The sequence below is a fragment of the Leptopilina heterotoma genome, unplaced genomic scaffold (genome assembly GCF_015476425.1).
Source record: "Leptopilina heterotoma isolate Lh14 unplaced genomic scaffold, ASM1547642v1 Lhet_47, whole genome shotgun sequence".
Lineage (NCBI taxonomy): Eukaryota > Metazoa > Arthropoda > Insecta > Hymenoptera > Figitidae > Leptopilina > Leptopilina heterotoma.
The window spans coordinates 51435-115060 of NW_025111098.1; the positions used below are offsets into that span (position 1 = coordinate 51435).

At 24.0% G+C, this 63626-nt stretch overlaps 5 protein-coding genes across 5 annotated transcripts in view; all 5 read right to left on the bottom strand.

The window, feature by feature from the left end:
- Positions 1–2451, bottom strand: part of LOC122507429 (zinc finger protein 484-like) — a 9367-nt gene extending 6916 nt beyond the window's left edge. Inside the window, exons 1-2 of the mRNA XM_043620131.1 lie at positions 2223–2451; positions 1854–1997 (exon numbers count right to left, since the gene is read on the bottom strand). Coding sequence (XP_043476066.1) covers positions 1854–1997; positions 2223–2357 — 279 coding nt within the window. The 5' untranslated portion in view covers positions 2358–2451. The remainder of the gene's footprint in view (positions 1–1853; positions 1998–2222) is intronic.
- A 4084-nt stretch (positions 2452–6535) lies between these two features.
- On the bottom strand, positions 6536–20210 carry LOC122507417. Its single transcript, XM_043620117.1, has 4 exons — positions 19788–20210; positions 15909–16947; positions 10554–11255; positions 6536–7555 (listed from the first exon to the last, which is right to left on the bottom strand). Exons 1-4 carry the CDS (start codon positions 19864–19866, stop codon positions 7294–7296), a joined length of 2082 nt encoding a protein of 693 aa, XP_043476052.1. The 5' UTR covers positions 19867–20210; the 3' UTR covers positions 6536–7293.
- An 8869-nt stretch (positions 20211–29079) lies between these two features.
- LOC122507441 (mediator of RNA polymerase II transcription subunit 26-like) lies at positions 29080–45909 on the bottom strand. Its single transcript, XM_043620147.1, has 4 exons — positions 45667–45909; positions 43754–43828; positions 41130–41360; positions 29080–30795 (listed from the first exon to the last, which is right to left on the bottom strand). The coding sequence occupies exons 1-4, from the start codon at positions 45892–45894 to the stop codon at positions 29632–29634; spliced, it is 1698 nt and encodes a 565-aa protein (XP_043476082.1). The 5' UTR covers positions 45895–45909; the 3' UTR covers positions 29080–29631.
- A 4176-nt stretch (positions 45910–50085) lies between these two features.
- Positions 50086–53823, bottom strand: LOC122507386 (iron-sulfur cluster assembly 1 homolog, mitochondrial). Its single transcript, XM_043620060.1, has 4 exons — positions 53536–53823; positions 53203–53374; positions 50818–50871; positions 50086–50743 (listed from the first exon to the last, which is right to left on the bottom strand). The coding sequence occupies exons 2-4, from the start codon at positions 53284–53286 to the stop codon at positions 50489–50491; spliced, it is 393 nt and encodes a 130-aa protein (XP_043475995.1). The 5' UTR covers positions 53287–53374; positions 53536–53823; the 3' UTR covers positions 50086–50488.
- A 5672-nt stretch (positions 53824–59495) lies between these two features.
- On the bottom strand, positions 59496–60919 carry LOC122507402 (THAP domain-containing protein 5-like). Its single transcript, XM_043620086.1, has 2 exons — positions 60524–60919; positions 59496–60408 (listed from the first exon to the last, which is right to left on the bottom strand). Exons 1-2 carry the CDS (start codon positions 60779–60781, stop codon positions 59575–59577), a joined length of 1092 nt encoding a protein of 363 aa, XP_043476021.1. The 5' UTR covers positions 60782–60919; the 3' UTR covers positions 59496–59574.
- Between the last annotated feature and the right edge of the window lie 2707 nt (positions 60920–63626).

Here is a 63626-nt window from a genome sequence, read left to right on the forward strand (position 1 = left end):
ATTCTCTTTAAATATCTTTTCACTTTAAAATCTTTTTAATCGCAATGAATTTTAAAGCAATACCTAGATTTTTTTCTTATTCCTGCAAAGAATTAAATTTATTTTAAAATAATTAAATTCTAAAATAATTTTTCTTAAAGTTATTAATTATAATTAATTTGGAAAGAAAATTTTGATTAAAAGTATCTATTGTTGTTACTGTATCTGTTTCAAAAATATTTTCATCATTTCAATTCAATTATTATTTTCTAGAATTTTTGACTAAAATTTTTCTTTAAATCAATTATTTTAATTAATTCTTCAATTAAATATATTTTAGAAATTAAAAACATCTAATAATCTCCAAAGAATTGGAATTAAAATTTTTCAAAAAGATTAGTTCTACAGAATTGTTAATTAAAAGTATATGAAAAATTCAAATTTTCAAAGATTTTAATTTAAAACTTTTTCAAAAATCAAATATTTCCAAAAGTTCATTCTACAATGCTTCTAATATTCAATTATTATTTAAAATTTTAACTGAAATTCATTTTTAAATCAATTCTTATTAGAAAATTCTACGAGAATTTAATTATTTAAATACAAAAATAAATAATTTATTGAATAATTGAATTCTCATAAAGAATGTTATCAACGAATTTCTAAATAACTGAATTCTCTTTTGACGAATTTTAATAAAAAATTTTAAGAATAATTTCATTTTTTGAGAAATTTGATTAAAATTGTATTAAAAATAATTGAAATTTCGCAATGAGTTTAATTATTTATGAAAATAATTGAATCCTTAAAAAGAATTTTATTATTTATAAATGTAATTAAATTGCAATAATAGAATTATTGCGAAGAAATTCATAAAAAAATTTGTAAATAATCGAATTCCTGTGAAATCTTTATTATTTATGTGAATAATTAAATGTTTGTGTAGAATTTTATCAAAATTTTTTTTAAATTATTAAATTGAATTCTTTTTGAAAATTTTATTAAAAAAATAGTAGATATTGAAAATTTTTGAAAATAATTTAAATTTTTGCTAAGAATTTTATTAAAATTTTTGAAGATAATTTAATTTTGGAGAAGAATTTTTTATTTTTAAAGATAATTGAAATTTTGACGAAATTTTTTTAAAGTTTTTGAACATAATTGAATTTATGCGAAGAAGTTTATCACTTCTGAAAATAATTGAATTTCTGTAATTAGTTATTCTTATTTTGATTATTATTAAAACCACTCGGACGTTAATGACTTTACATATTATAAGTTCTTTAGAATTTCCAATTAAATTCATTCATAATTGAGAGTTTATAAAATTTCAAATTGAAATCTTTTGAAGCTCGTCTATTTATGAAAATTGTAAACACAATTCTTTAAAAATTCAATTAATTTTGAAACAATTACTTAAGTAAAATTATTCATTAAATAATTTACATTCGAATCGACTTTTTGTTTCGATCAATGGAAACGAAACTAATAGGCAGTAAAATTTCGTGTAGATTCCAAATCAGAAATAAAATACATTCCTAATTTTGTTTTACTTTCAAAATTCGAAACAAAAAGAAAATTCGACTTTGGTAAACGTCCCTGACAAAAAGATAATTATTGTCTCTAAAAAACTTAAAACATGGCACTTTAATAATAATATCAGTTTGAAATTTAAAAAATTTAGAAATGAACAATATTTGTAACAATTTTAATTTCTCTTAATTCTCTTCTTACCGAGATACTTTAAACGCTTTAAACAATACACCAAAAAATATAATTTTTGATAGAAAATTATAATCAATTTGCTCTTTTAATGATAATAATTCTATCATTGTTATCACCACCTAGGTAATAAAGGCTTAATTGAATATTACCTTGACAAAATCGCTCGAAACTTGGAACATTTTTCTAAGTTTTTTCTCCGATTCAATAACCTGCTGTTTAAATTTGTAAAAAGCGCTCGTACGATGAGCACATTTTGTGCACAGCATTGTTGGAAGGCCATCGTTCTTATCAATCTATACACACAATATTGCAATTAGTGTAAAATTAAATAACGCAAATTTTTATTTTCCAAACAAGATAACCTACAATTGTGTAATAGAAATCTAGTTTAAAATGTATAGCGATTTCAACATTTTTATTCAAAGAAATATTAAAATTATTAATCAACAATTTCAAAAATGAACCATTTTATTAAAAAGGATAGAATTTTAAATATTATATTAAAGTTATGTACTTACGCGAATAGACGTTAACTCGATAAGTTTTTTGAGCAAATTTTTCTTATTAAAGATTTCATCGTCCATAGAAATGAAAGTTCCATCAATTTCCATGCAAGCTCGACACATTGGAGCTGCACTTACTTCCCAACTCATTTTAAAAATTGTGTTTTTCAATTTTTGAAAGAAAATTCATTAGAAATGTCAAGACGCGGTCAAGACGAACGCAGATGAAAACATTCGATCATATGGTTGATTCCTAACCTCAAAAATCTCAACTTTCTTATTTTTAGAATAGTATATACGCCACGCTTGTTTAAGTTTTACTCTTTTGATATTTATAAGAAAGAATAACATAATTTTGCTAACTGTAATAAAAGGAAATATTGCCATGACACTATACAGTTGCAAAACTCAAAAAGCTCAAAAATAACATATTATAAATTTTAAAAAACGTTCCAAAATAACCGGAAATCACGCTTTGGATATTTCGAGGTAAATTTGAAAATGGATCAATAATAATAACCTGCGTATGATATTGATAATTATTATAAATAAACTATTATTTTATTGTAAGAACTAGAATCATAATATTATCAACTCTTAATAAGTCTTTTTTTACGTCTACATAATTATGTAAATGGGTTTAGGGCATAAAATTTGTTTAATTTATTTATTTATTAAGGCTTACAATTTATTTTTTATTACAACTTAAGAGTTCATTCACTGAAATATTGATAATAAATATTTAGAATAAATAATTAGAAATTAAAAAAGATTATTTTTCATTAAAAAGTTTTTTTTTGCTAATAAAAAAGTTTTAAAACTTGTTTTTATAAATTTATTTTTGTTTATCGCAAAAGAAAACTAATTTTTCGAACCAAGAATACTTTTGAATATTCAACAAATTATAATGCAGGCTTCGTACTCAATAATTAATTTTTAAAAAACTAGCAAAAAGTAGCTTTGAGACTGAAAAAAATCATTAAAAATGTAGCTGTCGAAAAATTAAATTTGACGACTTATATTTTTCAGAATTTCAAAATTAAATTACATTTAAAAATAGAATAATTTTTTTAATAAAATATTTAAATACCTTTTTATTTTTCCACAAGAATTAAAATATTTTAAATGATTTCAATGTAAAGCCTTTTTGAAATTTAACTATTTCTCAAAATTACAACTGTAATTTTTCCAAAATTCAATAATTTTTTTTTTTGCTGAAATTTTAAAAATAAAATTATTCAAAATTTTAATATACCTATTTCGAAATAAAAAATTTTAATGTAATATTACAGTTTTAAAATTAAAATTTTAATAAGTAACATTTTCAAGAATAATTACATTGTTCGGAGAATTTATAATATGAAATTGCATTGCAAATAATTAAAATTAAATTTAATTGATTAAAAACTTTTAAAAAATAATTAAATTCAGACAAGAAATTTTATTCAAATTGTATTAAAAATTATTGAATTTTTCCGGAGAATTTTATAAAACTTATTAAAATAAAAATTTAATTCTTGAGTCGAATTTTATTAAAATAATTTTTCAAATACAATTAAATTCTTTTGGGAAATTTTATTGAAATAGTACCTAGATATTAAAAATAATTGAATTTCAACTAATTTTTGAAAGTAATTCAATTTCTATAAGAAGAATTTTATAAAAAATTTTTAAAAATAAATGAATTATTACGAACAATTTTATTAAAATTTTCGAAAATAAATTCTTTCAAGAAAATCAGTTAAAAAAAGTATTGAAAATAATTATTTAATTCTAATAAATAAATTATATTTAAAATTTTTTTAAATAATCAAATTCTTTTGAAGAATTTAAACAAAATTGTAAGAATAATTGCATTTTTTAAATGAATTAATTTAAAATTGTATTAAAAAATTGTATATTAACATTGAAATTCTATACGATGAATTTTTTAAGTTATCAAAATTATTAAATTTTTGCATCGAATTTTATTAAAAATTTTAAAAAATTGAATTCCTCAGACGAATTTTGTTATTTATTGAAATAATTGAATTCTTGCAAAGAATTTTATAAGAATCTTCTAAAATATGTTTGCTTTTTTTCGAATAATTTTATGAAAATTGTTTTCATAAATAATTGAATTCGTGAGAAAATGTTATTATATATTTTTTCGAAGAATTCATTTAAAATGTATTGAAAATAATTGAAATCCTGCAATGAGTTTCATTATAGTTATGAAAATAATTGAATTGTTGCAATGAATTCTATTCAAATTTTTCAACATAATTGAATTCCTGAGAAGAATTTTATTATTTATAAAAATAATTAAATTTTTGCGGAGAACTTTAATATATTTTTTGTAATTGAATTCTTCTGTAAATTTTATTATTTAAGAAAATAATTGAATGTTTGCAAATAATTTTATTAAAATTTATTTTAAATAATTCAATTCTTTTAGAAAATTTGTTATTAAAATAGTGGATATTGAAAATAATTAAATTTAGAAAATTTTTTGAAAAGAACTGAATCGTTTGAAAGAATTTTTTTAAAATTTTTTAAATTATTTCTAACAATTTTATTACAATTTTTTAAAATAGTTGAATTCATGAGAAGAATTTTATTACTTGTAAAAATAATTAATTTTTTGCGGAGAACTTTATAAATTTTTTTTAAATAATTGAATTCTGACATAAATTTTACTATTTATAAAAATAATTGAATGTTTGCAAAGAATTTTATTAAAATTTATTTTAAAAAAATTCAATTCTTTGAGAAATTTTTTTATTAAAATAGCAAATATTGAAAATAATTGAATTTCGAAAATTTTTTTAAAATATTTGAATCGTTTGATAGAATTTTATTAAAATTTGTTGATTTATTTCTAACGATTTTATTAAAATTTATTTTAAATAATTCAATTCTTTTAGAAAATTTTTTATTAAAATAGTGAATATTGAAAATAATTAAATTTCGAAAAATGTTTGAAAATAATTAAATCATTTGAAGGAATTTTATTAAAAGATTTTAAATAATTGAATTTTTCAGAAGAATTGTATTCTTCTGTAAATTTTATTATTTATGAAAATAATTGAATGTTTGCAAAGAATTTTATTAAAATTTATTTAAATAAATTCAATTCTTTTGGAAAATTTTAATAAAATAGTATCACTAATTTAAAAAAAAGTATCCAAATAGTATAGCAAAATCGTAAAAAAGTATAGTAATTATAAAAGTTTTTAGTAGATAAGTACGAAGCCTGTTTAATGTAATTTTTATTGTTTGAAGGAAACATTGAAACATTAATGTGATTTGTCTAATTTTTTGTAGAAATAATAATTCAGAAGAACGCTCACTCTAGGACCTGGAATAATTTGCTCTCTAATAATTTATCTAATTAATAAATGAACTTTCAATAGATTAGGGGTTAAATTAAGGTATTAAGATAATTGTAAATGATTATAATTCATTTGATAGCAGAGAAATCGGCTTTAATAAAATACAAAATACATTACATTAAACTTGAATAGGAACTAAATCTTTTAGAAGAGAATTACTTACAAATAAAATATACAGGTAGATGTCAATCTTAAATTGCTTTTTTTTTGCACTTAAAAACTAGAGAAATGAAGGATAACTTGCTACATATTAGACACTTTGGATATGTTCTTTGTATGGAATTTTTTATCAATTTTCTTCCAACTGAAAATTTGCAATAAAAGAATATTGCAATAAAATGATATTCGTTTTCGGTATTTGTCCCTTACATATATGTATGTATGTATAATTTATAATTCGTATTCAAGTTATCTATTTCTTTTTTTATCATACACCATGTACACAAATAGTAAACTAATTCTACCATTTTTTTTTTATTTCAGTTTAGTTTCGTTTACGAAACTAAATAACTAATTATTATTCATCTACTTTGTGTCCTTTTTCTTTTCTATATTTTCTTTTTTGCATAAACCTTAGAAATATTTATTCTTTCCAGGCAACACACTTGCCAAAGTAGTATTTCGTCTCCGTACGCCATTAAAAAAGTTTACAAAATTATTACAAAGTAACGAATTGGTCAAGTTTAAAAAAAATTGAAATCTGATTAATTGCACCTGGAGAATTTTAAAGAGAATTTTATCGAAAACATATAAAAATTCCATTGATTCTCTATTGAATAATAGTTTTTGCTTATTTGTCACGTTTAACTTTTTGCTAAACTATGCATTTAAAGTTAAGCGTGACATTAAAATGTAAAATAACATTTTTCGCTCTGTTTGAGTAAATTTCAACTGAAAAACTGATATTCGTGAAAAGAAAAATACTTTACAATGCTTCTATTTATTCAAATGGAGAATAAATTTAATATAGAAGGAATTATTCAATCTTGCCTTACTTGTAAAGTTTCATCGAGAATGTACAGAATCATCCTCTAAGTACGGGAAATGTCTGGGTCTTCTCACCATTGATCGTTTGTTTTTTTGTGCTCGGTTGTAAATTTCAATTCTTAAATTTCATCCTTTAATCAAATTCTCAGCAAAGCAATAGCATAAATTAGGTGAATTCATTTTTCAAGATTATTTCGATATTAGAAAGAAGAAATGTTTTGATATATCGATCATAATTTGAATACATAAATTTATATGTAAACCTAATAATTTTTCTTCCTTCTAATATCCTTCGCAGATATTTTTTTTCTTTCGTAGAGTATGGACATGAATTATAAAAAAAATGTCGTATTATGAAAATTAAATAGCATTACCAACTGAAAAACTGTTTACTCTCAACACTTTATTCAGATGTCCTATTGACAAATTATTTCACAGAAAGAAAAATTAATTATTGTTTCTAAAAAACAAGTATATGATTTTTTGTGTGTGTGTTTTTGGCAGTGTAATCTAATACGGAAATACAGACTTTGCATTAACTTCTTTTTGCTCAAGGGGAAAAAGATATCAATGCAAATAGAAGATTTTTGCAGGTAATCTTATCTAGAATGAAAAGATGAAACTTGGAAAAAAGAATGAAAAGAAAAAAACAAGAAATAAACAAAATACCTGCATTGTTTGATTTAATACTTGAATATTAACTCTGTAAATTAATGATAGTAACGTTAATTGAAATTAATTTTGAAGACTTCAGTGTGCTGTTTCTCCAGCAGATTAACATTGACGAAGAATATCAGATAGGCAGTTGTTTCAGCTGCTGCAAAGACTTGACTGCTCGTCATGGGAGAGACGGACATGTCGTTGTAGTAGTACCACTGTCCCTCGTGTTCGACGTAACTTGTGTAATGTCCGCAGTCCACATTTTCACCGACATGTGAAATTATACAGACGGGCTTATATATTTCATCGGCGTCGAAGCCTTCGATCCTAAAAAGAAAAATAGTTTTTCATTATACACAATATTTACAAACAGAACATTTTTATTTTTTAAAAATAATTATTAGTATTTGGACAATTTTCAAATTGAAGCAATTTCTTCATTAATTAAACACAAAAGTTAGAAAAAATGTTCTAATACGTTTAGAAAAACCTTAAATTATTTTTATCAAGTAAAGTTGGCTCGGTTTTTGATAAAGAATTCGAATTTTCATATTAAATACAGAGTTCGATAAAAGTAAAATTATTGGTTAAAAAATATGTCCATTAATAAATTAATTATTCCCTTTTGTCCTAAAAGTTTGATTTTTTGGCCCAAATTTTAACTACTTTTTGAAAAAAAAAATGGCACTGCATGTTTCTTATAGATTTTTCAGACTTCGCACTCGATAATTAAAAAAAAGTAAATAAAATAATTTTAAAAAAGTAGAAAAAAGTAGCTTTTAAACTAAAAAAGTAGGTATTCAAAAATTAAACTGGACCACCAGAGAAACTCGTTTTAGATACTTCACAAAACTGACAAAAATTCCATTCTATTTTCATCAAGAATATTTACTTCTTTCTTATCCTGAAAGTAAATTGAATTTCTGCAACGAATTTTATTATTTATGTAAGAATTTAATTATTTATAAAAATAATTTAATTCTTACCAAAAATTTTATACAAAATTTTAAATAAGGGAGCGTTCACAAATGATGTCACGCAATTTTTAGAGATTTTCACCCCCCCCCCTACCCCTGTCACGCAATTTTTGCAATTTCACATGAGAAAAATACATTGTGTCACGTTTAGTATGACACCCCCCCCCCCTACCCCCAAAAGCGTGACATCATTTGTGAACGCTCCCTAATTGATTTCTTTCGACTAACTTTATGCCAATTCTAATTTAAATAACTGAATTCCTGAGAAATTTTTATTATCCACCCTTAGGAGTGTGACGTAGTTTGTGAACGATCCCTTACTAAGACTTATACAAAAAAATTTTTAGTAATTGAATTCAGTTTGGAAATTTTATGAAAATAGTAGATCTTGAAAATCATTGAATTGCGAAAAGTTTTTAAAAACAATTGAATTTTACAAAGAATTATTCTATTAAAATTTTTGACAATAATTGAATGTCTGTGTGGTACTTTATTAACTTTTTTTTCTAAAATAATTAAATTCCTCTGAAAAATTATAATATTTTTGTAAATAATTGAATTCTTTCAAAGAATTTTAAAGAAATATTTCTTTAAATAATTGATTTTTTCGAGGAATTGAAATCATTTGTATATTGAAATTTTAAAAACAAAATTATTTAAAATTTGAATCGAATGTATTTCGAAATAAAAAATTTAAATGTTATTACAGCTTTTCAATTAAAATTTTCAAAGATTTCAATTGAAGAATCTTTTGAAATTTAATTTTTAAACTTTTATTATTTATAAAAATAATAGATAAAAATAATAATAAAAGAATAAAATTTATAAAAATACAAATTCAATTATGTATTTCGAAAAAAATTTACATAAGTTCGTAGATACGAGGAATTTTAATAAAATTTTTCTAAAAAATTCAATTATTCTCAAAAGCTTTTGACAAAATTCTTTGTAAATTTCAATGATTTTAAAATTTTCCAATTAAAATTATTAAAATAAAATAATAAATAAAATTGTTTAAAAGAGTTTAATTTTATATCAATAATTTTAATTAAATTATTGATTTTATTATTGAGGCATTATAAACTCATTAATTGAATTTTTGGAAATAATTTTGTTAGTTATCGACATAATTGAATTCTTTCGAAGAATTATTTATGTAAAAAATAATTGAATTCTTGGGAAGAATTTTATTAAAATCTAAAAGAATAATTGAATTTAAAAAAAAAATTAATTAAAATTGTATTTAAAATAATTGATTTCTTTCGAACACTTTTATTAAAATATTTGAAAATAATTGAATTTCTGTGAAATATTCTAATATTTTTGTAAATAATTGATTTTTTCGAGGAATTGAAATCAAATTTTTAAGATTAATTCCATTTTTTGAGCCATTTCTTTAAAATTGTATTAAAAATAATTGAAATCCTGCGATGAATTTTATTATTTATGAAAATAATTGAATTATTGTGAAAAAATTTATTAAAATGTTTAAAAAGAATTGAATTTCTGTGAAAAATTTTGTTATTTTTGAAAATAATTGAATTCTTCATAAGAATTTTAAAAGTAGTATTAGTTATATTATTATTAAAAATAATTTAAATTCTTTGATAAGTTTTATTATTTATGAAAATTATTGAATTCTTGTTTAGAATTTTGTTAACAAATTTAAAAAAAAAAATTGAATTTCCATGAAAAAGTTATTATCAGTGAAAGTAATTGAATTATTGTGAAGAATTGTATAAAAATTTTGTCAAATAATTGATTTTTTCGAAAATGCTATTTTTAATTAATTGAATTCCTGTGAAAATTTTATTATTTATGAAAATAATTGAATTTTGGATGAATTTTATCAATTTTTTTTTTAAAATAATTGAATTGTTTTGCGAAATTTCATGAAAATACTAGATATTGAAAATAATTGAATTTGTAATATTTTTTGAAAATAATTGAATCTGAAAAATTGAAATCTAAAAAAGTATCCAAATAGTAGCATAACGTAAGAAAAAGTAGTAAATAGTAGGTTTTAGTAGATGAGTGCGAAGCATGGATTTATTGTGAAATCTGAACATGATTTTAAAAATATATTGAATGAGTTCTAGAAAAAGAATTAAGTGCCAAAATAAAATTTGTGTAGAACAAAAGTAAAGTATAAAAATTAAATTCAGTTTTAAAATTAGCTGCCGGATGAAATGAAGAATATGTAGTTGCAAAAGTGGCATGAAAGATTTTTTGGGACAAACTATAGTAAGAGAAAGTAAGTAACTTTTGACAGCAAGTTGAATTAATAAATTAGTTATAAATACTATTTTTGAAGTGAAGCGAAAGTGAAAATGCAAAATAATACTCACATAAGAGAGGGTTTAAGTACAAGTTGTTCTGGAATACTAAGTGCGTTGCTAATTTTCCTGGTGCCGTGTTCGCCAATTCCGTATCGATGAACGTGAACTGTGAGGACTTTAGGATAGTTGCTGAAAGCCGTTCGCACATCCTGGAATTTGTGCTTGCAATGATCGCAAGTTACCCTCCTCTCTTCGGTTGTGAAATTCCGAGCAATCGCATCCTCCACGTTGACGGGCACGTCCTTACTCTCTGGTGGTACTTGAATGAAAACAACCAAATTGTCAACGCGCTTTTGTTTCTTCTCACTGCATCCCTTGCAAGAATACTGGTCCACGATTGGAAGTAGGAAGTAGTCGTCCACAGGATTCTTTATCGACTCGTCCAAATTCTCCTTTGAATCCTCAACGCCGTTCGGTAGCCTTTCAACTTTGTTTGACTTCTGACTCGCACCAGGTTCGAAAAGATTGCTGTTCTCTCTCAGTTCCACTAGGGGTCGGCGTTTACTTGAGTCAGGAGTTGTCTTTGATTTTCTCTGGTCCTGTGGGTTTTCCGGCATATTTTCGATCTCTTGTATTTTTGCCTCACTCGATTCTCTCTTCTCGAAAAACGTTTTAAAATGGTTCAGTAATTTCATTAGAAACTCAGACACATCCTGCTGCCTTTCAGATGGGTAAGAGTCGTCTAAAACTATTAACTCTTCTTTGAATTTCCTGAAAATGATTTTCTTATTATTATATATATATATTTAAACAATTTTTAAAATATATTCAGAGATTTTTTTCTTTGAAAAAGGTGAATTCTTTCCCGTTAAGGTGATAAAAAAATAAACGTGAAAAGCAAATTTGTAGCTAATTGGATTTTTTTATCAATAATTGAGGTCCCTGAAGTTGGCGTCGACACTGGGCGTCGAACAATATTTTCTTTAATTTTAATTTATTTTTTGAAAACAATTGACATTAAAAAAATTCTAGTAAAAAATTCTAAGAATTAGTTTTTGAAAAATATTGTAATATTTTAAAAGATGTTTTAGAAAATTTCGAAAACTAAATCAGTGTTTTTAAAGAATTTCAATTAAATAGTTTAAAAAAGATTGTTAATTTTTCTAAAATTTTAACTAAAAAATTAAAATTTTTGAAAAATTTTCAATGTAATTATTTTTTGTAGATATTTGAATTTTCGGAAATACGCAGTTGAAAATATTGAAAATAATTAGTTTTTAAAAAACTATGATGAGAAAATTCTAAGAATTACATTTAAAAAAAAATTTTATTATAATTTTTTGAAGCTAACTTTAATCAATTTTTACATATTTATAAAATTTTTGTTTGAAGATTTGTGCTTCAAACTCTTGTCAAATAAACAACAACTAATAATTATTATATTCTGATATTCATTATATTATCTCTGAAACATATTTATTCTTTTTAACTTTTTTGAATTTAAAACTTTAAACAAAAATACTAATTTTGCAATCTTTTTGGTTCCTAATTGAGGCTCCGGATCTTAAAAGGGCACTTTTACCATTTAAAATCAATGCTGAAAGTGCCCTATTAAGATCAGGAGCCTCAATTATTATTATTTTTATTGATTTCAGAGTGGTCACAAGTTTCAGTTTATCAATTTCCTTGACATTTCCATGACAATTTAGTGACATTAAAATTATTTTTTCTGACAAAATTTTTTTCACAGGAAAATATGAAAGTTTACGGAAAATGAGTAAAATTCATGAAATTTAATAATTTCTAACAATTACAATTATAACCCTTCCTGAATTCAAATATTTTCTATAATTCTCAACTAAACTTCATCTCTAAATCAATTATTTTAAATAATTTCTCGAAAGTTCTTTGAGAATTAAATTATTTAAATACAAAAATTCAATTTTTTACAATAATTGTAACTGTCCATGTTTTTTTCTTAAAGGTATAATATTTTCAAAATATAGAAATATTCAAATTTTTAAAGAATTTAAATTGAAAATATGACTATGATTTCTCCGAAATTTTAATAACTCAAAAAAAGTACATACATATTTATTTACTTTATTCAAAGATAATTAAATCTTAAAAAATTATGATAAAAAAAGTTCTAAGAATTAAGTAGCTTTTATAAATATTTTAATGTAATTTTTCGAAAACAATTCAATTTCTTAAGAGTTTTTGTACTGAATTTTCAAAAATTATGTAATTGAAAGTACTAAAAATACTAAATTTAAAAAAATTAAAAGCTAATTTTCATTTTTAAATTTACGTTTAAAGATTTTTCATTAAAATTTTTGATAATTCAATTATTTTCAAAATTTGGAATTAAAATTCTTTAAAAGTTGATTTTCAAAAATTTTAACAAAATACTTGAAAAAAATTAATTATTTTTAATTAAATTTTACAAAATTTCAATTATTTAAAATTTTTTTAATTGTATACTTCGAAAATTTAAATAGAAAAATGATTAAAAAACAATTTTTGAAAAATATGTTTATATTTATTTTTCGCACTATAAAAATCGAAATGAGTTACATTTGATACTAAAAAATATGATATTTTGTTGCAATATTTGGAAGAAAAGTCGAGAAAGTCGCAATTTTTAAAAATAAGTCGAAAAAAACCTCAATTTTCTAAATTTCCCTGACAAAAAATTTTTTTCTTGATATTTCCCAGACTTTACTGACATGCGGCCACCCTGACAATAAAAATATGTTGAAAAAATTGAAATTTGGTAAAATCTTTAAAAAATAATTGAAATTTGATAAAATCTTTTCAAAATAATTAAGTTTTTAAAAAATATAAATTAAAAAATAATCAAATTTTTGAAGAATTTTAATTATAAATGATTTCTCCGACATTTTAATAAGTCTAAAAAAGTAAATTTAAAAACATTTTAATTTACTTTGTTCGAAGGTAATTGAATCTTAAAAATCATGATAAAACAATTTGAAGAATTAGTTTTTTATAAATATTTTAATGTAATTTTTCGAAAATTAATTGAATTTCTAAAAAGAAGTTTTGTATAATTTTAAAAAAAATTAATTTTTTAAAGAATTTTAATTGAAAATTTTGAATATGATTATTTTCTCCAAAATGTTAAAAATGATTCTAAAAAAATTTTAATGTTTTTTTTGTATTTATTTGAATTTTTAAAAATATTGAAAGTAATTAAATTTTTAAAAATTAGAATAAAAAAATTCTGAGAATTAGTTGTTTTAAAAATTTTTACAACCTAATTTTCATTTTTATTAAATTTACAATTGAAGATTTTCCATTAAAATTTTTGAGAATTCAATTATTTTTAAAATTTGCAATTAAAATTCTTCAAAAGTTGATTTTTAAAAATTCTAACAAAATACTTGAAAAAAATAATTATTTTTAATTAAATTTTACAAAATTTCAATTATTCAAAATCTTTTTAATTGCATATTTTAAAAATTTAATTAGAAAAATTTTCACAAAGTAACTTTTCAAACATTTGTTTATAGTTATACTTTTCACACTATATAAAAATCGAAATAGGTTGCATTTTATACTAAAAAAATGTGGTATTTTGTTGCAAAATTTAGAAGAAAAGTCGAAAAAGTCGCATTTTTTTAATATAAGTCGAATTTTATTAAAAGAATTTTTAAAGAATTGAATTCCTGTGATGAAATTTATTTGTAAAAATAATTGAATTCCGGAGAAAAAAATTATTATTAATGATATTAAATTAATTTCTTGTGAAGAATTTTAGTCAAATTTTTTAAATAATTGAATTTCTCAGAATTTTTTTATTTATAACATTTTGAAAATAATGAAATTCCATCGACAAAATTTCATTAAAAAATTGAAAATAATTGAAATCTGACGAAGAATTTTAATAAATTTTTTTTTTAAATAATTGAATTCTTGTGAAAAGTTTTATTTTTGAAAAAAATTGAATTCTTTGTAAGAATTTAATTAAAATTTCTTAAATAATTGAATTGCTTCGAAGAATTTTATTTTTTAAGAAAATAATTGAATTTTGAAATTTTTGACAGTAAAATTGTAATTCCTATAAGGAATGTTATATTTTACGAAAATAATTGTATTCTATAGTCAATTTTATTATAATTTTTAAAATTTATAAAGCATTTTATCTTAAAATTTTTGAAAAAATTGAATTCTCGAGAAAAATTTTATTGAATTTATAAAAATAATTGATTTCTTACGAAGAATTTTATTCAAATTCTTTTCAAATAATTGAATTCCCATAAAAAAAAATGTATTATTTGTGAAAATAATTGAATTCTGAAGAAGAATTGTATTGAAAATAATTGAATTGAATAGGAAGATTTTATTAAAATTGCAATTTTATTAACTAAATCTTGTAAAGAATTTTGACAACATGTATTAAAGAATTGAATTTTTAAAAGAATTTTATTTAAAATTTTTCAAAATAATTGAATTTCTTAGAACTACATATTTTTTCAATTCTCTAAATATTTTTGAATTCTTTCGAGAAACTTCATTAAAAAATTAATAATTGAATTGGTTCGAAGAAATTTATAAAAAATTGGTAAGTAATTGAATACCTGTGAAATTTTTATTAAAATTTCGTTTAAATAATTGAAATTCTTTTGGAAAATTTTATTAAAATAGTAGATATTGAAAATAATTGAAATATGGAAAATTTTTGAAAATAATTGAAATTTTGCCAAGAATTTTATTAAATTTTTTGAAAATAATTGAATTTCGCAGAAGAATTGTATTATTTATAAATATAATTGAAATTTTGACGAGAATGTTTATAAATTTTTGAAAATAATTAAAGTTCTGTAATCAGTTGTTCTTAAAATTTCTATTCATTTAAAAATTGAAATTTTTAAAGATTTCATATTGAACCCTTTGAAGTTGATCTATTTATGCAGATTTGAAACGGAACTCTTTTGAAATCTAATTAATTTTGAAAATTTTTAAGTAATAAAATTATTCATTAAATAATTTCTAAGTAATAATTTTATGATAGTTCTTGAAGAATTACGTTATTGAAAAATAAATTATTGTCAGAAACAGAAAAAATTGAAAGTTTTGTATTTTATAGTTTGTGAGGCAAACAAAAAAGACACCAAAATTCAGAATTTTCTTATAAATTCTAAAACTTATTCTCTAATTTTTTCCAGTGCTTTTAATAAAAATCCCTGACTTTTTTTCCCCTAAGTTTTGTTTAAATTACCCAATTTTTTCTAAGAATATCAAATTGAGATATAAAACGTTTGGAAACGTTGCACCGCAACAATTTTGATACGTTTCTCCCAAAAATGACAATTTTTACTTGATTTTTTTACGTGAATTGCTCTTGTCAGTAATTATTATTATTATTATTATTATTATTGATTTGTTGTGAAGTTGACGTACCTCAGCATACTGTATATATTGTGCTTCTCGCTCTCCCCCTTTCTCCAAAGGGCTTGCATGAGAATAAGAGTTTTCATCAATGACGTGCATTCCGAGAGATTCATGCGGTCGAGACTGTCGGTGAAAGGCAGAGCGAAAAGTGCGTGTACGGTGGCATTGACCCAGCATCTATTTTCTCCCGGAGGATTGGGGAAACCCATTGTGTAATAGGAATTGTCGAAGTCATTCTCAATGTCCGAGAAGGGGATGGAGGACGAGATGCTCTGCATGCAGTTGTCAGTGGTGAAAATCTCCTCGCTCCACTGATTGTTGTTGTCGATCTTCTCCCTGGAAGTGGACCGCAGAATCGGCAGCTTGTCACTGACCGCGGCCTTCGCGGGGGTGGAAGTCGACGGCTTATCCAGGCTCTGCAGGAGGGCCAGGGCATTGTTCAGCCTCCGGGTTATTGGCGTCTTTGGATTGTTGTTTGCGTCAAATTTGCTTGAACTCTTCGGGGAGGTGTTGTCATTGTGGTCAGGTACTTGTTTTATGGCAGCCTCGATCACCTTCTGGCTCGACTTCGGGGAAATGATGTCGACTTCCCTTGAAACCTTGAAGACGGTTCGAGAACATTCGGCCCCTTGATGAGTAACTGCCGCCGCCTTGGAGGACGTCGAGGCGACCGCTTGTGGGGGTTGCTTCTCGCTCTCCTTCTTCTGGTAAATTGTGATCTCGGGTCTGTTGAACCTCTGGTAGCAATCATTCGACTCTTTTGGACAAGTGGACAGTTCGCTGGAGGCGTCGAACGAGTGCCTCACGTTGTTGTCGAGCATTTTCTCTGTCGGTGCCTTGGTTTTGGGGTCCTTGTATCTCAGCGTGACGCTGGAGTTGAGACTCTTTTCGCTGTCTCTGCGTTGACGTTTGTATCCGTTCGCATCGTTCGTCACCACCGTCAGAGTGATTTCTGAACTGAAGCCATAATCACTGGTCAAGTCTCTAATGGGACTTTGTTTACGCTTCAACGATGTGTGATCCGAATTCCAAGAACTCGACGAGTTCCCTGCAATTCAAAATAAATACATATTAGTCATTAAAATCGTAATCCACTCAAATTTTTTTCTTCGAACTTCTTTCACATTTACTTGAACAATAATAAATATAGAATATTGAATTCATTCCTTCGATATGTAATATAAAACTTTCTATTTATTGACTCCCTAAAGAGCAAATCGTATTAATTTCGAAACGTTAGAGTACTTTTTGTATTCAAAAACCACTTGTCCGAATGTATTCGTGAAATTTTTCTTACCTATTATTCCAATAGAATATTAAAATTTTTAGAAAAAAGATGTTTTATATTTATTTGGCCATTAGGCCAAATTATAAACACTCTATTTTATTTGAATTAAAATAATTAATTAACTAAATTTATTAAATATTTAATTATAAAAAAGTGGGTAAAAAATTAATAAATATCAGTAAATGAATTTTATTTATTAATTCAATTGTTAACTAATTAACTCATTAATTATTATTATTATTTATTCTTTCCAAAAACTTAATTAAATTCTTCGCATAGAAATACAATTATTATTTTTAATAAACTTTCATTAAAATTAAATTTATGTAACAAAGGAATACAATTATTTTTAAACATTTGATAAAATGTTTAATTTTTACTAAAATTCAATTGATTTGAAAATTTTTTATTCAATTATTCATATCATAATTGAAATAGTATCAATACAATTTTAATTAAATTCCTCGGAAAAATTCAATTACTTTCGAAAATTTTAATAAAATTCTTAGCAAAATTTCAATTATTTTCATAATTTATAAAATATTTTGCAGGAATTCAATTATTTTTAACACAGTTCTACAAAATTCTTCGCAAAAAATCATTTATTTTCAAAAATTTTGATTAAATTCTTTATGAGAATTGAAATATTTTTAATACAATTTTAATTAAATTTCTTGAAAAAATTCAATTATTTTCGAAAATTTTTAACAATTTTTTAGCACGATTTTAATTATTTTCAATACAATTTCTCAAAAGAATTGAATTATTTTTAACAATTTGATAAAATTTTTCGCAAAAATTCCATTTTTAATTATATTTTGAAAAATTTTGATTAAATTCTTATTTATTCAATTATTTTGAAAATTTTAGTAAAATTTTTATCAAAGTTTTAATTATTTTCATAATGTATAAAATATTTTGCAAAAATTAAATTATTTTTAATACAAATTTAATAAAATTTTTCAAAAAAATGAAATTATTTTTAAAAAATTCGATAAAATTCTTCTCAAAAATTAAATTATTTTTTAAAATTATGATTATATTTCTCGAAAATTTAATAAAATTCTTAGTAAGATTTCAATTATTTTCATAATTTATAAAATATGTCGCAGGAATTTAATCAAAGTAAAGAATTTTAATAAAATTTTTCGCAGAAATTCAATTACTTTGGAAAATTTTGATAGAATTATTTCTTAGAATTTAATTATTATTTTCATAATTAATAAAATTCTTCACAGGAATTTAAAAATTTTAAAGAATTTTAATAAATCTCATTGCAAAAATTGTATTATTTTGAAAAATTTTAATATAATTCTTTGTAAGACAAAAATTTAATTAAACACTTTGAAAAAGTTTCACTCTTTTTTTTCTAAATAATAAAATTCTCTATAAGAATTCACTTATTAAAAATACAATTTTAATAAAATTTCCACTAAGATTACAATTATTTTCATAATTAATAACATTTCTCGAAAGAATTCAATTATTTAAAAAAATGTTAATTGTAACATTCCCCTTAGAAATTCAATAATTTTGAAAAAACTCTTTATAATATAATTTAAATATTTTTAATATTTCTTTAATTAAATAATTTCTCGTAAGAATTAATATAATTTTAAAGATTTTATTTATATTTTTCGCAAGAAATTAAATTTTTTCGGAAAATTGGAATAAATGTCTTTCAATTCAATTATTTCAGATTCAAAATTATTAAAGAAATAAAAAATATATTATTATAAATAATATAATATTTATATTTATAAATATTATAAAATAATTATTTTTAATTAAAAACAATTTGATTTAATTAATTTTCGGTATTTTTTTAATCTTCAAAAATCAATAAATTAAAGTTTTTCATTAATTTTTAAATTCAAAACATTAAAAAGAAAAATTATCAAAAAAAAAAATTAGGAAACAAAAAGCAAACAAAAGTAACTAACTTCAAACTGCGAATAGATTACCGGATTACAACGATTTTTAATATAGAAGATATTTTAATTAAAATATAAGTAATAATTAATTATAGGCTAAAAAAATTGAGTAAAAATATTATTTTAGAAAGAAAAAAAAAAAAGAAATGACAATTGAAAATTGAATCAAGTAGAAACTTTGAGTAACAAAGAAAAAGAAACTATCGATCAAATATCACGAGACATTAGCGGTAAATTTATTGCCATATTGTTTTTAGTTGGGCACTTAAACATCACCTCTAAAACTAAGAAATGCCTGTAAAATGATTAGTGAGACATAAATGAAGAATTATAAATTATTTTGCAAGAAATCCTGAATACGTCACGACTGAATGTCATTGACCTTGCGGAAAAATTAGTAGAATTAAGTAATACCGGGAACATAACACTACTTTTATGTATATATCTATATATATAGGTATAATGTATATACGTCTAGAAATCGAAAATATTTGACACCTCGTGTGATACTTTTAGAGGGGTAATTACCCGCTTTAATGATAATAATGTGCAATGGGCTTAGAGGGGTAAAAATTATCGTCAAGGAAAAATCGTTTTCAGGCGTTTTCGACTAATAGACAATAATAAATGTGTTAGAAATAGCGGAAATCATGTTAACCTACTTACCCAAACCGGAATGATTCGATGAGGATTTTGCTGCTTCAGAACAATGTACGGCTGACGATGCTGTAGCAACACTTAACATTTTGCCGGTTATTCAAAATAATCCATAAGTTCAAAATTCAGCACTGCAATAAGAAATTTCACGTACGGCTGAACGTGTTCTAGAAAAAACATTCACGGCACATCGCGAGAACATGGATACACAGCCCGCGTCTCCCTCCTTTTCGGCAAATTCGACTTGTTTTCTTTGAGGAAACAAACTGTATTGAGGGAGGATTGTAAATCAACAATTACTGGTACACGTTGTTAATATGGGGACAAAGTAACAAGCGTGTATCACTTGGCGCCTAAAAATGTGCACGCCTCCGCCGGAACTTGGCGGGAAACACGAGATTATCTGCGGCCAGCCTTCTTCTGGGAAGCCATTATCGAAAACTCGCGAATCGAGATAAAACTCGATTGCCGGCAGAGATCGATCGATCGATCTTCACTATCGATGTTTGAATTAAAATTATTATTATAAAAGAAAAATAATTCTTTCTCTTTTATGATTCAATTTGCGACATTTTTTTAGATTAAACGGAATTTCTTAGTTTTTTATCTCTCTTTATAAAATTATGAAAAGTAATTTTCGAAACAATAATCGAATTTGCTTCTCCTTCTCGCTTTCCCCCCTCTCTTAATATAGCAAAAAAATGTATAGTAATGACGACAAATTTATAGGTTATGTTTTATTTCGTGTTTCGCATAATATAATAATTTGATATATTTTTATACAATTTCGTCTAAAGTTTCTAAATTCTACAAGTCTGCAGTATTTCTTATACTTTTCCATATCTTTGAACTTATACCTCTTTAGTATTTTTCACATAAAAAAATAAATTTCTATTCAAGAGTCACGTGACAAAAGCACACATATATATTGAGGTCACTCCATAGTCCATACACTCCATCACTCGGATCTCAGCCTTTTTTTATAAACAAAAAAATAATTTTGAGTAGAAAATAGGAAAAAAAATAAGTATGGTTATATTTTGGGTCTAATTTTTAATAAGAATCTGAAGAAAGTAGAAATTTTTGTTCTTTTTTAGGAATAAGAAAATAAGTCGTGAGGCCGGTTAAGTACCTACTTTCGATTAGTGTTCGGAATAAATAATAAATAAATGCTGTTTAAATCGTTTAAATATTAATCATGCGGAGGAAGTTAAAAGGTTTAAGAATACTGTTCTTGATTAAAAATTGTTTTAACCTACATGTAATGCTGTAAAAAAATGAGTTCATGAACTTGATGAAAAAAGTTGAATTTTTTATTTTTGCAATTGTTTAAAAATAGGAAAAAATTGAGTATTTAATTTGGAATTATTTTTCGAAAAAAATAGGGATCGAACCAGTCTGAGTCAAATAAGAGAACATTTTACCTAAAACTATAAATTAAATTTCTTCATGTTTTATAATAATTAAAGATGTCCGAAAGATAAAATTATTATTTTATATTATAAGAATATTGTTACTGTAAAAATTATTTTCATCATTTCAATTCAATTATTATTATTTTCTACAATTTTTAATTTTAACTAAACTTCTTTAAATCAATTATTTTTAATAATTTTTGGAAAAGTTCTTTGCGAATTTTAAAAACCATTTGTTTACAATTCAATTTTACGAAATTTCGGTTATTCGGAAACTCTTCAATTAAATACTCTTGGAAAATAAAAAATTGAAATAATTTCAAAAAAATATTCAATTCAACTTTTTTAATAAAATAAATTTCAAAATTCAATTACATATTTATAAAAATTCTCGCTATATTGCTTTTCATACCTATAATCAATTTTTACCTAAAATTTTTATTGAAATTAATTTTTAAATCAATTTTTATAAGAATTCAATTATTTAAATATATAAAAATAAATAATTTATTGAATATTTCTTAAAATTAAATTCTCATAAAGAATTTTATAAACAAATTTCTAAATAATTAAATTCTTTGGACGAATTTTAATCAAATTTTTAGAATAATTACATTTTTCCAGAAATTCTATTGAAATTCTTTGAGAATTTTCAAATTCATTTGTTTACAATTTAATTTTACAAAATTTTAATTATTCGGAAATTCTTTAATTAAATATATATTAGAAAATAAAAACTTTAAATAATTTAAAAAAAGGCAATTAAACTTTTTCGAAAAATATAATTCCACAGAATTGTCAGTTAAAAATATGAAAAATTCAGATTTTCAAAGATTTTAATTTGAAATCTTTTTAAAATTCAATTCTAAAAATTCACGCTATAATACTTTTAATATTCAATTATAATCTAAAATTTTAACTGAAACTCATTTTTAAATCAATTTTTATTACAGAAAATTCCACTAGAATTCAATTATTTAAAAACAAAAAAATTATTTATTGAATAATTGAATGTTTCTTAAAATGGAATTCTCATAAAGAATTTTATCAACAAATTTTTAAATAATTTAATTCTTTTGAAGAGTTTTAACAAAATTTTTAAAAATAATTAGATTTTTTAAGGAATTCCATTAAAATTGTATTAAACATAATTGAAACTCTGCGATGAGTTTTATTTTTTATGAAAATAATTGAATTCCTAAAAAGAATTGTATTATTTATAAAAATAATTGTATTATTGCGAAGAAATTTATAAAAAAAAGTTTTAAATAATTGAATTCCTTTAAAATTTGTATTATTTATAAAAATAATTAAATGTTTGCGTAGAATTTTATTATTTTTTTTAAAATAATTGTCTTCATTTGGAAATTTTTATTAAAATAGTAAATATTGAAAATCATTTAATTGAAGGAAATTTTCGAATATAATTGAAATTTTGCCAAGAATTTTGTTAAAATTTTTCAAAATAATTGAAATTTCTGTAATCATTTGTAACTTTTCCAAAATTCAATTTTTTTTAGTGTTTTTAACTAAAATTCTTCAATAAATCCATTATTTTTAATAATTAAGTAAGTATTAAACAATTCAACTGATTTTAAAAGAATTATAATTAAAATTTTGCAAAACAAATCAGTTTTACAGAATTTTTAATTAAAAAGTATGAAAAATTCAGATTTTCAAAGATTTTAATTTGAAACTTTTTCAACTGTTCAAACTTTAATTATTTCTAAAAATTTATGTTAGAATGATTTTAATATTCAATTATTGTCTAGGAATCTATAAAAATTCAATTATTTAAACACAAAAATAAATTATTTATTGAAATGATTGAAATTGGGTGATGAGTTTTTATTATTTATGAAAATAATTTAATTTCAAGAAAGAATTTCATTATTTATAAAAACAATTGAATCTCTGTAAAAATTTTGTATTATGAAAATAATGGAATTATTAATTAAGGAAAATAAAAAATTTGTAAATAATCTAATTCATGTGAAATTTTTATTATTTATAAAAATAATTAAATATTTGCGTAGAATTTTATTAAACTTTTTTTTTAAATAATTGTCTTCGTTTAGAAAATTTTATTAAGATTGTGTAAATATCGAAAATCATTGAATTCAAGAATATTTTCGAAAATATAATTGAAATTTTGCAAAGAATTTTATTAAAATTTTTGAAAATAATTCAAATTTTGACAAGAATTTAAAAAAAACTTTTGAAAATAATTGAATTTCAGAAAAAAAATTTTATTATTTATAAAAATAATTGAAATTTTGACGAGAATTTAAACAAAATTTTGAATATAATTGAATTTCTAGGAAGAATATTTTATCACTTTTGAAAGTAATTAAATTTCTGCAATCATTTGTAACGTCTTCAAAATTCTCCAAATTGTATCACACAATTGACGAACTTTTCGTTCTAGTTCAACCAAATTACGGACTTTACGGATCTTTTTTTAAAAAAAACTGACTTTTACGGACTTGAAGTAAATTTACGGACCTTTGCGGGATTTACAGACCTAGTTCGAGCCCTGTACTTTCTTTAGTGTTTTTATTTTAATAATAGAGTTTTGGTGTTTAAAATGAGGTTTTAAAAAAAGTAAAAAAAGATTCGCTCTGGTTTAAACTTTAAAGGGTTAAAAAAGGGTCTGATGAAAATATTTTGCTTTAATTTGACAAAAGCAGAAACGCAAAAAACATGAATTTAAAGATTTTATTTCTTTTAGAACAATTATTTAAGAAGTTTATTTTGTGATATACATTAATGCACATATGGGTCATTTTCTCTTTCCAGATAAACTGGTTGTAAAAATTATTGATGGTATAATGACTATTCAGTCTTCTTTCAGAATAGTGATAAACCTAAAATATTTTCAGATTCTTTTCTTTTTTTTCAATAATATATTTTCTTATTCACATGGCGGTGAGGTAAGGCAGTTAAAATTGGATTAAAAATAAACGACTGACAATAATTTACGAGACCCTTTTAAAAAAACCCTATACGATTCTTCATTATTTATTTTATTCTCATTTCTCAGAGAGGCGTCGTAACGATTCATGGGGGATTCCATTATGATTATCGCCTATAACATTTGAGAAAAATCAGACAAAGAAGTGTGTTGTATATAAAAACAAACAAATATCTCGCTAATCAAATATGAAAATATTTATTCACAATTTGAATCAATATATTATATTGATATTGTTCAAACTTGAGACAAATGTGCATTACCAGGAGAATCCAAAAGATGTTTAGTTTCATTAAAAAAACAATTCACTGAAAGAAACGGTAAATTTCCATCCGAATACATCACGACGAGGATCAATCGAATTTCCCCTTTTTTTTGGCTAACAATATCTCAAGGAAAAACAAAACAAGAAGTTTCTCTAAACCTAGACAAAATACAAAATAATATTAATTTTAACACTTAAACTATAAATCAATTGTTTTCAAACTTTAAAATAATAACTTGACCATCATCTTCAATTGATGCCTTCAATTTCGACATAATATATTATTTGAAAATTATACAAAATTTCAGGTAACAAGAAATAGATCATCGTGGTGCAATCGCTTTGGGTAGACGCTAAATTTATTCGTTTTCAAAATAAAATTCAATTCAACTCGATATCAACGATTAGAGAATCGGTAAGAAAAGTAATGAAAAAGGCACCTTATGTTGATTTTAGGAAATACACTAAATCTTTAGGCAGCTCCTAGCTCGGCACATATAGAATATCGCAAATAATGTTTGCACATACACTCCATTGTTCCCACTTTCCTTTCAGTTATTTTTTTTTTTTCTCTCTCTTTTTGCAGATAACAATTTTTTTCACATATTCTCTCTCTCTCATCTTTTACTAAACAATCTGCTAAATAATATTTTTTTCTCTCTCTCATAAAGTCCTAAATCAGCATAAATACATACATCTCGAACCATGCGTAAATAAATTCCCATTCTTTTTTTCATAATTCCTAAAATCAGCAAAATAATGTCAATAATTTCCCCAACGTATTTTGCACACAAAAAAATAATTATAAAAACTAAAGAAAAATAATAATTTCAATCAAAAAATCAAATCAAAAAGAGCGAAAAATTTCGATTTGAGCAAAAATGGAAATTGTTTTAAACTCGCTTATTTGGATTGTTACGCATTGTTCGAGAATAATTTTCAACCAACTTATAAGAATATAAAGTCTGTTTTTATTTTCTTTTTTCTTTTCTTTTTACTCGATTATGATACCCTTTATACTAAAAACGTACTATTTACAAATATAGTCGAAAAAAGTAAAGCAAAAGTTTAACAACGTTTACCATTTCACAACTAGAATCAATCATCCCCGACACAAAAGCGACACGAAACTTGTAATCTGCAATAATGTGCTTCGTACTTGGAATTTGCACAGACGAAATTTGTAGATTTCATCTACTTATAATTTTATGGCATGATAAACAAGAATTGCGTCGAACGTAGAAAATCTGATACGTAGAAAACGTCTTTTTTAAAGACCCAGAAAATCTGCAACGTAGCGGGACACACACGTTCTCTGTTAGAAAAAAAACCGTTTTTTTTCTCTTTTTTTTAGTTTTAATTTTCTCCATTGGTGCAAGTGTACGACGCCCCTTTTTCTCAACACTGCTGATCGGTGCGACAAGCGTGACAATTTTTTTGGGACATTTTGCTCGCAGAATATTTCTCGACTTTAATTGCACATTATTTTAGGGAGGAACAAAATCGACGGACGGCAACAATTTTGACTTGGTTGGTCCGTCGAAACCTCCTCAGGGCGCATGAATATCTCATTAAAATTATTTGTTAAAATATTTATTAGACAGAATTTTATTAGAATTTTCCTACAGCTTTTCTTTCAATTTTAATTTCACGCGAATTTTCCGTGGGCAAAAATTATGCTCGCTCCGAAAACTTCCTTAGAACGTTTTTAGATCATTTCAGGTCTGTTAAATAATTTTCTAGAACATTATTTGAACATCCATGTTCTTAAAATGTTTTGGAACAATATTTGTCGGACATCGTTCTAGAAACATTTTTTTAAACGAACATGGTTTTTTGCTCAGAAGATTATTACTCAGTAAAAATTTTACTCAAGAGAATATGAGGTCGCCGAATTTTTTATTTGATTCCTTTTGACAGAATTTTCAATTGGCAAATTTTTAATTCCTAATCTTTTCATTTAAGGGGAGTTTTCACCTAAATTTTTAACTATGTCAAGATAATGATTTAAATCTTCGATAAAATTAAATTTTTATTATTTTTAATTTTTCGGTTGTTTGGATTTAGAAAATTGTTAGTTTAAACAAAAATTACATTCAAACTTAAATTTTTATTAATTTTTTCAGAGGAATTCAATTTTTGCTATTTTTGAAGCATTTTTTTTGAAAAAAAAATTGTTTTTAGGCTGAAAATGATAAAAAAAATACAATTACTATTCATTTTTTCAATTGAAAATTCGTTTTTTTTTAAACTAATTTTAAATCATGTTTTTATATTTTTTATTTTTTATATATATATAAAAATTATGATCTGAAATTAGTTAGAAAAATACGCGCTCTTAAGAAAAGTACCTAAGAAGCAAATCACTTTAAGGTTATGGTTACGTTATTTTTACCTTAATTAAGTGATTCCTTTTAATTATGTAAATTTGAAACTAGTTTTTATTGAATATTTCGGATTTTATAAAGCTTCAGACATCAATAATTTTTACTACTTATTAATTTTCTTTTTGTATTTTTAATCAGAAAATTATAAACATAAGTTTAAAATATTTGCTTCTTAGGTACCTTTCTTGGGAACGTGTCACAAGTGAATTTCCAAACAAAAAAATTGAATAACAATGGTATTTTTTTTTAGCATTTTCAATCTAAAAACAATGTTTTTTCCCAAAAAAAATGCTTCAAAAATTGTAAAAATCAATTTTTTCATTCGTCAATATTTTTGTGGATACAAAATCGTATTTTCTACAAAATTACGAATGAATTTTAAAATCCATCAATTTTTAAGAAAAATAAAAATTCAAACAGTATTAGAATAATTTCCGATTGATTTTATTTTATGACAATTGAATTCCTCTCAAAAAATTACTACAAAAATAATTTTATGAAAGATTTAAATCATTTTCTTGATATAGTTAAAAATATAAAGAAACCTCTCCTTAAAAGAAACTTGATCGAATCGAATTTCAATTTGTCAGAAACTTCATTTAACACAATTTGCAATGTGGTTGAAGTTAGCGTCGACACTAAGCGTCAAAAACTATTCTTTCGGCTTTTTACTTTTTAGAGAAGAAATTCGCACTTATTCTATACTTGTCTCAAAATTTTTTCTTTTTTCTAAAGTTAAAAATTTGTTCGTATCTCTTTTTTTTTAATTAAAACCTTTGAAAAAATTGTTAGGACATAATTTTAGAATCGAACTTTTAGTGCAAAAATTTTCATTCTATCGAATCTTTATTTGTTCGAATTTTGAGCCGAACTCTTTTTGCCGAAATTGCTTCCAATTGATATTTCGTTATTTTGAGAATTTTTATGCCAATTCGTGCAAATAAAAATTCGATGGAATGGAAATTCTGACATTTTAAAGTTTCGACTCACTAAAATTCCGTTAGATTAAATTTCGATTAGATTAGATTTTATTTGAGGAAGATTCGGACAGTAAATAGAAAAATTATAGTCCAATACCAATAATTTCCTATTTTTAAAAATGAAGAGCAAATTAAATTTCAAAACTCGTTTTGGCAAAAGGGTCAAGAATTTAATTTTTAGTATTTTAAACAAACATTTTTGAATTTAAATGAAATTTACAATTTTTTCATTGCAAAAAAACGTTTATTAACGGGACAGTAAACCCTACAAAATACTTTTTTAAATGCATTTTTTTTTAAATAAAAAGAAATATCTAAATAAAACTTTTTATTTTCATAATAAAATATTTTACAAAATAAATTTATTTTAATTTTCTGGCTTATTTTTTGGGCATCAAAATTTAAAAAAAGTCGGTTTCAATTAGCATCGAAACTACTAAGTATGTGAAATGAAAGAAAATTTGTTTGTCAAGAAATATCAAAATGGTAGCGTTTTTTCAAATTTAGCTGATTTTTGGGTCCGAAAACACTCTTCTGAATCGAAAAATTTACTACCAATCGTTATATTCTTAGTATGATTTCGATGCTGATTAAAATTCACTTTTTATTTTTTTTCAAACGTTCCAGTGAGTTAAAATTACACCCGCCTTGATTTTTTTATATTTCTTTTTCAAAAATCTGCAGGGGCCAAAAAACACACCAGAAAATTTCAAAAAAAAATTTTTTATAAAATATTTTGTTGTGAAAAAAATTTTTTTAGGGTTTACTGTCCGAAATTAGTTTGTTATACCTATAAATTATTTCTCATTGCTGAAAAATTGTAATTCATCCTCAAATTCAATGTTTAATTGTTTAAATTTCTTATTCTTTTACCAAAGTGAATTAATAATTTGTTTCCTTCATTTACAATACGAAATAACAATCTCGGACTAACTTTTGTTTCAATGATTATTTCTCGGATTCTCCCTTAAATAAAAAGTGGATCAATTAGAAATTTTACGAAATGTTACGTAGAATTTTAAGGAAAAATAATTAACTACGTTAAGGAAAAATTTGACGGAAAGTCAAAAGGAAAGTTAGTCCAATGTCATGATTTCGTAATTTAACCGAAAAAGACAAATTGAATTTAAAATTTATTTTCATAGAAGGGTTAATATTTTTATTTTCAACATTTTCAACAATTAAGTTTCGTTTGAATAAAAATTACAATTTTTTTGTCAATAAGAAATATTCGTTAAAACAAAGAAATGTTTTTCTTCTCTTTACACCCAAATCGTTTCTTATTGACAGAAAATTGTAATTTTTATTCAAACGAAACTTAATTGTTGAAAATGTTGAAAATTAAATTCCTCACGCTTCTACCAAAAGGAATTAAAAATTTAATTTAACCTTTTGTTTTAAAATAACGAAATTATGCCATTAACTTTTCTTCCGATTGTATGTCTGATTCTTCCTTAAATAATAATTTAATTAATAATTTAATTCTACGAGTTATTTTTCGTGGAGTGAAAAATCGCGTTGATTGAATATCGAAGAATTCGCTGTACGAGAATTTTCTCTAAAATTCCGTCTAGTAAAAATGGGAAATTTTGATGAGGTGTTCGTGCGCTCCACCTCCTCGCAATAGAGACTTGCAATAAATAATTGTAGAGAATCGCTCGTTGCGTATATAAATAAAGAAGTAAAGGTAAAATCTTAAAAAATCGAGAAATACCTCGCGAGGCAATATAGTGAATGTTTGAAAGAGGGTCACAGAAAACATCGAGGAATTGACGATCTATCGAAATCTAGAATCGGAAAGGTCAATCGAAATAATAGGACAACAATAGTGACTAATCGATGATAACATAAGGCAATATGTGGAGGATTTGGCCATCGAAGGTCGGCCTCGCGAGCATTTCGTGCCACTCCCGAAACTCCTGGTCGCTCCTTTCGTTCGCGCGCCTGTACAGACCTAATTTCTCTACATTCACAGCGTCGTCGTCCTTGCTGTCGCTATTCCTCACGGTGAGGGACAGGAACTTGGGCTGATAGTTGCCGTTGAGGCTCTCGACGCAGTCGGCGTGCAGCCTCTCGAGCTCCTCGGCGGACGCCTCGCGCGGCGGTGGCGGCTCGGCGCCGTTCTCGTCCTGCGGCGCGTCCTCCTCGTCGCTCCACACTATGGACTTGATGTCCAGGGGCGGCAGCTTGGCGAGAATGTCTTTGACGGTGACGTCCTGCTGCGGCCTCGAGTCCTCCTCCTCGTCGTCCTCGTCGTCGTCGTCGTTCTCGTCGTCGTGCGACAGGCGCTCGTGCAGGGAAGATTCGCTCAGGTTGTTGAGGAGCTTGGAGCTTTGGTACTTTGACTTGGGAGCGTCCTCACTCCTCGAGAGCTTCTCGGCGCCGGCCGTCGACGTCTCTATACTGTGACTAGGTAATGGATTGAGGTTGAAGCTCGAGTTGGAGCCGCGGGCCTGGAGGTCGGCCAGCAGCTCCTGGGTGGTCTTGACTTTCGGGTTGCGCGCGATGCTGGCGAGCTTCTCCTTGATGTCGTCTTCGATGAGCTTGGGTTTGACGGACTTGCTGCCCTTTTTGCGGCCGCGCTTCTTCTGGATGGGCGCGACGCTCTCGGAGGTGAGGGAGTTCTCCGAGTGCTGGGAGAGCTGCTCGCTGAGAGAGGGGTTAGGCACTTGCGAATTTACGCTGCTGCACGAGGCGGCGTCACCGTTGAGGCGCTGCCTCTTCGGGTCCGGCTCACTGTCCGCGCAAGAGGGACCAGGTTGCAGAAGACCGTGCGCTGCGACGAGCGAGTCGCCTTTTCGCAGCCGCTTGTTCGAACTGTGGGTTCGAGGGACTGCCTCCGTGGCGTGGTTCTGGTTCTGAACGGCCCTACCCTCGGAGAGGCAGCCGGAGAAGTTCAGCCGGTGATTGTTGGCCGCCGACACTGCTTGCTTGTTGGGAAACACATTCGGCGAACGAGACGTCTCACTGTTTACCGACAACGCCGGACTCAGCACCTGGAAAACACCAATTTCTCATTTTTACTGTCTTCAAAAATAGTTTCAGAAAAAAACAATTCAAAGCAGTGGATAGAGGGTTGCCACAAAAATTTTATTTTTCCCTGATTTCGAGATAAAATTCTGACTTTCTCCCTGATCCTAAAGAATTCTTATCAGAATATTCTTATCTAATCAGATACTCCTTAAAAAAATGTTCTTGATACATTTATTTGCGGACTTCTTTAATTGTAAAATTATTTAAAAACATCAGTACTTTCTATTTCTAAAAAAATATATTTAATCATTAGGTATTTTTCCATAATAATTTAGATTTTCAAAAAAAAAAAATTTTTAATGCAATAACTCAAGAGTATTATTACTGCAGGGTGGCCACTTTTTTCATAAAAAAAATTCACGGTCATTTCCCGGTCATAAAAAATAACTCTGAAAATAAATTATTCCATGAAAGATTGAAAGAATTTTCTGATTTTTAAACAAAACTTTGACTTTTTCCCAAACCCTAAAAATATTTTAGTTCACTCTAAAAATAATTGAAACTCCAAAATATGTTTATAATACATTTTTTTGAATATCTTTAATACTAAAAATAATTTTGAACTTAAATAGATTTTTTGAAACAAATATTTAATTATTATCCATTATTTTTCCATATAGGTATTCAAATTTCAAATCCTTTAAATTTGAAAAATTTTTAAGAATTGCTACTGTAACTTATTAAAAATTATTTTCAAAATTTCAATTCAATTATTTTCTAGAAAGAAATTTTAACTAAAATATTTCTAAAATCCACTTGTTTACAAGACAATTTCATGCAATTTTGAATAATTTGAAATTTTTTCAATTAAATATTACATATTTAAAAACATAACTAATTTGAAAAAATGTGAATAAAAATATTTCAAAAAACTAACTTATTCAGAATTTTTAATTAAAATCTTTTAAAATTCAACTTTTCTAAAACTTCAATTTGAAACTTTTTAAAATTCAATCTATAATAATATTAATTTAACATTCTAAAATATAGAAAAATTTGTTTATCAATAATTGAAAAAAAAACTAATTGATATTATTATTTAAAAATTAATTTATATAAATTTCGTATCACTTTTGTTCTAATTAGTTCAAATTTTTAATAATTCAAATTTGTTTTGTTCTAATATTATTGCAAAAAAAATTTTAAATTGATTTATTTTTCGCTATTTTATAGGATGTGAAATTTTTTCTCTTTAAAATTTTTTAGACAAATTTAATTAAAATTATATTTTGTTTAATTTATTGTTAGAAATAGAAAGAATTTAAAATTAAATTTAATATTTTCTTTTTCTAAGTCTGTTACGTTGGACAACAAAATTCATAATTTTCTTATAAATTCTAGAAATTGAATATTTTTATAGTACTTTTCATAACATTCCCTGACAAAATAAATAGATTTTATAGAAGATTATTCAGTCTTTTTTAATGAAATATAATTAATACCTAAGTCCTAAAATAAATATTTCTATTTTTTCTCACAAAATAATGTGTGTTTTAAAAAAAAAATTTCCAAAATCCCGGTCAAGATCAAAATTCACTGTCATTTCCCGGTCCAAAAAAATTCCCTGTCGTTTCCCGGTTTCCCGGTCCAGCGGCCACCCTGTTTAATACTGTAACTTTTTCAAAATTATTTCCATCATTTCAATTTAATTATTATTTTCTAGAATTTTTAACTTCTTCTTTAAATCAATTATTTTTAAACATTTTTGACAAAGTTCTTTAAGAATTTTCAAATCCATTTGTATACAACTTAATTTTACGAAATTTCGATTATTCCAAAATTCCTCAATTAAATATTATGTTAAATAATAATAACTTGAAATAATTTCAACAGAATTGGAATAAAATTTTTTAAAAAAATTTGATTTTACAAAATTGTTAATTAAAAGTATGAAAATTTCAGATTTTCAAAGATTTGAGTTTGAAACCTTTTCAAAATTCAATTTAATATCTCTAAGACTTGCTATTATTTGTAACTTCTCTAAAATTCAAGTCTTTTAGAATTTTTAACTAAAATTCGCCTTTAAATCCATTATTTTTAATAATTAATTATATATTAAAAAAATTCAACTAATTTCAAAAAAATTTATTTTAAGTTCTTTAAAATTTATTTAAAATTCAAATTTTCTAAATGTCAAAATAATAAAAATTCTGCAAAGAAATTTATCAAAATTTGTAAAATTAACTCAATTCTGATATTCAAAAAAATTGAAATTTTTACAAGAAATTTATCAAAATTTTTAAGAATAATTTAATTCTTTTGAGAAATTTTATTGAAAATAATTGGATTTATGCGAAAAATTAAAAATAAATGAAATTCTGCAAAGAAATTTACCAACATTTTTAAGAATAATTGAATTAAGATATATTATTAAAATTGTATTCAAAATAATTAAATTCTTGTAAAGAATTTAAAACAATTGAAATTCCGACAAAAAATTTTTCAACTTTTTGAGAAAATTTTATTGAAAATAATTGAATTTATGAGAAAAACTAAAAATAATTGAAATTCTACAAAAAATTTATTAACATTCTTTTAGAATAATTGCATTAGGATATTTTCTTAATATTGTATTGAAAATAATTAAATTCTTGCAAAAATTTTTAAAAATAATTGAAATTCTGACAAGAAATTTATAAAAAAATTTATGAATTATTTTTAAAATATTTTATTGATAATAATTTAAATACTGCTAAGAAATTTCTCAAAAATTTTAAGAATTATTGAATTCTTTCAATAATTTTCTAAATAAATTCATTCAAAATTAAAATTTAAAAAAATTTTATATTGAAACCGTAGCTTTTGAAATGTAATTATTTATAAAAATTGTAAATGCATATGTTACAAAATTTAATAATTATTTTTGTGATTTTTAACTAAAATTCTTCTCAAAATCAATTATTTTTAATAATTTTTGAAAAAGTTCTTTGAGAATCTTTAAAAACTTACAATTCAATTTTACGAAATATCTATTATTTGGAAATTCTTCAATTAAATATAATATTAGAAAGTAAAATCTTCAAATAATTTTAAAAAAATCAATTAAACTTTTTCAAAAAAATTAATTCTACAGAATTGTCAGTAAAGAGTAAGAAAAATTAAAATTTTCAAATATTTTAATATTCAATTATTATTTAAAATTTTTGAGCAAGTTCTTTGAGAATTCAATTGTTCAAAAAAAAAAAAAAAAGTTCAACTAAAATAATTCTGAAATTAATTTTTTTTCAATTCAATTTTACTAAATTTTAAAAAATTATTCGAATATTTTCCAATTACGTAAATATAAAAAATTCAAACAATTTGAATAAAAATGTTTCAAAAAATTAACTTGTCTAGAATTTTTAATTACATAAAAATTATTTAAATTTAAATTTGAAACCTTTTGATATTCAGTTGTTTATAAAAATTGTAAATTGTAATTCTTCTAAAATTCAATTATTTTTAGATATTTTAAGCAAAATTATTTGTAAATTATTTTTTAATTTAATAGTAACAATTTTATGATAGTTCTTCAAGAATCAAATTATTTAAAATAAAATCAATTTCGTATTCTGTAAAGTTCAATAATTATTGTCAGAAATATATGAAACTTAAGATTTTTTAAATTAAAATTCGTGTTTGTTTTCAAAGGCAAACAAAAAACCAAGAAATACTTAAATCTTTTCAATATTTTAAAAGGCTGCTGTATACAAACTCCAAAATTTTCTTATGAATTCTAGAAATTTAATATTTTCCCAGCATTTTTGATGAAATTAGCTGATTTCTCCCTGTGATTTCTCTGACCTGTGGCAACCATGCAAATGCATATAATAATTTTTAATAAAATACTTTTGAATAAATATGTTCAAAATATGTTAGTTACTTGAAAAGTTTGTTATCTATTTTTAAAATATGCGATATTTAAAGATACTTTAATTGACGAATTATAATAATTCATAACATTAAACCATTTAATGTAATATAAAATTATTTCTTACTTGTATATTTTAAAAAATAAATATAAATTAATTGCACATTTATTGTTTTACATAATAGAAGAACAATAATATTATAGTTGCATTTATACTGCATAAAAATATAAAATATAAAAATACTGGACAAAAAGAATGAGTTTTAATCTAAAAATCACTGTAAATAATCCTGGCTAAATTTACAAAGGATTCCAAGGTGTTAATAGTTCTTCTTAGCACGTTAGTCTAATTCTAAAGTATTTTATTTTATGGCTTTCTGACTTTGAAATAGTAAAGCTAATACTATGCAACTCCTGATGTACATAAAGAAGAACTCCTGCTTTCAAATTACATCAAAATTTGTCAAAAAATTATAACCAAAAATTTTCACCAACAAAATACTTCCTCTACATGAAAAACAAAATATAAATATAATATTTATACATTTATAGACAAACAAAATTGTAATTTGATAATTGCGGGGGCTCAAAATCCAATTTAGAAATACGATATACTTTTAGATCAATTTTACTCAGAATCCTCAGAATTATCTCAAGATTACTTTTTTCCTTTACACTCTATAGAGAAAAAATTTGACCCAACCTAATCGAAAAATTAGTCATACCGATGGTTTTCATTTTCCCTTCGATAACACTACAATTTCACTGCAGGAAAAACAAATATTTAATTACAACACTAACGAAATTATTTGAATGACGTGTGATATTGAAAAGATGCAAAATAAAAAAATATCAAAATATTTTCTCACAGTTTGCCTTTCTCATAATATGATAATATTTTAGACTCTTCTATAAAATATTGCATATTTGAAATGTAAAATAGCGGAAAATTAACATTAAGGACCTAAGAGCCATTAATATACTATAAACGTAAACTACTGTAGGAAATACGGCAATAATTTTATTTAATATCACAAAGTCCTTTGATTTATTATATATGGGAAATTATAATTTATAACGCTTGACATAATAATAACTAAATTAACAAAATAGACGTTGATATTACGTTAACTAAAATGTTAGTCGATATTCAAATAATTTACCCCAAATAAGAGAAACGAATATTTTAAGCATGAATTTTCGATTCGTCTCGAAATAACGTTTTATAAAATATTCAATTTCAGGAATCACAGCGATTTTTTCATGTAATAAGAGGGTAAAAAAGAGGATTTTATTTTTCAAAAGAGAGAATTTTTAAATTAAATAAAAATTATTATATTATAGCGCATAAAATTTATTTAAAATTTTTTTTACTTTTTTCTTTAATTTCAACTATTTTAAATCAAATTATTTTTTTACTAAACTTTTTCTTTTAATTACATTAATATTTTTTTTATCCTTTTTCGTGGTCCGTAACTTTCGTTAAATTTTTAATAAAAAAATTTATTACAACGCTACCTACTTTTGTTGTAAAATTAAATAAATTTTTAGATAAATACAAACTAAATTTCAGAATAAAATTAGTAAAATTAATTAATTAATTTGGGTCTTGGAAAAATTTCCTTCAAAAATGGAAAAATTTAATATTAAAAATGGTTATTTCCAAAATAACTTTTTCTATTTTCAAAGACAATTTTTTTTTTATAAGATTGACTTTATCAATTTCCCTGACATTTTACTGACATAACAACGAATTTCCCTGACAAAAATTTTTTTGTTTAGAGCAAAAAAAATATTACATGACCGTCTTAATTTCTTTAATTGCCCTGACAAAAAAATTTTTCCTGACATTTCCCTGACTTAACTGACTTTACTGACATATGGCCACCCTGACTTTGAATTTAGTAAAATTTATTCTGAAATTAATACAATTTGTCGAAAATTCCAAACAATTTGGATTTTTCTCAGAAGTAAAAGTTATTTTGTTACTTTTTATGAAAAAATTTCTACGTTTAAAGACTAAGAAATAATATAAAAAGATTTATAAGTTTCAAAATACAAAAAAATTTTCCAAAGTTTACGAAAAGTAAAAATTTTTTCTTCAAGTATGACTAAAAATTTTTCCAACTTACAAAAAATGTCAGTTTTTACAAGATTTTCTTAAAAATAAGGGGAAAGAAAAGAGGAGAAAATTTATGATTTTAGATGTTTTAGGGGATTTTAATAATTTAAGGGGATATAAAAGGGGAAAAGAGATTTTTCTGACTCTATTTCTCAGTTTTCCTGGATCACATTTCGTGGAAAATGTAAAAATTATTTTTCTAAAATATTTTTTACAAAAGTATTTTTTAAAAATAATTTAACTACTTTTATTGAAACCTTATCTTGTTTAAAATTTTGATATTTTTTAATAGTGTTAAATTTTTAATTAAGAAAATTATTATCTCAATCAGACATTCATTTTAAAATAAATACACATAATAATATAAATTTTTCGATTAAGAAAGTATTACAAGGTTGCTTCAAAAATTTGATTTCGTTTTTTCCTATCTATTTCTTAATTTTCAGACAAAATTTCTTCTTTTTACCTGATCATTATAAAAAAATAAAAATAAAAATAAAAAAAAAATAATAAAATAAAAATTCAAGAGGTGTTTAATTATTAAAAAAAAAAGATCATTAGAAGCAAAAATTTAATTTCAAAATTTAAGAGTTTACAATTTTAGCTAAAATAATTATTTCCAAAATAAGTAATTATTATTTATTCACATTTTTATTAATTTCATTTTTTTCATATAATTGAAGATTAAAAGTTTTGAAATTGAAATCTATTGATAGGACAGACAATTCTTTATCAATAAAAATTATAAATAAATAAAATATTGATTAATTGAAATTTATATTCTTTAAAATACGTAGTACGTATTTATATTTTATATTGCTTCACGTTTAAGGAAAAATTATAAACTTTGAAAATTTTTAATTTAGTTTCTTGATTTTTCTTCAACGAAACATAGTAAATTTACAAAAACTGATATATCCACTTTCGAGACATTTCTTCTAAATATTTTTGCATCAATTGTATAATTTAGAAAAAAAGTTCAACTGAATTTGAGCTCAATTAAAAATAAGATAAAGTGGAATTTATTTAAAACATTAAAAATTTTGATGAATTAAATTCAAAGTCAACTAAGGTTTTAATAAATGAATGTTTTAAAAAATTAAAATTAATTAACATTTTATATTTTTTAAAATAAAACTCTAAATTTTCGACAAATAAAAATTTCAACTTCTGATAATTTTGATTATTCTTCACTGTTAACTTTTATATACACCTTTCCTATAATAATTCTGAATAATTTGTCGTATATATTTTAAAAATTTCAATTTTTTCAAAAAATAAAATTTCGAAAATGGTCAAAAATTATTTTTAAAATTTAATAATAAAAAGTAAATTTAGATCCTACGTCAGAAAAAAAATTACCACACCTTAAACAGTTAAATATCGAAAGGGGTTGAACTTTCCTGGTTGCTCTCCTTAAAAATTTTTATAAACTAAAAAAATTAAATATAATGAAAGAAAATAACAATATTTGAAAAATGTACAAAGTAGATGAAAATTAAAGGAATAGGTCCTTTAATCCTTGTTAATTTTCTATAGAGAAACAATTTTACTTATACATTTTAAGTAATTTTAAATAAAAAATTTCTAACCTCGAATCGACTTTAAGGCGCAAAAACAGTTGATTTAGTCAATTAAAAATACAAAAAAGTCCAAAAAGTCGTTTATTTAATTCAGTGTTATCACAAAAATTTTATTTCGTATTTTTTATTATAATTTTAACTGCAATTAGATATATCTGTTTTTTTTAAATTATTAAGATATAATATTTTCAAAAAATTATAATTCTTTCTTTGAAAAATATAAAAAAATAAACAAATTTTTAAAGAATTTGAAATATAAATATGAACATGATTTCTCCAAAATTTTAATAAATTTAAAAAAGTTAAAAAAGGTAATTTACTTTGTTCGAAAATAATTAAAACTTAAAAAATCTGATAAAACAAAATTCTAAAAATGAGTTTTTTTGAATGTTTTTTGAAAATAATGTAATTTCTTAAAAAAATTTTAACTTATTAAAAAAAAGCTAACTAATGTTTTAAAGAATTTTAATTAAAAATGTTGAACATGATTGTTTTGTCTAAAATGTTAAAAGTAATTCAAAAAAATTATAATGTTTTTTCTTGTATGTATTTTAATTTTTGGAAATACGTAATTGAAAATAGTGTAAATAATTGAATTTTAAATAATGAGAATGAAAAAAATTCTAATAATTACTTTTTTCCAAAATATATTTTAATATTATATTTAGAACCTAATTTTCATTCGTTTTCATTTTTAAATTTATACTTGAAGATTTCTCCTTATTAAAATTTTTAAGAATTCAATTATTTTCCAAATTTGCAATTAAAATTCTCCAAAAGTTGATTTTCAAAAATTGTTATAAACAGGGTGGCCACAAGTTTCAGTTTATCAATTTCCCTGACAATTTACTGACATTAAAATTACTTTCCCTAACAAAATTTTTTTTACAGGAAAATATGTCTCAAAAATTTTAATAAAAGTTCGAAAAGTAAATTTTCATAAATTTTTATTTACATTGTTCGTAGATAATTGAATCTTAAAAAATTATTAATTAGTTTTTAAAAAGTATTTTAATGTAATTTTTCGAAAACAATTGAATGTCTTAAAGAAAATTTTGTAAAATTTAAAAAACTAATTAATTTTTTTTTAATTTTAATTACAAATTTTTGAATTTGATTGTTTTCTTCAAAATGTTAAAAAGAATTCTAAAATGTTATTATTTTTATATGTATTTGAATTTTTGGAAATATGTAATTGAAAATACTGAAAATATTGAATTTTAAAAAATTAGAAGCTAATTTTCATTAATTTTCATTTTTAAGTTTACCTTTAAAGATTTTTCATCAAAATTTTTTATATTTCTATTATTTTCAAATTTTGCAATTAAAATTCTTCAAAAATTCATTTTCTAAAATAATTGTAAATAAATACTTGAAATAAATTAAATATTTGCAATTAAATTTTACAACAATCCAACTCCTCAAAATTGTTTTTTTATATAAATATTTGAAAAATTTAATTATATTAAAAATGATTCACAAACAATTTTTGAAAGATTTGTTTATAGTTATTTTTCGCATTATAAAAATTAAAATAAATTTCTTAATTTCCCTGACAAAAATTTTTGTCATGACATTTACCTGACTTTACTGACAAAAATGTTGTTTCACTGACATTTCCCTGACTTTACTGACATGTGGCCACCCTGTACAAAATACTTGAAAAAATCAATTATTCTCAATTTAATTTTACACAATTTCAATTATACAAATTCTTTTTTATTGTATTTTTCGAAAATTGAATTAGAAAAATTATTCCAAAATAATTTTGGAAAGATATGTCTATAGTTATTTTTCAAAATATAAAAATCGAAATAAGTTGCATTTTACACTAAAAAAAATTTGTTATTTTGTTGCAATATTTGGAAGAAAAGTCGAAAGACATATTTTTGGAAATAAGTCGAAAAAAGTTGTATTTTTTAAAAATAGTTGAGAAAAGTCGAAAAAGCCACAATATCCAAGGCTTGAAATTCAATGTGAAGTTAACATTAAATATACTGAAAGACTAGAAAATAGAAGCTGTTAAAGGTGGGCTTTAAAATATGAGAAGAATTTTTAAAAGGAAGAAAATAACTATAGATATGATAATAGGGGATGAGAGAAATTTGTGTACCGAACATATTTTGTAAAGGGACAAATGCCTCCACGAATACACATTGCACATTGTCTGGTTGTGTGAGTATTTCCAAACGTTTCCGACAATTTCCGAACGCTCTCTGGTCGACGTCAGCAAAAGCGCTACGCAACCGATTGCGACGGGTGGGGACGCAGCCGTGGTAGGGACTCGGGTTTAAAAGCAGCGCGGAACCAACGAATTTTGCCATTCGTGGCCATCTGCTCTTCTGTTCACAGCTCAGCCCAAGTCCCGGATCTCCAAGGAAGCGCCGCCTCCCTGCCGCCAGCCATGGGCTTCAGTCCGATTGCCGTTAGAGATAAGTCGACCGCCTTCACTGCAGGACAAGGGGGAGGATGCCTCTTTTCGCCGGTTCCCCAACGGCTGTGCGACCCCCGTACGTAATTCAACAGGTAGTTTTTGGGGAAAAGTCGAAACCAAATGAAATTTATGGCGGGTCGTATTTTAGGTATTTAAATTGCTATTATTGCTTAATGAGGGGACTGCTCTCTTTTTGCAAATCTTCAAGTAATTGCAGTGGAATTGCCGAATTGAAATATTAAGGTAACCCTGCAATCTAATCTTACGACATGCGCGATTAGAGACTTTTCCTGTTTTAGGGCACTCACCCTCAGAGAATGAGACGTCCTCGACAGGGGACTTTGAGGCTGCAGGCCCCTTAAAGCCGGACTGTGAGGTCTCGCTCCGTTAAGTGCTGGAGGTGCAGGATCTGCAGGCGTGGGTTCGTTCGTCACACAAAATGACCTCCATCGTCGAACCAAATTCTTCGCTCTCTTCGCCAGCTCAACATTTCCTGTTTTCCGTCGAAGTTTATTGATGAAAAGTCCAATCCTCGTTGCCTAGAAATTTTACAATTTTTACACTCCAGTCTCATTTTTGCAAAATTAAATTAACTTATTTAGACTACTTCACTCTCTCTAACCACAAGGTAAATTACTCGTTAAAACTATCAGTAAACTTTTAAATATTTTAGTGTGGTCTTATTTTGTTTGATGAAAATCCATATAGTTTATTTTATATATATATTATTAATTGTTAGCTTTTAAATATTTTATTTCTATTCCTGTGAATTTGAATAATTGCAGAAAAAAACGTTTTAAAATCTTGTCAATTTTCATTTTCTTTTTAAATTAATTATTTAGGAACTTTTAGACAGGGTGTCCGCTGAAGATATGAAATATAATTCCCGTACATTTCCTGAATTTATTTTTTACAATATTCCCGTACATAAAATATGAGTTCCTGTATAATATTATCTAAAAGATAATATTAAGAAAAAGGAATATAATTTTAAAAAGTTAATTTTTTTATGATCATTCTTATTTTAGACTTCGCGCTCGATAATTAATTTTAAAAAAGTAGAAAAAAGTATCTTTCAAACTAAAAAAAGTAGCTATCGAAAAATTAAACTTGACGAACAAAAATGATCGTTTCAGACACTTTACAAAACTGACAAAAATAATTCTATTCTATATTTTATTTTCCTCACTTTTTCCTAATTTTCATTAAAAATATTTACTTCTTTTTTATCCTAATAATAAATTGAATTCCTGCAACGAATTTTATTATTCATGAAAGAATTTAAATATTTATAAAAATAATTTAATTCTTGCCAAGAATTTTATAAATTTCTTTAAATATTTCATTTATTTTGACTAATTTTATGCAAATTCTAATTTTAATAATTCAATTCCTGAGAAATTTGAATTCGAAAAAAGATTGAATTGCGAAAAGTTTTTAAAAATAATTAAATTTTACAAAAAATTTTATTAAAATTTTTGAGAATAATTGAATGTCTGTGTGGCATTTCATTTAATTTTTTTTGAAAATAAATGAATTCCTAAAAAGCATTTTATTATTTATAAAACCAATTGAATTTTGCAAAGAATTTTATTAAAATGCCTCAAAATAATTGAATTTTCGTTAATAATTTAGTTATTTATCGACATAATTGAATTCTTGAGAAGAATTTTTATTGAAATCTAAAAAAATAATTGAATTATTTCAAAAAAATTTATTTAAAATAATTGATTTCTTTCGAACAATTTTATTAAAATATTTAAAAATAATTCAATTCCTGTGCAAAATTCTAATATTTTTGTAAATAATTGAATTCTTCCGAAGAATTTTAAAAAAACTTTTTTTTTAAATAATTGATTTTTCCAGGAATTCAAATCAAATTTCTAAGAATAATTACATTTTTTGAGCAATTCCTGTAAAATTATATAAAAAATAATTGAATTGCTGCGATGAATTTTATTATTTATGAAAATAATTGAATTATTGCTAAAAATGGTATTAAAATGTTTAAAAAAAATTAAATTTCTGTGAAAAATTTTGTTATTTTTGAAAATAATTGAATTCTTCATAAGAATTTTATAAACATTGTTTCAAATAATTAATTTTTTATTTTTAAAATATAATAAATATTATGAAAATTTTATTTTAAATAATTGAATTCTCGTGAAAAACTTTATTTGTAAAAATAATTGAATTCTTCGATGAGTTTTATTATTTATGTAAAAAATTGAATTCCTGCTTAGAATTTTATCAAAAATTTTTTTTAAAAATTGAATTTCCATGAAAAAAAGTTATTATCAGTGAAAGTAATTGAATTATTGTGAAGAATTGTATAAAAATTTTGTTAAATAATTGATTTTTTCGAAATTTTTTTAAATTGCTATTCTAAATGAATTGAATTCCTGTGGAAATTTTAGGATTATTTTTGAAAATAATTGAATTTTGGATGAATTTAATTAATTTTTTTTTAAATAATGGGATTCTTTTGGCGAAGTTTCATAAAAATACTAGATACTGAACGAAAATAATTGAATTTAGAATATTTTTTGAAAACAATTGAATCGTTTTAAAGAATTTGATTATAATTTTTGAAAACAGTTTTTTGATTTCTAGTATTTTTTTATAACGTAAAGAAGTAGTAAATAGTTGGTTTTAGTAGATGAGTGCGAAATCTGTTATTTAAATCATATTGAATCAGTATTAATATAATATTTGTATTATATTCTTTAAATTTAAATAACAAAATATAAAATTATTTTAAATCAACATCAAAAACCTTGTCTGTTTCATTATTACGACCATTTTAGGAAAAAAATAATTCTCTTACAATTCTCGCTTTTTTGCACAGTGAACACCCTATTAGAGTAAAAGTAAAAATTTATGCTCTATTTAAAAAATTACGTCTTGAAAAAAAGGAAAAATTGTCAAATACCTCAAGCACTTCTTTGGTGATTGAAATTGTCTCCAGACTTGTGATGACCTCCACAACAAGTGCCATGTTGACGACCTGAACATTAAACGAAAATTTGATAAAAAAAAATATTCACATGTGCAGATAAAGAATGTTTAAACTTGTCACATTGCTGAAGGAAAATCAATTAAATTCTCTCCATTTACTGTCATTAAAAGTTGATTGAGAATTGTAAATTATTATTTAATTGATTTCTTATAATGTGAGATTTTCTAAGACAGTGGTCATTAAAATGCTTTAGAGAATTTTCAAAAGCTTTACAATTCGTTAAGAAAAATAGAAAATGAGAAATTCCACAATCATAAACTTTGTATGTTTACGAAAAGTAATCTTTTCTTTTATACATGTTTCAATGCTAATCGCCTGCAATATTGAACACCAATTTTCAAACAATTACAACAAGTATCAGAGGAAAAAAGATTTAAAATCTATTATATATTTGCAGAAATTTTTATTTACTTCAATGATTTTTTAATGAAAAAGAATATTTTACAATTGAAAATGAAATTTAATAAATATATTACCTAATTCGACTTATATAGAAATACAGTATTATTTCTCATCTTTGTAAATACTAAGTACTTAACTACAACCTGAAAAAGAATTGACCGTATTTTTTAGGGGAATTTTATCCACCGATAAAAGAACGATAAAAAAAATGACTGAACACAAAAAACTTTTTGCTTCCTATGCCTATATATCTATATTGTGAGCGATGACAAACTTAAAAATCATCCCGATGAAAATTTTTACAAATTAAAAATAATTCTTTTTCTTTTCGACATATTATTAAAGACGGATACAATAAAAATGTTGATTCGAAAAACAGTTATGAGCATATTATAATCTACAGTAGAATTCGTTGAAAAATGAGGTTATATGCTTTAAGAGCTCGTGAACGCAACACGTATAAATGACCCCAACACAATCAACAAATCCACGCACGCACACAAGCATCGATGGGCGTACTATTTCCTCAAAATCCACTCGAAATTTATAAAAACAGGCAAATTTTCCTTTGGAAATGCCGCCCGAATCGCACAGTTTTGCGAAAAGCAAACACGTTCCTTGTCTCGTGGGGAAAATTCGTGAAAATTTCCCCTAAAATATCGAAACTCTTACCGACAAATGCACGTACATTTTAAACTTTTATTTCCGCTATCAGTTCACTTGAATACATATTCGACGGAAATTGTCTAGAAAATATCCCATACAAAATCATTCGATACAAAAATTGAAAGCAACTTCTCCTGCTTCCGACCCAGGATTATCGGCCAGGGGAAACTAAAACTGTAAAATCTGCCCCGACCTAACACGAGTCCCATTGAATTGGATTTTCGACGACGATGGCTTTTCGGTGGAGAAATTATTTTCATTGTAAATTGCAAAATTTGTAACATTCTAAAAAGTGGAAAATTCATCTGAGTCATCGTTATCATTATTCACGTTCAGAGCTTTTTAAATGTCCAAAAGAGAGACCCAGCAGGTCGATTTCGATTCGGTTGGACTTATTTCCTGCTGCGTTTTTTTAAATGGTCAAAAGTGGCCAAGGAACAAGATATTTAGGTGAAATATCTCGAATAAATAACATCTTAGCGATGATTCTAGAGCATTTTCCCAAAAAAGCAGGTTTTGCTTTGAGGGAATTGGAAAGAAAGAGACAGCATGACGGTTTGGGTCGTCATCGAGGGAGATGGAGAAGTTGTCACACACTAAGCACGTACGCTTGTATTCACTCACACTCTACTGAAGATAGACAGTTTCTCGGCGCGCGCACGCCGAGAATCGGAGAATAGTAGCGGAGGTGCGAGAGTGCCTGAAAGGACGGGTGCCTGTACGGACGGGCGGCTCATTCGCGGAGAATTAACACTTACATTATACTCCGAGTCAATAGATTGCAACAATTTTTGGGCCAGCTGGTTGCAATATTCCTGCATGGGGGAAATTCCTCTCAATGGGCCCTTGCCCGGAGTTTGGCTAGCTGAAAATTGGCTCCACGCGCGAGTATCGATGAATCCGACAACACAGGAGGCCGTAATGGCGACAACTGAACTGTGCTCCGTTCGCATACCCTCCCCGAGTGCCTCCGAGTCTAGTCGCATGCATTGGATTGTCCCTGCCCCACGCTGTTTCGACACAAGCGCCTCTAGTGAGCAGAACGTGTCAATTTCCCCCACTCTCTCTCTGTCCCTTCCTTCTGGTTCTTCACTTTTTTCCCTTTTTTGCCATTTACCCTCCCTTTAATTTGCCAAATAACGGCGAAAAATCCCTCTAAATAGATCGAATTAGTTTTCTCTACACTACGCCCCCTTTTAAATGAATAACCCCCCTATTAACGGAGTTCCAACTTTTCAATTTTCAAAAAACAATATTTAAACCTTCAACCAATAGGACGCCACCCTGCCCCTTGGGGCACAGTATTTATTCCACAAACTTTCTTTTACAGAAAAATCTTTTCCGAAATAACACCCAAAGTAACTTGAAATTAATTTCAAAAATTTCCGAGTAACATTTTAAAACTAAATATTTATTTTATTTTATTTTCAAAGAAATTTATGAGAAAGTGGTGGGGAGTAGAATGTAAATAGCCAATCAGAGTGGAAAGTGACAATGGAGAAAATGAATAATTTTCTTATTTGTCTTAAAGTATGGTACACACTACGAATTGTCGTCAGAGAATTTTGAAAGTATCGCTCCATCTCCCTTTAGCAATTACCGATTAATGAAAGGAAAAGAGAGGAGGCGATATCATCAGCCATCCCGAGGTAAAAAACTGAAGGCCCTTCACGCTTGCAAGCACCAGCAGGTGCCGAATGTAGGGGAGAAATATTATATTTTCTAGAAATACGAGAAAATTTTGAGAGAGTAAATTTTTAGGATTTTAAGATATGTATAGATTTCGGCATCTTGGAGTGAGAGAGAGACTGATGAAAATCGAAATCTAATACACTAAAAGGAATGTTTTGTTTCAGTAGATTACGTATATAGTTTCATCAAACGAAAGTATAAAGAACTTCTCAACGTTCTCAACTATTAATTACACGTGAAAATAATTCTATTTCAGCAATTTTCTCAAAGTAGTTAAGAATTTATTTAAGTATCCACATAGTCATTAAGATTTCCAAAAACCCTTACGTAATGTGATGTTTGTAATCACTTCAAGGTTGTTTATTTTCAATCTTTTCAATTATTGGAATTATGTATTCAAAAAAATTTATCTAAAAATTTAGCCATCAAAAGTATAAACCGATATCTAGAGAAATACACTGAAAGAACTGAATAATTATTAAAAAGTTGACAATTTTACAAAGTTACAAATACAGAATAATGGAAAGTAAAAAAAGAGAAGTCTTTTAATGTAAAGAGTTGATTTCATTGGCTATCGTATTCCGAGAAAAATCAGTCCACCAATGAAAAGAGGAGAAAAAACTACACACGTGTATTTGATGGATGCATTTGATGAATTGAACTTTATGTAGTGAAAAGTGAGGTTAGATTGATTTATTACATTTATTATTTTGTTAATTAATAGATAAAAATATTATTTATTCAACAATTCTTATAATTTTTCTATTACGGACAATTTTTTCCTTTTTATTTCGTATGTGTTGTTTCAGTTTTCACTAAATACTCTCTTATGTCAGTGATTTTTCTCTATTAAAATTTTACAATAAATTTTCGATGGATTGAATTTTATGAATTTTATTTTTATTGACGAGTTATTCATGTAATTAATAATTAACTAGTGACCTGATAAGAGTAGCAAACCATGTCACCGAAACGACATACTAAAAAAAATTAATATTATATCTTTTCTATTTATTTCTTCATCTTCCAAAAATGGAAAAAAGTTTATGTATTTTTTGTCATGGTTCCACATCACAGAACATGGACTGAATTTAGAAATGGAAGGAATGTTATCAAAAGTGTCATACATTTTTTGTAATAATGAACATTATTCACAAATAATGAGTGTGTTTTGTGTTTGAATAAAATGTGCACTAACCAAACAATTTGTTCGTAACAAAATATAAAAATCGCTGCCAAGTTTTATAATTAATTAATTAATATCTTTTCATAAACATGGGTCAAAAAGTGTTGAAATTTAAGTCAATTGGAGCATTTTAAAATATTCTATAAGCTGTCTACAGCAGTTTGACAATTACGCAAAATTTGTTAACTAAAAATGACTAAAAATTCAAGAAACTTCAATTTTTCACATTTTTTATTTTTTTTTTAAATTATTAAAAACCACAGTTGGAAATTTTTACTAAAACAAAGTTTCCTATGCGGAAGCAAAATAAAAAATTTGAAATTATTTATTCGAATACAAATTATTTTAATTCTGCGTATTATAAAAAAAATAAAAATTTTAATATTTTTTTACTTCTAAATAACAATAATAAAATAAAATTCATGGTTTTTATTTCATTAAATAATTATATTGATTAAATTCTATAAATGTCACCAAAAATAAATATAAAAATATAGGAATTAAGGCCTAAGTACAATGCAAACACAAAGCATGAGTTAAAAAAGAACAACGATATATTTGTGACATTTTCTATCTCATGCTTCACGTTCGCGAACGACTTTCGCGAAACAAAACATAAATAATAAACATTTATTTAATTTGAGATAATTTTATTATCTCAAATTTTTTTATTTATCTTTAATTTTAGAATTAAATTGTTTACTAAATAAATTGATATTTAAAATCTCTGCTAAGAAAATTTACTGTTTTTCATTATTTTTAACGAGATAAGTGTCATTAGTAACTTCACAAATAGATCAACTTTAAAAGGATTCAATTTGAAATTTTATAAAATTTCGATTTTGAATGAATTTAATTTCAAACTTAAAGAGCTTAGGACATTTTTAAGAAATTTAAATAATTCAACAGTAATAAGATTCTTCGCAGAAATTCATTTAGGCATGTTCAGAAATTAAAAAAAATTATCGTCAAAATTTCATAATTATCTTTATAAATAATAAAATTCTTCTAATTATTTTTATAAATAATAAAAATTTTTACAGGGATTCAATTATTTTCATAAATGACTCATCGCAGAATTTAAATTATTTTTACTACAATAATTTTAACCAAATTTCTCGAAAAATTTAATTATCTTAAAAATTTTATTAAAATTTGTCGAAAGAATTAAATTATTTAAAAATTTGTTGATAAAATTCTTTATGAAAATTCAATTTAAAAAACTTTTAATTATTCAATAAATTTTTTATTTTTGTATTTGAATAATTGAATTCTCGTTGAATTTTCTAATAAAAATAATTTAGATATGAATTTCAGTTAAAATTTTACTTAATAATTCAATATTAAATGCATTACAGAGTGAATTTTTAGAAATAAATAATTTAATTTTGAAAAGGTTTTAAATTAAAATTATTGATAACTTGAATTTTTCATACTTTTAATTATCAATTCTGTAGAATTAATTTTTAAAAAAATTTAATTGAAGATTCAAACCATTTTATTTCGCCTAATGTATTTTTGATCTTTATAAAAAACTTAATACTTTGGGAAAATATTCTTACATGTTATGGGATAACAAAATGCACGATGATTTGTAAAAAATAATTACATTTGATATAAAAAAAAAATGTTTTAAATTGAAACTACATGAAAGAAGGTTACATTGACAGACATTACAAAAATATTTAAAAGAGAGAGAAAATTCTTTAAAAAATATAAAAAACCGATTGATATTTATTTTTAAATGCTGAATTTATGTTATGTACCTACTTTATAAAAAAATTAAATAATATATAATAAATTGTAAAATACGATATTTAAGATTCTGTATGAAATGTAAAAAATCGATCATATTTAACCATTTTTTTTTAGCAAAGTAATTTAATTTTAGTAAATCGGAATTATTCAAATAATAATAAGTATTTAAATACACTTTAATATTATTTAAATATTTTTTTGATTATCAGCTGAGAAATATAAAAAAAATTTGTCCTTAAAAGTTAACCTTTCTTCATTTTATTGCGATTTTGAATGTTTGTAACTTCGTTGGAGAAATACCGATTTATACCAAATTTTTGGAGAATGTAGATTGAAGCAATATCTTCTTGCTGCTAAAATTTCGCATTGGGTTTTGCACTAGTCTTCGAAAAAAATTGAATCAAAATAAGTGTTTATTTTGACGGTTACCGACAAGTATTATATCCGAGGCCTGAAATTAACTAATAAAATAGTTGAGTTACCAATTACCATAAAAATAATGGCAGAGAATTTGAATAAATTTATAATAAACACAAAAATCTATCAGAAATTGATATTTATTTTTCTAGTAGCTCACAAAACAATTAACATAAGAACTACTAAATTCACAACAAATGACATTAACAAACCTATAGTCAAACAGTATCTTTGAATTCTTAATAATATCTACTTAACGAAATCGAAGTACTGAATAAGTTTAAAACTGAGATTTTAAGTTCCTATGCGGCTATGTTTATTCACTTGCTCCTTTGAGAAAGCAATCAGCTATGTATACATATTAAGGAACGTAGTAAAAATAGAAGTTATTAATTAATTTACTTGCCATTGCAGGTTGTAATAATTAAAAATAATACTTTTACGTTGATCTATAATTGAGTGACACACTAGAAATTCATTTCAACTTTTGTACATAATTTTCAATTACTAAAATATATATATATAATTTATACAGAAAAGCTTTCTCCGCAACCACAAGTTCCTTTAATATTTGGATTGTTGAATACAAATTCGGAACTCAATTTATCTTCTACAAAGTCCATTTCAGTGCCTAGAAGTGAAAGTTGAGCTTTTCTATCAATAATCACTCGAACACCGTCCTGAATGACTTCTTCGTCAAGTTTGCTTTTTTCCATTGCATAATCTAACGTGTAACTAAGTCCATTGCAACCGCGTTGCTTGACTCCAACCTTAAGACCAATCTGTGGAAATAATTCTTTATAATCAATGAGACTTGGACAAAAATTGAAAAATAAATTAATTAGATTATACTCACACAGTCCGATTTTTCTTTTAAAATTGACTTAATTTTCTTGACTGCATTGGCTGTCTGTAAATATCGAAAAATTCATCCAGATAAATATAAACTGTTCGAAATAATAGAATACAATTAAAGATGAGTGTTGCAAAATAATTAATTTCAACGCCTCCGTTGATAAAATGCTAATCCAATTTTAAAAAAAAATTATTCTAACTAACAGCTCTGTGCAATATAATTCTCATTTAATTTTTCGTATACAATAAAATGTCAATTAGACATAAAAAATGAAATATAAATATTTTATCTTTTCAGCCTCTACCTTTAGTAAAAAATAATTTTTACAATATTTGCCTTTATTTAATTATTTTATTTATGTTTAAATTAAATTAAAATTCAATTAAAAAATAAAATAACTCAAAAAAATAAATTAATCAAATGAATTTAATTATTAAATTTCAAGACCTCGCATCGAGTTTAACGAGCAAAAAAGTCGCTTTAATCGATTAAAAATATAAGACGAAAAAGTTGATTATTTAATTTTAAGAGTTGTCACAAAAATTTTATTTTGTATTTGCCTGACCTTTCACTGATTTCTAAATTCAATTATGTAAGTATTCAAAACTTGAATAATTTTGTTAAATAAATATTTAAATACTTCTTATTTGTTTTTTCTATTTTTAACAAGTTTTCATCTCTATCAATTGTTTTTTTTTAGTATTTTCCAAAACTTCTTCAAAAATTCAATTATTTTAATACAAAAATTAAATTTTTTATAATAATTGTAACTATCCATGTTTTTTACAACTTATTAAGATATATTTTCAAAAAATTATAATAAAGAAATTTTTTGTTGTTGAAATATTTTCAAACAAATAAAATTTGGTAAAATCTTGTAAAAATAATAAAATTGAATTTTTGGAAAAAGTAAAAAAAAATAATCAAATTTTTGAATAATTTTAATTAAAAATATGAACATGATTTCTCAGAAATTTTAATAAGTCTAAAAAAGTAAATTTAAAAAAAAATTTAATTTACTTTCTTCGAAGATTATTGAATCTTAAAGAATTATAGTAAAACAATTCTAAGAATTAGTTGTTTAATAATATTATAATGTAATTAAATAATTTGTTTTTAAAAAAATTTTTGTATAATTTAAAAAAACTAATTAATATTTATTGTTTAATTTTAATTAAAAATTTTGAACATGATTGTTTTTTCTAAAATGTTAAAAATAATTCTAAAAAATTTTAATATTATTATTTTTTGTAAGAATTTGAATTTTCGGAAATATTTATAATTGAAAATATTGATAACAATTGGATTTTAAAAAATTATAATAAAAAAATTCTATGAATTACATTTCTCAAAAATATTTTAATACAATTTTTAGAAGCCATTTTTCATGAATTTTCATTATTAAACTTACACTTGAAGATTATTTTTTATTAAAATTTTTGAGATTTCAATTATTTTAAAAACTTGCAATTGAAAGTCTTCAAAAGTTGATTTCTTTATATTTTACAAAATTTCAATTATTTAAAATAATTTTAATTGTATGCTTCGAAAATTGAATTAGAAAAATTATTTAATTATTGAAGTATCATAAAAATTTAATTATTAGAATTAGAATCACTTTTAATAATTATTTTTAGATTTAATTTGTAATTTTTATTTATTTTATTTTTACTTGATAAAATATTTTTTATTGGAAGAATCCGACAAAGAATCGATACAAAAGTTATATGGAAAAGATAAATTAAATTTTAAATTCGACTTAGTGGAGGTGAAAAGAATTTAATTTTCAATATTTGAAACAATTTAAAGTTAAATTAAAATAAATATAATTTTCTGTCAATACGAAACAATGCAACTTTGCATGATGCAAGCATAACATAACCTAAAATTTGACAAATATTTCTTGACAAAAAATTTTAATTTTTATTTGAATGCAACTTTTAGTTGTTTAAAGGCGTAAAAATTAAATTCCTTATCCCTCCACCAAAACGAATTGAAAATTTAATTTCTTCTTTCTTTTAAAATACGAAAAACACGAAGTTATGACAGTGGACTAACTTTAGTTTTGACGTCCGTAAGACTTTTTTGAAAAATAATATTAAAATGAATAAGAAAGAATTGTATTAAAAAGAAATTATGTTAAAAGACACTTTGAGTTAGCATTATATTATTTTGAACATCAAATAGGAATCACATTGAAAAAACAATAAACTGAATTACGATTTAAAATTAAATTTTAATTGGGTTAGCACTTTATCAACGGAGGCGTAGATTTGTCACTGATTTTTATGTAAATTTTTAAAATTACTTTTTTTCTTTCAATTAAAGTCGTGTAATAATCTATTGGAATAAAATAGTATTAATAATAAAAAAGTGAAAACATACTAGAACTAGAGCAGCCCGAGTGGGAAGTATTTTTCTCCCTTTGACAGCTCTAACTGTAGCACTAGCTGCTATTCGCGAAGCCATCTTCTTGGAAAACTTTTCTTTTCTTATTCTGAGATGAACTTTTCAATGTCATTCTAGTGCCGAATTTGTTGCGTAATTTCTCATCTTTCTAAAAAGAAAACAACATTTACAAGTTGGTTCACTCACGAGTAACAATAATATAACAGCGCACTCAGGCGCAGTGAATACTCTGCGACTATATGTGTACTCTATATATTATTATCAGTACTGACAATTCATAAAAAATTACGTAAAGCAAGTGAAATTTACTTTTAAATTCAAATTTCAATAATTAAAGAATCCTTCATGTGTGGAAACGATTTCTCAATACTCGCAAGCTTATGTGTGTGTTTCAGCGATTTGTAAATCTGGTAAATCTAAACAACAATAACATAACCTCACTTTTGAGTGAAAAATATTTACGTCCACTTTACAATATTCAGATGTTTACAATTGATAAACAAGCGAAAAAGATTTTGTTTTTGAGATATTACTTTAAACAAAAAATTATTTAATTTTAAATGATTATAAATCATTTATTTTAATTAATACTACTACCATTTGTCGAACGGATAATGTAGAACATCTACTTTACCTTTTATCTATAGAAAAGTAGGGATCACGTCGATCATGAATTATTATTAATAGGTGCATGTATATTAAGTAATATTTTTTTTCTTTGAAGTTGAAAAAATGAATTATTTTTACATAAGTAACAAAATTGCATACACTCTTATGCAAAACATAAGCAATTTGTATTTTTTGAGATTTCGATTAGGTAATTTTATTTTTTCTTCACTTTTCTAAACAAATAATAAAGAATCATAACAAAAGCAAAACGTCACAGTCATAGTCCGACAATATTCATCAGATATTTTGATTATTTCTGACACAATTTTATAGTATGGCTTTGATATTTTGTGAAAACTCTGACAACTTCTTTCTTTATAAACCAGGCGGGACCCATAATTATTCCATAAAGCTAATTGTCTAAATATAATTTTTGAAAAATAGAATTTTATTATGTGTCAATTTTCTTTAACCGAAATTTCGTTTCTGCGAATTTTTATTTACTATACATGATTTTCATTTAAACGAATTTCCATAATACAACATTTTTTCATAATCAAACTTTCATTTGACAGAATTTGCATTAGATGGAATTTCAATTTATCGAAATTTTCGTCTCTAAAGTTATATAATTAAGAAGAAAACAAAATTTTTATTTGCTGGAATTTTTATTGAAGAAAATGTCATTTAGACGAATTTTTAATAAACAGAAAAAATATTAGAACAGGGTTGCCACAAAAATTTAATTTTGTTTTTCCCTAATTTCGTTTGACAAAATTTTGACTTTTTCCTTGAACCTGAAGAATATATTCTGATTCACTCTAAAAATTATTAGATTACTCAAAAAAATGTTCTATATTACATTTATTTACGAATTTCTTTAATATTGTAAATAATTATCCGATTCAATTATTATTTTCTAGAATTTTTAACTATAAAATTCTTCTTTAAATCAATTATTTTTAATAATATTTTTAAAAATTCCTTGACTTTCAGATTTTTTTCAAATCCCTTTGTTTACAATTCAATTTCACGAAATTTCAATTATTCGGAAATTCTTCAATTTAATCTTATTAGAAAATAATAACTTCAAATATAATTTCAAAAATAATTCAAGTAAACTGTTTCAAAAAAAATTAATTCTTTTATTGTTGGTTAAAAGTATGAAAATTTCAAATTTTCAAAGATTTTAATTTAAAACCTTTTCCAAATTCAATTATTTCTAAAGATAAATGCACGCCGCAATGCTTTAAATATTCAATAATTATTGTCTAAAATTTTAAATGAAATTCATTTTTAAATCAATTTTTATTAGAAAATTCTAAGAGAATTCCATTATTTAAATAAAAAAATTAATAATTTATTGAATAATTTAATGTTATTTAAAATTGAATTCTTTTAGAAAATTGAATTGAAGAAAAAAAATTGAAATCTTGCCAAGAATTTTATTAAAATTTTTGAAAATAATTGAATTTTGATGAAGAATTTTATTATTTAGTATAAAGATAATTGAAATTTTGACGATAATTTAAAAAAATTTGTTAACATATGTAATTTAATTTTTACGAAGATTTTATTTCTTTTGAAAATAATTGAATTTTAGAAAACATTTGTAACTTTTCCAAAATTCAATTTTTTTAGTGTTTTTAACACTAAAATTTTTGATTAATTTTGAAATATTTAAAGTTATTTATTAAATAATTTATAAGTAATAATTTTATTATTCTTCAAGAATTAAGTTATTTAAAAAGAATTACAAATATAAAAAAATTGAAGGTTTTGTATTAGAAGTCGTGGTAATTTCATAAATTTTGGGTCAAACAAAAAGGACAAAAAAATTCAATTCTCTTCTTAAAGAGCAGTAACCAACAAATAATTTAAATTTGAAGCCAAAATAATAAATATCGTCTTTAGTATTTATCGTTTTTAAAAACGATGCGAACCCATTCTCCTACTGATGTAAAATAACTTTAGTGGTTTTTGCAAAAAATGTGATTATTCTAAGAAACGAAGATAAAATACGTTTGGGTCTAAAGGACCCATGAGTGGAAAGCAAGGGTTAAAAGTTAACTGGCAATAGATTTGAAAATCTATTGTTAAAGAAATTCGTGTGTATCGAATCGCTCATTGTGGCCAAGTTGGGTCGCGCGGCAGACAGAGAAACCTATTCTCCTGTGGATTGATCATGATTTTTTAAACAAAAATATTATGACTTGAAATTTCTTCAATTTCGTTAATTGAAGTTCATAATTTAAAATTTTAGAATGTATGACATTTCAATTATCTAAAATTTAATCCAAAAAACTTTATTTTGAAGGAATTGTATAAGCTATGTATGTCGCAAACCATAAGTGTTATGTAAAAGCTTATATCATTTTTGAATTTTAAGCAAAGAAGATAAAAGGTACATAAATAGTCTTTTGAAAATAATCTTAGTTTATAAAAATTAAGCAGTATTAAAAATAATAATACTTAATAGACTTTAGTCTAGTATATTAATTGATTGACAATTTTTATCAATAAAAATTAGTAATAAAAATAAGATTTCGATTATAATGAAAATTGGAATTTTTTTCCAATACGGAATAAGTTTATTCCCCTAATTTTGATTCTTATTGAAATTAATAATTTTTTAAACTATTTATATGGAAAAAAATTTTTCGTTCATTGAATTGTTCTGAATTTTTTTAACGTTAACAAGTTTATAAATTAAGACAAATATGTAAAATCTATTTTTGAAACTTTTTCTAAATATGATTTTTATGCACAAAATATACAATTCATAGAATCGATTAAAATTAGAAATTAAAATCCATATTCATGGTTGCCACAAAATGATAAATATAAAAAGTCCAGGCTTTTCTAGGATTTTCGAGGTCAATAGTTATGAAATTCCAGTCGAAAATTAAAAAAATTTCTAGCCCAATAACACTCATTATTATTTTTTCATATAGAAATTAAAATTTTCAAAAATTTCAAATTCAATAATTTATAAGAATATTATTTTATAAAACATGAAGATATCGATCACTCCGAGTCTTCGATTCGGAGTGATCGCTTTCTTCTTGTTTTATAATAATTAAAACTTGCTACTTTGTTACTGTAACTTCTTCAAAAATTATTTTCATCACGATTATTCATTTCTAGAATTTTCAACTAAAATTCTTCTTTAAATCAATTTTTTATAATAATTTTTGAAAAAGTTCTTTGAGAATTTTCAAATTTTTTTTACAATTTAATTTTATGAAATTTTGATTATTCTGACAGTCCTCAATTAAAAATGTATTAGAAATTAAAAACTTTAAATAATTAAAAAAAATTCCATTAAACTTTTTGAAAAAAATTATGTCCTTAATTAAAAGTATGAAACGTTCAAATTTTCAGAGATTTTAATTTGAAACCTTCTAAAAATTCAATTATTTCTAAAAATCCACGCTATAATGCTTTCAATATTCAATTATAATCTAAAATTTTAACTGAAATTGATTTTTAAATCAATATTTATTAGAAAATTCTACGAGAATTTAATTATTTAACGACAAAAATAAGTATTTTATTAAATAATTAAATGTTTCTTAAAATTGGATTTTCATATAAAGAATTTTATTAACAAAATTTTTAAATAATTTAATTCTCTTGACAAATTTTAATAAAATTTTTAAGAATAATTTCATTTGTTTAGAAATTTGATGAAAATTGTATTAAAAATAATTAAAATTCTGCCAAGAGTTTTATTACATCATAAAATTTTTGAAAATAATTGAATTTAGGAAAGGAATTTCATTTTTTATATAGATAATTGAAATGTTGACGAGAATTTTTGTAAATTTTTTAACATAATTGAATTTCTGCGAAGAATTAGAATACTTTTGAAAATAATTGAATTCCTGAGACGAATTTTATTAAAATATCTTTTTTAATAATTGAATTCTTTTGTGAAATTTTATTGAAATAGTAGACATTGAAAATAATTGAATTTTGACAAATTTTTGAAATCAAATTAAATTTCTACAAAGAATTTTATGAAAATTATTTTTAAAAAAATTCTATTGTCACAAAGAATTTGATTATTTATGAAAATAATTAAATTTTTTGAAGAAATTTAATTAAAAATGTATTGAAATTTGAAAATAATAATTAAATTGTAATAAATAAATTGTAGCAAAATTTTTTTAAATAATTGAATTTCTTTGCTGAATTTTAATAAAATTTTTAAGAATAATTACATTTTTTGAGGAATTCCATTAAAACTGTATTAAAAATTTTTAAAAAATTGAAAGTCTGCGATGAGTTTTATTATGAATTTATGAAAATAATTGAATCCCTGTAAAAAATATTATTTATGAAAATCTTTGAATAATATGTAATTTGAAATTAAAATTTTGTTAAAAATCTTTAAAAACAGGCGAAATTCCAGAAATTTGTTTAAATTCCATTTTATTTCCAGGTTTTCCATACCCTTTTCTAAATTCCATACCCAGTAAACGAAAACTAATTGAAATGAATTAAAAACAATTCACAAAGAGCTTTCGTGAATCCCGCTTTGTGACAAATACGAATTGGAGCCATGATGCAATTTTCCTGAATTCGTGAAAACTGTATTGAACTTCCGAACCTTCTATCCGTACCAATTCACTGGACAAGTTTTGAGCCTTTAATTGTTTTTCAATTCGTTAGCACGAATTCAATGCATTCCTTGGCCATTTCTTTCGAATGCGAATTCGTTTGGACAAATTGGTACATATTGAATTAAATTCAATTGAATATACAAAGAGCTTGAGTGAATCCCGCTTTGTGACAAATACGAATTGGAGCCTACCAAAAATGTTAATTCGTTTCAATTCATTTGAATTAGTTTTTTTTTACTGGGTACCTTTTCCAGGTTTTCCTGGATTTCCAGGCTCTGTGCGGCAACCATGTTAATAAGAATTATTACAAACCATAAATCTTTCTTCTTTAAAGATTTTTATATGGCAATGAGATAAAAACATTTTTTAATTTTAAGTTAAAATTTTCTTAAAAATCTTTAACAGGCAAAATTCCAGAAAATTTTTTAAATTTACGACGAATTAAATTGATATTATTGTTAAATAAATGATCATTTTTTTCAAAATCCATACGACTGATTGTTCACAGAATCATGCAATAGACGATAAAAATCATCAAAATTATCACAACTTAAAATTTTTATTTTTAGAAAATTTCGATTTTCATTTTAGAAAATAGGTACCAACTAATCAATTGTTTTTCAAATTTTAAATACTCAATATTATCAGAAAAAAATTACTTCCAATAAACAGCAAAAATTTAGATAGGTTGAAATTTTTCTAATCCCTACCCTTATAAATGTGCACGCCCGCATAAAAAGGCACCACTTTGTCGATTTTTTAGGAGATAATCGCAATCTTCTAAAAATGGTTCAGATTTTTTATTTTTATTTTATTGTCAAGAACCAAAGTACTAAGTGTCCCACGTTAAATTATACATTTACGTTAACTTTATCGTAATTAAAATATTTAAAAATCTTAATTTAAGCTCATCGAATTAAATCGGCTGAAAATTCGATGATCTATGAATCTCACTAATTTAAGGAGGAAACACTAGTTGTAAAGTTAAAAAGAAGTGCCTTTTTCAAGAATTTTTTCCTAATAAACTATGAATCTGTTATAAAAATACTATTTATTACCTAAAAGTACATAAGAACTCAATTTCAAAACAATTCGTTGAAAATCTTTTTGACTAAATCGTAAGATGTTTTTTTGACAGGGTAACTTTTCCCTTTTCGCACGATTGACAAAGTTTTGATTTATTTCCACTCGGATCTAAAATGAGGGAACACTTATTATGTCTTAACGTGCCTATCGAATCTTTGAAGGTAAATGACGTGGTCGAATTACAAATAAACGATGATGGAGATGCGAGTCCTTGACAAATTTCCAATTTATGCAAAGTTTTTATGGCATCTTCTACTTCAGCAGAAGATACGTAGGGTTTCAATAGTCCAACAGTTTTATTTTCTAAGGAACAATTCATAACTAAAGTGTGTACCCTCATGTCTCTACACAAAATAATTTTTTTATGATGTATAGTTTTCACTTTGTCATCGATCAATTTCGCGGTGCATTGCGAAAATTCTATGGCACGAATTTCTCCACTATCGATGTCGTAGCGCACCCAAGTCTCCGGCAAGTCAAAGGAATTTTTTGACGAGATTAAAGAATCAAAAAAGGCGAATCTTTCAGTTTCTGATAAGTCTTCGTGATGCACAGAGCTGGATAGTGTGGGTTCATGTATAGGTACTTCGTAGTTTCCATTGTTTCCATCATCCATATTTACTTCGTTTTCCTCAATATTAGGGCTTAAAATTTTACTATTACTCGAGAAATTTTCTGCCTTTGTTAAATCATCTTTTTCAAGAGATTTCGTGTTTGAAGAATGAGTGGAATTCAGGGGCTCTTTATCTCTTTGAGTTGGTGGCTTTCTTTCTTTCACAATTTTTGTAAGATATTTTGGGCAATTTGGGAAAATCGATGGCACGATTCCCTTTTTCAAACGTGGAATTTTGTAATCCATCTATAAAAATGTAAATAATTCTTTTTTTATTCAAGTTAAAAAATAAAAATTTAAAAGGCGCCTTTTAATTTTTTCAATAGTTTTAATACTATATTAGTTTTGTATATATACTTACAGACGCCATAACCTTTCCGCTAGGATCTTTAACTTCTCGCTTCCATAAGATGTCCTCTGGGCGAAAATGCTTTTCGCAAACTACTTGCCCTGGTCTTATTGCAAAATTTTCCCTCAAAATTGCTCTTTGCCACTTTTCTAAATTTTCTTTTCCCATAGGGACCGAGAAAAAGTGGATTTTTCTGTCACTTTTTTCTGACTTGTAGCCAGATTTACAATTGGGGGCAATACACGAGTGCCCTTTACAATATTTTGCCATTATATAATACTTGTAATTAATTTTTTTTTTAATTTTCCACAAAAAGTCACTTTATTTTCACATTTGTTTAAAAGTATACCTAAATAGATATTTTCAACCGCTTTCAACACAGTAAATGAAGATGGCAAATATTCCGAACGCGACGTGCGTACTGCGCTTTATTTTCTTTAAAAAATAAAGGTGAAATCCTGCAACGAATTTTTATTATTCATCATAAAATTAAAATACTTATTTATAAAAATAATTTATTTCTTACCAAGAATTTTATAAATTTTTTTAAATAATTCATTTCTTTTTACTAATTTTATACAAATTCTAATTTAAATAATTGAATTCCTAAGAAATTTGTATTATTCATGAAAATAATTGAATTCTTAGGATAAGATTTTTACAAAAAATTTTTTAAATAATTGAAGTCTGTAAGGAAATTTTACGAAAATATTTGATATTAAAAATTATTGAATTGCAAAAAGTTATAAAAATAATTAAATTTTACAAAGAATTCTATTAAAATTTTGACAAAAATTCAATGTCTGCGTGGTATTTTATTAAATTTTTTTGAAAACAATTGAATTCCTATAAAGCATTTTTTTACCATTTATGAAAATAATTGAATTCTTGCGAACGATTTTATATTAGAATTTTTGAAAATAATTGAATTTCCAACAAGAAATTTATTACTTTTAAAAATAATTGAATTCTTGTGATGAATTTTGTTATTTAGAAAAACAATTAAATTTTGCAAAGAATTTCATTCCATTGCCTCAAAATAATCTTATCTTCAGAAATAATTTTGTTATTTATGTAAATAATTTAATTTTTGGGAAGAATTTTATAAAAATCTAAAAGAATAATTGAATTATTTAAAAAAATTAATTTTAAATAATTGATTTCTGTCAAACTCCTTTAAAAATTCCAATATTTTTGTAAATAATTCAATTCATCCAAAGAATTTGAAAAAAAACATTTTTTTTAAATAATTGATTTTTTCGAGGAATGGAAATCGAATTTTTAAAAATAATTGCATTTTTTGAGCAATTCCTATAAAATTGTATTAAAAAAATTAAATTCCCTCGATGAATTTTATTATTTACGAAAATAATTGAATTATTGCGAAAAATTTTATCAAAATGTTCAAAAAGAATTGAATTTCTGTGAAAAATTTCATTATTTTTGAAAATAATCGAATTTTTCATAGGAATTATTTTATAACATTTTTTAAATAATTAATTTTTTCCACTAATTTTATGCAAATTCTAATTTAAATAATTGAATTCTTGAGAAATTTTTATTATTCATGAAAAGAATTGAATTCTTACGAAGATTTTTACAAAAATTTTAAAAATAATTGAATTCTGTTTTGAAATTTTATGAAAATTGTATAGATAATGAAAATCAAAATTTTTTTAAATTTCTGACAATAATTGAATGTCTTTGTGGTATTTTATTAAATTTGTATGAAAATAATTAAATTCCTAAAAAGCATTTTATTATTTATGAAAATAATTGAATAGTTGCTAAGAATTTTTCTAAAATTTTTAAAAATAATTGAATTCCTGAGAAGAATTTTATTATTTATGATAATAATTGAATAATTGGGAAAAATGATATTAAAATGTTTAAAAAAATTTAATTTCTGTGAAAGATTTTGTTATTTTTGAAAATAATTGAATTCTTCATAAGAATTTTATAAATATTGTTTTAAATAATTAATTTTTTCGAAATATAATAAATATTATGAAAATTTTATTTTAAATAATTGAATTCTTATGAAAAATTTTATTTGTGAAAATAATTGAATTTTTCGATTAATTAATTGAAAATAGTATTAAAAATAATTGAAATTCTTTGATGAGTTTTATTATTTAATTGAATTCTTGCTTAGAATTTTATCAGAAAGTAAAAAAAAAATTTAATTTTCATGAAGAATGTTATTATTAATGAAAGCATTTGAATTATTGTGAAGAATTGTATAAAAATTTTGTGAAATAATTGATTTTTTCGAAATTTTTTAGAAAATGATTTTCTAAATTAATTGAATTGCTGTGGAAGTTTTATTATTTATGAAAATAATTGAATTCCGGATGAATTTTATCAATTTTTTTTAAAATAATTGAATTCTTTTGCGAAATTTCATGAAAATACTAGATATTGAAAATAATTGAATTTTTGAAATTTAAAGTAGTAGAAATTCTCCAAAAAAACAGAAATAGTAGCTTTTAGTGACTTAAATTAAAAAAAAAGGACCGAAATAGTAGCATAAAGTAAAAAAAGTAGTAAATAGTTGATTTTAGTAGATGAGTGCGAAGCCTGTATATTTCCAATTCGAATTTGTTAAAACAATTACAGGAGAACATTTTCCACAGGTTTTTTTAAAAATATTTTTGAGAGAAACAAAGAATAAAAATATTCAAGTGGAATCTCTAGTTTTGTTTTAAGAGGAAATATTAAGAGAATTTTTCCTTTCAACACGAAATTACTTTTTTTAGGGTGTAAGCCCTCTATATTATAAATATTCTTCTATAAATAAAGAAAACAATTTAAATACATGCATGAGAAATACATTTATGAGTATTTTATATGTATGTACATATTTAATTTTTCGTCAAAAACAATAAAATTAATAAAAACGGGTTGTACTTATAATAACTGCGAAAGTTATTTTTAAACATTTTTTAATTAAAGCAAAAAGTAGTAAGAATTATTTTTATTTGAAAACCTTAAAGTATTTATTGAATTTATGTATTTATAAGTAGTATTACAAGTATCTTTGCTTTTGTAAGACAGAAATGAAATTCTTGTTGAAACACAAAACCAATATTGGAACAGTAATGAATGTTAATAT

What these genes read in the sequence shown, in the direction of transcription:
- LOC122507402 (XM_043620086.1), bottom strand. Translation starts at nt 60,781, where the DNA reads ATGGCAAAATATTGTAAAGGGCACTCGTGTATTGCCCCCAATTGTAAA. An exon ending in GCGGAAAGGTTATGGCGTCT is followed by an intron (nt 60,409 to 60,523) that starts GTAAGTATATAT and finishes ACATTTTTATAG; the next exon opens with ATGGATTACAAAATTCCACG.
- LOC122507386 (XM_043620060.1), bottom strand. Translation starts at nt 53,286, where the DNA reads ATGGCTTCGCGAATAGCAGCTAGTGCTACAGTTAGAGCTGTCAAAGGG. An exon ending in CTCGGGCTGCTCTAGTTCTA is followed by an intron (nt 50,872 to 53,202) that starts GTATGTTTTCAC and finishes CGATATTTACAG; the next exon opens with ACAGCCAATGCAGTCAAGAA. An exon ending in TAAAAGAAAAATCGGACTGT is followed by an intron (nt 50,744 to 50,817) that starts GTGAGTATAATC and finishes TTATTTCCACAG; the next exon opens with ATTGGTCTTAAGGTTGGAGT.
- LOC122507441 (XM_043620147.1), bottom strand. Translation starts at nt 45,894, where the DNA reads ATGCGACTAGACTCGGAGGCACTCGGGGAGGGTATGCGAACGGAGCAC. An exon ending in TCACCAAAGAAGTGCTTGAG is followed by an intron (nt 41,361 to 43,753) that starts GTATTTGACAAT and finishes TAAAATTTCTAG; the next exon opens with GCAACGAGGATTGGACTTTT. An exon ending in GGACGTCTCATTCTCTGAGG is followed by an intron (nt 30,796 to 41,129) that starts GTGAGTGCCCTA and finishes GGTGTTTTCCAG; the next exon opens with GTGCTGAGTCCGGCGTTGTC.
- LOC122507417 (XM_043620117.1), bottom strand. Translation starts at nt 19,866, where the DNA reads ATGTTAAGTGTTGCTACAGCATCGTCAGCCGTACATTGTTCTGAAGCA. An exon ending in ATCGAATCATTCCGGTTTGG is followed by an intron (nt 16,948 to 19,787) that starts GTAAGTAGGTTA and finishes TTTGAATTGCAG; the next exon opens with GGAACTCGTCGAGTTCTTGG. An exon ending in AATATATACAGTATGCTGAG is followed by an intron (nt 11,256 to 15,908) that starts GTACGTCAACTT and finishes AATCATTTTCAG; the next exon opens with GAAATTCAAAGAAGAGTTAA.